Below are 72,089 nucleotides of genomic sequence, written 5' to 3'. Positions count from 1 at the left end.
GTAAATTGCCTTAACAACTTACCTCCTTTCAGAAAAGTTAATTGTTTACTAGGAAAGTTGTTAGCTACATTTAACATGTATAATTGACATTTTATCTTTTTGGTATTATTTTCCATCGTGCCGTTGTATATCCAAACAAAAGATCGCCTTTCTGAATCGCAACTGCATTCCTCTTTGCACAATGTGTCATTAGATAGATGTGTAAGATAACAGTTGCCATCGTCCCATACTGCTACTAGATAATTGCTGGTAACATTTTCATCTACTATAAATGAAGCTGAAGGACTTGTCGGTGCCCGGTTAGCTGTACAATTCAAGGTCAATGGTTGATGTGCCACAATATATTTTGAAGACGAAGTAAACTCTATTTCAAATGGCGGTATTAGATCTATAAAATAAATTCCATGTATGTATCAAAACATCACTTGAACGGGTCAATCTTTCATTTATTTGGCTAGACATCTGTGCAAAAATTTGAAGAGTAAGTGGAAAATTTTAAATCTACAAAGACACATAAACATTTATTGCGATTGTGTTTCGATATTACACAATAAGGTACTCCATCCGAAATTCGATTGCAAAATAGAATCGACAATAAAAAACTTTTTAGCCTTAGTATACTATCAAATATTTCGGTAGATACATGAAAGGCAAAAGTTACAAGGGGGCATGAGTTAAAAAAAAACAGACAATTTTATGGCTAAAAATGAAAGAAAAACGAACCTTACTACAAACTGGGGTTGATATCATGTGCTGCGGAAGGGAAACAGGGACGATATTGTACATTGTAGTTACTACAGTTGGTACATTTTGTTATGAAACGGATATATCAACTCGTGATGGCGTCCGTAAAATTGACAAAGGGAGGATTTCAACTTCACCACATGGAACACTTGGTTTAATAGCGTCCTTGTGAGCAGCTGCTGTCCATCAAGGAAGTCATGATGATAGGGAAACCGACTCATAATCTCAATTACTAGATTTAAGTCAAAATATGAGGCATGTATTACCCTATCTGTTGGAATAGGTGCGCTCAACATACAATGTTGTTACCTAATTATGAATTATAAGTGAAAAAAAAATCACACAAACAGAGTAAAGTGAAGTTAAAGAAAACTGCATATCATCGTTCTTCCGAAGAATTTTCTGTACGAAGTCAGGCCCATGTGAATAAAAATCGACAAGTAAAGGAGCACAGTTGGTTCCAAAGTGATAACTGATTATTTGTTGAAAAAAAAATGTATTTAGGTTTGGAAGGAAGAAAACTTGTGTTTACTTGTTAAGTGTAGAAAAGTCAAATGTGTTAAGTGTTAATACTATTGCAAGCTGAATAAGTTCAAGATTGTATGTACTCTAACTGATCTTTTAATTTTTGTAGGATTCATATGTGATCTCTACTATCTCCAACCGTAATTCAACTGGTATATATAACTTTATTAAAGCACAAATTACACCCATAAGAGGGACAAAGTCATGACAATTGTATGTAATAACAACAATATAATGACGACATAATTTACATAAAAAATTAAAATAAACCAAAACATTAAACATTAAACACAAAAAATGACCTCAAGTGCCCCCTGTCCTCAGTTCCATAGACTGTTTAATAAAGGAGCCTTAATATTTCACTTGCTGACTAGTGGTTGGATTTAGTATATATTTCATTTTATTATACTAGTCAACAAAAGAAACGATACAAGACTTTTGTTCAAATTAAAGATAATGTTTTCCGTTTATAGGACCAACATTGAAGGTAGGAATGCTTAATCATTATAAAAATATAAATCCGTTTAAAAATTATTTTTTTTACTTTCTTGACGTTTTTTGTCGTTTTTTTTTTTTACAAAGTTTACATAAAACGACAATTTAAAAAACAGTAGTTCCAACTCATGATGCCAAACTCTCATTTAAAGGTAAAGACAATGTTTGCCATCAATTTGTTATTAAAAATCATACAGTTTCTTCGTTTATTTGTTAAGCAAAGTTCGGCCCCATGAGTAATCGTTAAAATGTTTACATTATAACTGATTTACCATAGACAGTATGTGTAAAGTGATATTCAAACAGCGGTAACAATCTTTTAACTAATCCGAAAGGTTAAAGATTTACTGTGTGTTGTTTTCATATCTAAAGCATTGATTTGAGACGAAAATACAAAAAATAATTTGTGCAATTTTTAAGATTTTGAAAATCATTTTGTTTCCCCCAAAATTTGAAAAAAACAATATTACAACATGAACATAACTTGATAAGCATATTGAATATTTTTAAACAAATTTTAAATTTTATTTAGTACTTAGAAAATTATGTGTCGATTTTTTATTCAACTTTCCGCAAAACTAATTTGCACCCTATAACCGTTTACACGGAATTTAGATACTTTCCGACAAGTTTTGATTTTCATTGTCACACGTGCATACCTTACAAATGAAAGCTTTTTATAATAGTTATATCATTTTGTTTTATATCTAATACTTTTTGATAAATTTTATTTCAAAGTCGTGTATCGTTTCTTTTATTGACTAGTATATAAGAAACATTTTTGTATTAAGTTTTTAGATCATTAAAAAAGACATGTCTTATATCATCATTTATTTTACATATTAGAAAGAAATGGGATTCATCATCCAGAACTTGGCACTTAATACAAAGTCTTTGAGGGCGTGGAATATTTTTTATATCTTCCAGTTTCTTGTTTCAAGATTAGGGTTGTCAAATAAAATTCTTGTTTAAATTCAGTTTTTATATTCTTAAACAATAGAAGTTTGCTATTTTGGTCGAGAGATGATATTTTATTGTCATACATTTCTTTATATCTTTGCTGAAATTCATTTTTATAGTATTATGTACTGAAATTCTTACAGTCTCCGTTTTTGTTTTTAATTACATCGTTGGGTTCGTTAATATTATTATCAGACCTTATATGATTTACATATGAGTACCATGAGTAAATACCTTGATCATGAAGTGATTTTGAAAGGGAGTAACACTCTTTAAGTAAATCAGATGAGTTTTCACTCAACAGTCGGTCTTCACATAAAAGTGACTGTGTGGCAATGAAAAAAGGGGGAATCTTCCCAATTCAGATCTTGAGGTAATATTACTAGCACACTTCTTAACTCCAAGTATATACAAAACTTATTGTGATTTCTTTCCGGAGGACTCTTATCTATAAAACTGATTTTATCCAAAGGAGAATTAATTTTTCTGGCACCAACAATCATTGTATTATAGTTCAGATTGTATTACAAATGAAATGTTACAAATATCTTGTTATATGAATATTGATGTTTATGTAAAATTGTTAAATCTTATTCTTAAGTCTGGTATCTACCCAACTTCATGGAGAATTTTTTTTATTAAGCCCATTTTTAAGGGTGGGTGTTTTAATGATCCATCTAATTATAGAGGTATAGCCCTTTCAAGTTGTTTAGGAATTTTTTTTCTTAAAGTTTTATATAACAGATTAGAAAAGTATCTTGACGGAAATAAACTTATTTGTCGCGAGCAAATTGGATTCAGAAAGGAAAGTCGAACAAGTGATCATGTTTTAACTCTAAAAACCATAAGTGATAAAGCATTTAAACATCAAAAAAAGACATATGCCTGTTTCATTGATTTCAGGAAGACATTTGCTACTATTAACAGAGATGCCCTCTTTTACAAATGGTCTTATTACAACATAGATTGCCCCTTTTTTAGTATAATGAAAGATATGTATAAAGAGTTTTTGTACTGGGTAAAGATCTCGGAAGGAATTACTGATTTTTTAAATTCCTCAGTTGGGATAAAACATTATTTTCTGTATATATTAATGATTTACCATCTATTTTTGACTCCACATGTGAACCATCCAAGTTAAATGATAATGATATATCATGTCTGTTATACGCTGATGATTTAGTCCTTATTTCTGAATCTGCTAATGGCTTGCAAAAATGCCTTGACAAGCTTAGTTTATATTGTACTAGTTGGGATTCAACAGTAAATCTTGACAAAACCAAAATTATTTTTAACAAATCAGGTAAAAAACTTACAAAAGACAAGTTTGTTTTTAGTGATAATATTTTGGAACACTGTACAGAATATAAATATTTGGGTATACTGTTTAAACCATCTGGTAGTTTTACAGAAGCAGTGAGATTTCTTTGTAAAAAAGCCTCAAAAGCTGTATTTTGTATTAGAAAACTGTTATTTTCTGAAGATATCAATGTACTACCTCACATAAAACTTGTTGATGCTTGTGTTAAACCTATACTTCTTTATTGTAGTGAAGTTTGGACTCTTTATATGATAAAAGATATTACAAATCTAGAGTCAACATATTGGTCATTGGCTACCATCAAAGTTCAGATAAAATTTGCAAAAACTTTAATTGGAGTAAATAAATCACCTGTCAATTTAGCAGTACTAGCTGAACTTGGTATGCATCCAGTTTTTATAGAAGCTTTAAAATTGTCAATTGGCTTCTGGTTGCATGTAATAAAATCCAATAACAATTGTGTTTACTTAAAGATGTATATTGTTCAAACCTGCAATTAACCAATGGATTTGCCAAAAAAGATTGAACAGCTACTTGCTACATTAAATTTTTCACATGTTTGGAAAAATCATGATACTATTTCAAAAAGGCGTTTATTATATGCAATTCATACCAGACTTAATGATAGATATCATAATTATTGGAAAGAAAACATATTTTGTGATAATAAATCAGTACACGGAAATAAGCTGAGAACATATAGACAGATTAAAGAAAATTATAAATTGGAAACCTATTTATTGTTAAATATAGACAGAAAAGTAATAGTGAATTTTGCTAAAATTCGCATTAGTAATAGTGTTCTTAGAATTGAACAAGGGCGTCACACTAAAACCCCTGTACAAGAAAGAATTTGTCCTTTATGCCTCTTAGAAGTAGAAGATGAATTTCATTTCACTTTAAAATGTACAAACCTATATATAATTAGAGACCAATTGTTTTCCAAAATTAGTGAAATAATTCCATCTTTTTTAAATATGACTAATGAAGCAAGATTTAAATTTTTGTATACGTGTGGTGAGACTGATATAATTAGAATTATTGTTAAATTTATAAGCGACATGTACATTTCTATAAATGCTTTATTAAGTACTAAATAACTTTGTGGTACCACCTCCTCATATATTTATATATCAGGTATACAATGTTTATGAATTTGGTATGATATATATGTTTGTATGTTTTGTATTGTCTTGGTATCAATCCTGTAATTTTGGATTTAAAACCAAAAAAAATTACTTACTTACTTACTTAATTACTTAGTATGATTTGTTCACATCCATATACCAAATTTCACAATTATATATAAGAATAGGACGAACCAAAGAATCAAATAAATGAAGAGATAAATTTGCAGTAATTCGTTCAGATCACTTGTATAGCTTTTGATAGACTACATAACTTTTAGGGCCGTTTTTGAAAGTGCTTCAGCAGATGACAATAAGTTTCTATTATGTGGGAGCAAGTTGCCTAAGAACCTAAATTCATTTACTGATTCTAAAACAGAGTGCTTGTATTTAAATTTTATATTTTGCAACTTTTTATGATGATGACCAATAACCATAGTCTTAGTCTTTTCACAATTAACAGTGAGTTGCCATTTATCACAGTTATATTTATCTAAGCTTTCCTGAAGACCTTCTTTTGAATTGGACATAATTAATAAGTCATCTGCAAACATTAAACTTCTTATAACAGAATTTATCAGTAATATTATTTTCTTTGTAATTATTTAAATCTGATAGAAAGTTTTCAATCTCTTCTATATGAGTTTTATTTTCAGATTCTACCCAGTCACCCTGGGATTGGAAGTATTTTATTAATTTTTTGGGTTGAAAATTATCGTTGCTAGGTGTATTGATGTTTTTATGGGTATAACTATTAGCTTCTTTCAACAATTTCAAAATTCTTGAAGATTTTTAGTTTTAGGCATCTAATACTTTTTTTTTATAAAATTTTGTCTAAACTTTTTTTCTTTCTTTTAGCACACTTCTTCAAATCTTTAGTTGTAATAAAATATTGTTTTTGTAATGTTTTATCAAATGGTCTAGAGATAAGTTGTTGCACAAGAACATTTATTTTTGATTTTAAGTTTCTCATTTCACTGTCAGACCTAGGTTTTCTATTTTTTTTTCTTAAAATGAATTGGACTTTTCTGAAGCAGACATCTTTCGATATGGTGTCAAATTTAATTCTAAGGTTTTCAGATGCTGAATTAATACCACTGAGTCACTGATTTCAATTTTTTGCTCGAAGTCTACAATCATATTTACTACTTCCTTAGAGAACAATGTTTGATAAATTTTTTCTTTAGACTCTGGTGTTTATTTGTAGCTTGTACAATTTTTTGAAGAGTTGGTCTTATCAATTTTATGCGAAATATTCAACTTACATTTCAAAACAAAATAGATCTGAACATGGTCGGAGAGGTAATTAGGACTTTTAGTACAAAAATAGTTCACCGAGGACAGGAGGTCCTTGCTAACTAGACCATAATCAACAGTACTACAACCCTTAAAAGTATAACACGTAACATAACCTAAGGAGTCACCTATAAATCTATTATTTAGTATCCGCAGTCTTGAGGATATATACATATTCAAAAGTGATTTTCCATGACAATTTAAAGTTTGGTATTGACTATTTCATATTTTCTTAGTTCTGAAAATCATCATCTAAATGAGTAGAATCGTACAAGTTGAGATATATAAACACCGTAAGATGGTGACAAGGGAACGTCACCATCTAAAAATGAATAATTAACGATAGGAAATGAAAAATCATCTCTTTTATCATAAACTGTAGTATTAAGCTTTCCGTTAGTGATATAGATACCAAGATCGAGGAAAGGGCAATGGTCATTGTTAGTATTAACTTTATTTAAAGAAAGTTCAAAAGGATAAATTTCTTTAGTAAACATACTGAAGTCGTCATTATTGAGAGCCAACATATCATCCAAATATCTAAAAGTATTATTAAATTTGTTTATCAAATGTTGTTTCGATGGGTCTTTGGAATTTTAGTCATAAACTGTAACTCATAGCAATACAAAAACAGGTCCGCAATAAGTGGTGCACAGTTAGTCCCCATTGGAATTCCGATAACCTGACGATATACGGAATCTTCAAAGCGAACAAAAATGTTATCTAGTAAAAATTCAAGGGCAGATAAAGTTTCAAAGCATGTCCAATTGACATAGTTTTTTTGTTTATTGCTACTAAAAAATGACCAAAAAGAGTTTGAACATATATATTCACATTCTGACTTTTTAAATGCCCATTTAATTAGGTGTGTGATTTTTTCTTAATGTGAATGTGAGGCAATGTCGTATACAGGGAGAAAAATCAAAACTTTGAACAGATTCAAAATCACCAATATAAGCATGCAATTTATCAAGTACTTCAAACGAGTTCTCGACCCTCCAAAAGTAATTAATTCCACTTTTTTCGAAGGCCTTATTTGAACAATTTATTATCAGGTTTTTGATTATACCAAGTGTACTGGTAAGAAGAATAGACAATTTAGTAGTGGAACAATGGCTTGAAGACGAAATATATCTATATTTGTAAGGTGTTTTGTGTAGCTTCGGAAGCCAATACATAGTTGGGACTTTGATTATATTTGGTTCTGCTTGTAAAGCGGTAGCTAAAAGTTTATGTTTGTTACAGATGTCGTTTTCTAAAAATGGAGTCAGTTGGAATGTTGGTGAATTGGTGATTTCTTTTTTCAGAACCTCAATGTAAAATGTACGTCAAACAATAATAATATTATTAGCAGCTTTATCGGCCGGGACAAAAACAAATTCCTTGGCTAGTTCTTTTAGTTTATGTTTAATACGATAAATAGGTTTATGGTGGTTATTGTTAATAGTTAAATGCTCTTTAAAATGTTGAATACGTATATCAACTATGTTCATTACTGAATTAAAAAAAAGAGTCCAAAGATTTTTTGACAGCTTTTTCCCGTTTTATCCATTTCAAACAGTAAGTACGGAGTGAGTTGTGGATGATATGACGACACTTATTCTAATTAATAATTGACGGGGGACGATATTTATTTCCTTTACTGAGGACTGATTTTAACTCTCGGTCTTAAGATCTCCTGTTATAACATGGGAAATGGGTCCATAAATGTATTCGGAACTACTACAATTACATGGAGTAGGTGTATTTTCACTGATATTAACATCTTTACACAATTGGCTATAATAAAACACAAATTTCCGGGTAGATTTCTTGTAAATATAACAAATAAGAGGGAGCTCAGTATTGTCAAAATATCTAGAAATTTGTTCTTCAACAGAATGGTCGTTAAATATACCGGCAATATTTACAAAATCAAAACCTTTATTGACATACTTTATTTTAATAAAATGTTTTTTATGATCTTCAGGGCGATCAATTTTGGGAAATAGTTTGAATAACAATATGTCATAATAATTTGAACAATTTCATACTTAGGACTGCTATATGAAATTTTTTGCAATCCTCCAAAACTTTATTTAACTTCATACACGTTATTACCTGTACAAAAATAATTGTACCAGTAATAGCTTGTACAATTGTTTTGAGAAAAAGATAATAACTTGTACAACACAATATCTTTGAGTTGTATGTGCTTCTTCTTTTGCTTTAAACAAAATTTTTCATTGAAAAACTTCTTTCTTTGAGTAAGTAAGTCTGGGATTGTTTTGTCAATTGTCGGGTAATATTATAAATTTTCTTTTACTCTTTTCTCGTATTTATTTATTTGTTTGTTTATTTTTTCTGATCATAAAGCGTATGTATTTTTGAAATCAACTGTGTTTGGTTTTCTTGTTTTTCTTCAAATGTGTATCCTATACTTAGTGGGTTTTTGTTTTGGTTGTTGTATCTGACATACAAGTACCCGGCCACGTCCCCCTGTGTAGTATTTTTGATTGTATCCATCTCAAGCCTTTTTCAACTGATTTTAATAGTTTGTTCTTATGTTGTATTGTTACACAACTGTCCCAGGAAAGTAGAGGGTTGGGGTCCTGCTAACATGTTTAACCCCGCAAAATTATGTATGTGCCTGTCCGAATTCAGGAGCCTGTCATTCAATGGTTGTCGCTTGTCGATGTGTTACATATTTTTTCCGTTCATTTTTGTTCACAAAAAAGGCCTTTGGTTTTCTCGTTTGAATGATTTATATTTGGCATTTCGGGGCCTTTTAAAGCTGACTATGCGTAATGGGCTTTGCTCATTGTTGAAGGCCGTGGAAGTGATCTATAGTTTTTAATTTCTGTGTCATTTGGGCTCTTGTGGAGAGTTTTCCCATTGTCAATTATATCACATCTTCTTTTTTTATATTAGTATTATTTTTGAAATGTTAGAAGAATTCAGACACACGACGAACGCAGAGTTACAACATACCCTACCATGAAACATTGAGCAAATTAAGCTTAACAGCTTCTTGCCATTTAAATACTAACTACTGGTGCAAAGTAACAAAGTCGTTAAAAACAAGAATAAAATAAAGCCCTTCTACGATCTATTTTCAAAAATAAATCATGATAAAACGTTGCATATGTAATACTAGTATCATATATTGGAATTAAACGTAAAACCTAATAGATCAAGTAATGTATTTGTTTGCACAAGGAAGCATGCCATCTGGAATTACACAATAAGTTGATCTTTTCATTTACATTTGCCAATCTTACACCACTTAAAGAAAGCACGTGTACTGCTTCCATGACGTATACCTCAGTGCTCTCTGTTATGTCAAACATTGTCAAATCCCAACTCTGAATCTTTTTGATTCGATTTTGACTCATTAACCCAATCATAATTTCAACTTTTGTTCCTATTTTTCAACTTTCTGCAATATTTAGTACAACTCCTTTGATATCTCTACAGTCAATCAGACCTCTGTCTACTATTTCACTGTAACATTGGAACTGAATTTGGCTTCCTTTACATAACTATTATTCTCTCTGTACTTTCTTACGCGTGTGAAAGCGAATTATTAGATTGAATTATTTCTTTGTATTTTTTTTTCTTCATTGTTTTCCATCTTTACACTTAAGTTTTGACTTGTTTTTTAAGTTTTGCTTATATGTTTGTTATTCAGAATGAACACACATGTTGAAATTTTATACCTTTATATGTCTAAGTAGTAAATAATTTGTTTAAAGGGAAACGATTGCTTGAGAACATCAAATATAATGATTTGTACAAGTTATTATCTTTTTCTCAGTAAAATTTGAACAAGTAATAACTTGTATGATGGCATGATACAAGTAATTACTTGTATAATTTTTTTGTACAAGTAATAACCTGTACAAAATAATAACATGTACACGACATATATGATAATACCACCGCTGTGTCTTTAAGATTTTTTTATGTTTTTCTGCACTTTGAAATAGAAACAAAAGTTTCCATTTGAGTTTCAGCATTCTCTCTTTTCCATGTTTCTAATATAACATTTATATCAGATTTGATATTATCAATAAATAACTCGTCTGTGTATTTATCCACAAGACCACGGACATTCCATGATGAGACAGTTAGCTCTCTTTGTAATGTAATGATGACATGTGTGCAATGATTGGTATGAGTTGGTGAAAACAAATCCCTCAACTTTTAATCTTTATACATGTAGGCCTTTGAATTTCTTGGCAAATATCTTTTATATGACTTTCAAATATATTGTGTTGTATAAAGGTGTCATACCACCAATTACTCCCTCAAATTTAGAACGTATGTGAAAGTAGGCCTACTCGGACAAAAAATAGTGCATTTGATGTCATTGTTCACCTAAACTAACCAACAAATTTGCAGAAATGAAACTTTTGTTGAAAGAGAAATATATTAAGACCATTTTGAGCCAAATTTTACCTGTCTAGGAGTTTGCATTTAAAATTGAGGATTAATGCGCTCCATGGTATACTAATTTAAGATTTCCAGAAAACCAGGGGTTATTTTTAGTGGTATTTCCTTTCGGGAGCTCTCTTCTTTCTTATATGATTTTGAATGTATGTTGAAAATTGGCATGCAGAAAGGTGACACCTGTACAATTCAGGATATACCTAGTTTCTATGAAGTTAAACTTAAGGTAAATTTTTTAGAAAGCTGTGAAAATTGTAAAATTTGGTTGAACAGATAGGGACTTTTAATTGGTGGTATGACACCTTTCAGCGAAATGCGGTGAAACATCAAATTCAGAAAACAATTGATTTTTTTTGTCTTAACTGATCATTTGAAATAATAGTAGCCACATTTCAATCTTTTTGGTGGCAAAATGTCACATATTGCAAATTTAAAGCCTAAAACTTGAGTTTGTGCTATTTTTAGCTTTTCTCACCCTAACAATAGGATTTTATATAAAAAAAAATGTCCTAAATTGTTATAAGTGCACAGAAAGTTGTTTCTGTGGTGTTAAACATTAAAACATAGGTTGTTTACTACCCCCAAACAAATTTTGTCATGCAGATTTAATGAAATTATTTGATTTTTACCCCTTATATCATTGCGTCATACTATGTGCTAGGCAGATAGCATAGCCTAATGTAAACACTGCAGAAAATCACAAAAATACCATTTATTATTCCAAATGAAATTTTTATATCTTAAATTTTATTAACTGATGTAAATAAAAACAGTTATATGACCATGACTGCACTTTTGATCAATTTGTAGTACTTTACTGACACCAGATGAAAAAAAGGGGGGTCAATATTCCTTGACACTTCAATACCTTGGATTTTGTACTAAATTCATTGCAAAAATTGTTTAAAGTCTTTAAAGCAGTAGAACAAACAAGGAAAAATCAGCAAAAACTGATCTTGATATTGAAAGTTTATGTTCCTGTAGCCCAAAATGAAATTTTGAAGTATTTTCTATCAAAGTCGTACATTACAGTCAGTTTAAATTGAGCTGTGGAATTTTTAATATAAGTCGCATATGGCTCAGAAAGGCTGTTTTTAACTACAAATTGACTAAGGATTAAGAATAAAGCAAAACAAAAGATTTTTTATCAACTTTTTTGTCTCTTTAGCTTTTATAAGTAAATCATAAACATAAAAAAGAAAATACTAACATGATTGCTGAGAAGACAAGAAGCCAAGGGCAGGTAATCAATTTGAATTATCTCCCTTTTGAAAAAACAACTAATACACTGTAACAATGGTCAAAAATATTTGTGATTGGCAGAAATAGTATTGGTATTCAGAGGGTACCACTAATATATATTTGCGAAAGCAAATTTACAGATCTAACATTGTTGGGTTGATGTTTAGACGAGTTGTATATATATATATATATATATATACGAGTCTAAATTGAAAACTACGTTCAAACCTATGATTGCGTTGGATAAAAACCGCAATTTTTATACGTGTGCATGGAAAACAAATTTCGTTGTAGAAGGGTCTAAAAAACAGCACAAACAACATTTTCCAAAAGACCAAAAAAGTGAAAAAGTATATTTAAACAAAACGCATTTGACTAACAGGTCGAACAACTGATGTTCTTAAACCCTGCTGACTGCCATTGGCGATTGCCAAATAAAATTGATCACAAGATGTAACAGAATGGATCTTAATATCAATTTAATACTAAACAGAAAAAATCTTTCAACTTGTGGCTACGATGTTTGAACTTTTTGAAACACTAAGGATTTTCTTATCCCAGGCATAGATAACCTTAGCCGTATTTGGCACAACTTTTTGGAATTTTGGATCCTCAATGCTCTTCAACTTTGTACTTGTTTGGGTTTATAAATATTTTTGATTTGAGCGTCACTGATGAGTCTTATGTAGACGAAACGCGTCTGGCGTACTAAAATATAATCCTGGTACCTTTGATAACTATTTACACCACTAGGTCGATGCCACTGCTGGTGGAAGTTTCGTCCCCGAGGGTATCACCAGCCCAGTAGTCAACACTTCGGTGTTGACATGAATATCATCAATGTGGTCATTTTTCTAAATTTCCTGTATACAAAACTTTGAACTTTTTGAAAAACTAAGGATTTTCTTATCCCAGGCATAGATAACCTTAGCCGTATTTGGCACAACTTTTTGGAATTTTGGATCCTCAATGCTCTTCAACTTTGTACTTGTTTGGGTTTATAGATATTTTTGATTTGAGCGTCACTGATGAGTCTTATGTAGACGAAACGCGCGTCTGGCGTACTAAATTATAATCCTGGTTATTTTGATAACTATTTACACCACTGGGTCGATGCCACTGCTGGTGGACGTTTCGTCCCCGAGGGTATCACCAGCCCAGTAGTCAACACATCGGTGTTGACATGAATATCAACAATGTGGTCATTTTTCAAAATTTCCTGTATACAAAACTTTGAACTTTTTGAAAAACTAAGGATTTTCTTATCCCAGGCATAGATAACCTTAGCCGTATTTGACACACAACTTTTTGGAATTTTGGGTCCTCAATGCTCTTCAACTTTGTACTTGTTTGGGTTTATAAATATTTTTGATTTGAGCGTCACTGATGAGTCTTATGTAGACGAAACGCGCGTCTGGCGTACTAAATTATAATCCTGGTACCTTTGATAACTATTATGCAACAAACATTCGGTGTCGATATTTTTTTAGTACACGAGATCCGGATTTCGACAACAAATGTCTCTTCAGTGATGTTTATGGATCGAAACGGTATTTGCAAGGCCATATAAAAAGTACCCTCATTTTTAGAAAAAGTACCCTCATTTTATACATCTTAATACAACTCGTCTAAACATCAACCCAACAATGTTAGATCTGTAAATTTGCTTTCGCAAATTTTTTGTTCTTCCCTCGCCGGGATTCGAACCGATGCTACAGAGATATCGTGACACCAAATCGCCTGCACTGCAGCCGTCCCGCTAGACCACACGACCACCTGGGCTTCACAAAAGTAAAGCTTTCGGTGTTTGGTTGATGTTTAGACGAGTTGTATATACATAATGTACACAGCCATGTATCACCATCATTGATGGTGATCCGATGGATAAATCTGTTGTAGAGTTGTCACTGACTCAGACATACTTATATACATCTTAATATATAACTGTTATACATTTATAACATATTATGAAATACCTATTTTCTTGTACTTTGTTATCATGTTTGTAATATAGTCATGAGCTTCTATATGAAATTGTATTTTCATCTTTGTCCAAAAATTTAAAGTTATCAATTATTACTGAAATATTTTTTTAAGAAAACGAATATATTAAATATAAATAGAAATGCTGGTTTCAACTCAATTTGATTAATCTAGCACTTACTTTGTAGTTGCAAACAAAACTCTATTTTGTGAAATTAAACATTTTATTCTAATTATCAGTTCTTTCTCTTTTTCTTTCTTTTATTTGTTTTTTTTTTAAATACTAAAGAATTTTGTAATTTGCAATTGCTGCTTATCAGTTAGGATATTCAATAAAAAAAATATATCTTTTCCATTTTGTTAAAACATTAATGTAAAATTCAACAATCTGTAGGTAAGAGTTCTGAGACTATATTTCATATCACTGTATTTACATTTATATAACTAACCATACTCAGATCATATACAAATGAATAATTGAAAATTTAACATCGAACAAATAGAATATTCTTGAAACAAAAACGAAAAATTGAATTATAACACTTAACTCTGTAAAGTGTTCATTTGAACTCTGCCTGAGTCACATATGTACCTTTCAGTTAATGGGTTTCAATTAAGTCTCGATTATCGAGAATAACAGTTAAGCATGTGAAAGAATCACTGTGATATTTAGTTTGTTAACATAAATAAAAAAAATCTTCTATTCTTTTTCAAATAAAAATCAAAAATCTTTTGATTTTGGATTTAAACGGTCAAACATATGATTATTCTTTAAAAAAACAAATTAAAAAATATACAAAAAAAAAAAAACAATGCAAACTTTAAGCTTGTTTTTCTCCTTGAAAAATAAATATCTAAATTCTGAAAATATAGTAAACTTAATTTTGTAGCTTAGTAAGAAACTGAATGATCAAGGATTTTGTATATGATTCCGAATTGTTGTCCATATCTCGTCTTTCAAACGGTGGGTTGCCTTTGTTGTCATTGTTTTGTTGTGGTCTATTTTGCATATACATGTAACTGTCAGGTTGCTGTCTAGGAATTTGAAAGAAAGGGTTTTCCTTGAATGGCTGTAGACGATTTTTTATATGATTTCCTCTTTGATTATATGTAGGACTGTTTTCGATATCATACCTCGTTCTACTATTATACTGAATGTCTTCATGTGGGACATTTTGATTGTACCGTTTGTAGTTTTCTCTGTACCCTCTTCTAATGTTGTCTCTGTTTTTGCCATGCAATTCCTGGTATTCTGTATGTCTTTGATTTTGGTTCCATTGTATTTGATTATTGTTACCCTGCACTTGTCCATATTGTCTGGGTTGAGTTTCATGTAAATAGTTTATGTCCAGAATAGTATTTAGCTTTTCATTGATATTCCTGACATAAATAGGTACGCCAATTTCCCTAGAAAGCTGAATACCATCTTCAAAGTCTACTTGTGTCAAATTACTATGTTCAATAATAACCACTATCGAGATTTCCTTTCCATTTCTTTAAGATAAGTGTTGAATTGTGATATTTTTGTTTCATAGTTACATCTCTCTACCTGATTTATGTAAAAGCGGGGTAGTGCCTCTCCTACCAAAATTTTACTTCCTGGAACAGACAATTTACAAAATGAAATTAAGTCTCTCATTTCTTTTGCCACATTCTCGATATAATAACCAAAATCAACGTTATTGGATCCAACTTGAAGTAGGATATTTGCAGCAGAGACTTTGCCTGTCTTAATGAAGGCTTTAGCTCCTCTTATAGATTTTTCTTTTAGTGTTGTAATACGCACCCCCTTACTTCGGTAAATCCTTCTAGCTATCAAATATTTCACAACAGAAGTTCCAATAATCCAACAATCTACATCAAAGTTTCTATCTGTTTGTTTGAATGAAGAAACAGTGTCATCTAAGATTGGTTGATAATCTTGTTTGTCAGATAGTTTATCTCGAGTAGTTTTGTCAACATTATCCTTTTGTTAAGATAGTTGGTTTTCAATTGAATCATGTGTATGAATATGTTTTTCCTTATTCTTTGTAATTGTTACCCCAGTTGATGATGGGTTGCTGTCAGAATCCTCATCATCTGAAGATTCAGAGTCTGTGTTGTCGTTTGCAGCCGTTATTGTTTTCTTAGTATTTTCTTCACTGAACTTTAATATTTCTAAAGCATCGTTTGTTAGCTGTGAGCTAATTTTATTTGTTTCTAGTTTTAGTTAGTGGCCATCTGATTTAGACTTTCATTTAGTTTATCCATGTAATCTTCTGATATTTCTACAGTTAGTGACTTCTTATCTTGAAATACTTCAGTAACTTAGCTAATTTCAAATTTTAGGTCTATATGTATATTTTCATTCATACATGCCTTTTCTTCTTTTTTTGTCCAGCTTAATGTTTATATTTTCTAATTGTATTAGAATATTTTCTGATTTTTGTAATACTAATAGTTCAGTATTGGACTTCTCAACAAGTATCTGCTCTATTTTGTGGAGTGAGTGTTGAAGTTGCTGGATATCTTTCTGACAATTACAATTAACCTTGTTTTCTGTTAATTTCTCTTCTTCATTTTGTTCTGAGACACCTTGTTTATTTTCACTAATAGCACTTTCTGTAACAGTGGTTTTGTTTGCATTTTGTGCAACATCAACTAATGTTTCATTTCGTTCGTTTTAATCTACATACTTTAATGAAGTTTATGAGTTCAGGAACTAGAAATTTAGGGAATGTTATCTCTGAAATAATATTGTCAGTCTCTGGATTATTTCACTTGGAATTTGTAATAAGACTTTGCACCAGTTTATTCACTACTTCATATTCCTGTTCCACTCATAATTTAGATTTAGTGCCTTGTACATGGCATTTATTTGTGGTGTAATACAGATTGACTACAAATAGTTTCTTACTATTTATGTTTTTTTCATCAGTTACCAACTTAAACAAGTCTTTATTTGGAAGTTTGCTTTCAAAAGGCTGCTCTTCATCATGCAAATTTAGAACATTCATTTTTTTTTGTTGAAATTAAAAAAGGACAGTGTGCTTGTCTGGAGGAGAGCATTATTAACTAGATACTAGACACACCCGTGATATCGCTGGTCCATGATTGAATTAAAGTATATGACTATGTGTAAGCCTTATTTTAGCCTGGAATTTTAGTATTTGTATTGTCATCTGATAAAGTCATGCTTATTATAAGATGCACAGTTTTCTCTGCTTTTAAAATCTTTCTGTTTTAACCCGTCGACCTGGAAACAAACTGAGCGCCTGGAATGGAGTAATTTTTTATCAACAGCACTGCCCTATATTAGTTATAAATAAAGTTGAATTCTTTGGTTCGTCGTTTTTACGTCATGCCGGCTAACAATTTTGAAAATGTACCTATACGCCTTATTTTAACTTTCAGATTTTAAGTAATCTTGTTGTCATTTTATAAAGTCATGCTGATTAAAATACTACCAAAGTAACAATGTGACAATGATTGAATTTAGTAGTGTCAACCCTGTGAGTATGACCCATGTATATAGCAAATCTTAAATACACCTTTTGGAGGTGCGCCTGTCAGATGTGGAACGTACAGATAAGGTAAGGTAAAAGGTAACAGGTGAATATACTATTGGTATCGGTATCGGATTCGACCCGGAATTTGTTAATTATTGGCAATATTATTTATGTGGAAACCAAAAGGGTCTGGAATGATGTATTTTTTATCAACAATATTGTCCTATATTAGCTATATATAAAGTTGAGTTTTTTTAATTGTCGCTTACACCCCATGACGGCTGACAAATTGGACCTCGTTATTTTAGTATTATAGTTTTTATAGATCTAGGCAAAGAAACAAAAGCAGATGTCAAGTGGTCAGACCACGATGAAAAATCGAGGGTAGTAACAATCAACGACGAAAAATGTACGTTTGAATCACAGGCACTTGTCTCAAAAAAATTTCCTATATACCTTAATATTAAGGTATAAAGGAAATTTTTTTTTGAGACAAGTGCCTGTGGTTTGAATGGAAAATTTCGAAAAAAGAGCTGTTCAAATCGGTAGCAATAAATAAAAAGAAAATTTGTTATTACTTTATTTTATACAACAAATACCGCCTTAGTACAGGGTCAACCAACAGCTGATTGGGTACAATTTGAATTTCCAAGAATCAAGAAAGTTGTAGATGATTTGGTGTGTACAACGGGAGATAAGTCAGTCAATGTTGTCAAAGAAATAATAAAACATTGAAATGGATGATAATTTTTTCAAAAGAGAATTTGTAGAAAAAGAAAACAATAAAGTAGCGGAAGAAAGTATAGTAAAGGAGGTTAACATCACAAACTCAAATAATATTCAACAATCACAAAATAACAGTTTGAACAAAACATATGAAAAGGTGCGTTCAGATGATCTCATACAAGAGCCTAAAGAGGGTAAAAATAGCACATGTATAAACATGAATAACCAAGGAAATACAAAAGATGCTTGCAAAGATGAAAATAAACTTCAAGGTGTACTGAATAAAATGGAATTACAGGAAAATGAAATAAAAACACTAAAATCAGCATTCCACAAATTAGAGAATGAACACATTGTCAGGGATGAAAAAATCAATAATTTAACAATTATGTATGAAAAAATCATAACAAAATTTGAAGATATATTCGAAATAAAATCAAAATCACACAAGATTAACAAATCAGTTGAGAAGCTAGATTTTGTTTCGACAAATGAAAATTGTAAATAGAATAAAGCTCAAAATCTTATGAATAATTCAAAATTAGCTGAAAATTACAAAGAAATACAAAGAGTTAACGATCAAGGTAGTGAAATATACAAGACAGTAGATAGTTTGAATATAAAGACAACACAAATATAAAAGAAATTAAAGGAAATGCATGAGAATTTACATGTAGAAAAAAGTGGGCTATAACAATTGGGAAATTCAACAAAAGAAATGAAGGAAAAAATCATAGAATAAATAAATAGACATTTTATGGATTTAAGGACAGGTGTTAAAACTGGTACACAGTCTGTTAACGATACACAAAGTATGATAGAAAAAGAGTCTGGAAATAGTATTGAAAAAAGTAAAATCACAAAAATACTGAACTCAGAGGAAAATCAATTCGGAAAGTCCATAATCACATGGCAAAATCAAATAACAAAACGCATCAAAAACGAATGGACAAGAACTGTCATATTCCTGACTTGGTACAGGCATTTTCAAATGTAGAAAATGGTGGATTGAACCTGGTTTTATAGCTAGCTAAACCTCTCACTTGTATGACAGTCGCATCAAATTCCATTATATAGTCACCGATGCGTGAACAAAACAAACAGACATAATAGGTAAAAATGTCAAAATTAGGGGTACAGCAGTCAACATTGTGTTATCATCTTAATCACTATAAAAACAACAAATGTAACGAAGAAGCACAAAAAGGCATACATCAAATTAACATCCTCATTTTGATTATATTATACGATTATATTTGATAAATCCAAAAACACAAATATACAAAAAGTGGATTTATGGGTCATAGGATCATCAATTGTGAAAGACCTTGATGGTAAAAAGATGTACAAGAATAAACAAGTAAACTACTTTGAGAAATAAAACTGTAGAGGAAGCAACATATTTGTGAAACTGGGAACAGTACATACTAAAAATGTTTTGGTACAAATAGGATCAAATGATTTGGAAAAAAAATCACCAGACGATGTACTACAGGAGGTTGAATTACTTGTTCGTGATCTTTTTCCAAGATATTATCTTGGAGACCGAAACAAAGCTGACGCATATAATGAGAAAATTGGTCAATACAATGTTTTACTGAGAGATTTTTGTGTTGATACTGGGTTACATTTGTACAATTTGAAAATATGATTCATTCAGATTTCTATGATGGTAATCATCCAAATTTTAAAGGTGTAAAGCTTGATGTCAGATGTGTAAAGGAAATTTTGAATTAACTTTTATCAGCAACAACAAGAACAACACCAAATAATTTATTAGAGTCTCACTTCTTTAAAACATTTGATATAAAACACAATATAATATTAACAGATCAATTTATAAAAGAAACCACTCTAAAAAGAGTTACGAGAGACTTAAAAACACAGATTAGAATACATTTATATATTACATTTATAACATATATCAATATATCTTAAAATAAAACACCATACTATTAAAATGATTATACAAAAGAAAACAAACAACATTATATACACTTATTACGAGTATAAAATACGCTTTCTCTGAAAAAGTACTTCATGGCAGATTTTGGCTGTAAAATAACAAACTCTATCATCATGAAACATAAATAAAAACTTTTCCTCATTACTTAAATTATTAAAAATACTTTCTATATTACATACACTGTTACACAATATCGTTCTCAAATCTGCATATTCCGGTCATTCTAATAAAACATGTTTTTCATCTTCAATTATATTAAAATCATTCTACAATTAAAACAAAACCTTTCCTTTACATCTATACACTCATATCTCCCAGTTTCAATTTTAATCGGAGCAACACCTGCTCTAAATTTAGCATTTTATCAGTTAGACAAGATAAAAAATATTCAGGGTCTTACAACAATGGCAATTCAGTGAGGTCAAATTATGACCAGAAAAGAAGTGGATATAATAAAAGAGATACATATGGATATCAGGGTTACAGACAGGACAAGCATAACTCTTCTTACAGATATACAGAGAATACAAACAATAGATACACAGATAGTACAAACAACAGGTATACAGATCATACAAACAACAGATATACAAATACAAATACTAGTCACATGCACCTGAACAATGATAGGGATAACATGTACAAAATGTTTGAATACATGTTAAGTGGAATGAGAGATGGACATTGATAAGTAATAAGAAATAATAAAAATATTTTTGTTGACATTTTTAAATCTTTGAATTTTGGTTAAACTAGGGAAAATAAATAAGACATGTATATATATATATATAAAATATACCTGGGAACAGTGAAAAATAAAAAGGTGCTTAACTGGATAACTGAGATCAAACTGACAAAAGAGAAACTTAAAAATAGTCATTTATGTTAATTGTTTACCATAAATCATAAGGCAATGACAGATTTACCATATTTTAAATATATATTAAAAAAATGTAATATAAGTAATAAGAAATAATAAAGATATTTTTGTTGACATTTTTAAATCTTTGAATTTTGGTTAAACTAGGGAAAATAAATAAGACATGTATATATATATATATATAAAATATACCTGGGAACAGTGAAAAATAAAAAGGTGCTTAACTGGATAACTGAGATCAAACTGACAAAAGAGAAACTTAAAAATAGTCATTTATGTTAATTGTTTACCATAAATCATAAGGCAATGACAGATTTACCATATTTTAAATATATATTAAAAAAATGTAATACATAATCAATCATTTTATAGTTTGAATTCAACATGTTTAATCAATATATTTAGGGTTTAAAGACATAATTTTAAAACAGAAAATAGAAAAGAAAAAAAAATAATACATTTTGTCCTTGCTTATTCAAAAATTTAGAGTTAACTCTCTTTGTCCTCAGATATTGGTTAAACGATGACATATTGTTTATTGCTTGAAATTTCTTATATGTACAAATGTATGGTAAATGTTTTGAAATATGAAAAAGAAACTGCTGAAGGCATCCAAACAACTTAAAGACAGACCTGATCTACAAGGTATTTCAATAAATCAAGATCTCACCGTAGCCAGAAGTGGTCTAGCTTACGAGGCACGACAGTTACTTAGAAGAAAGAAAATCAAGTCAACTTTTGTGGTAGATGGTAAAATATATGTATATGACTTATCAGAAACTAGACATGTTATCCGGAACGAAATTGAATTCTCCAAGATGCTGAGTGTATGCCATATCGACACAGACATCTCAGATGATGAATCTACACCTGAAAAACAACCTGTATCTGATGAAGTAGTGATGGGAAATGGAAACTGAATCTATCTAGAACGTTTTTGTTTTTTGCAAACCGCTGTCTACACATATAAGATAATACTTGTAACAAATTCCAGTCTGAAATAGGAATTTGAAACTGTTTTGATAAAAAAAAATATATATCATTTTTTCATTTTTGAAATATCTGTAACTGTAATATAGGGTCTGTTCGAATGTCTTTACTTGACTTATTGCCAAGAACTAGATCTCTTTCTACATTTATTTTAATTTAAATATGTTATCAAAAGGTGTATTCTTAGACAAATGATACTATAAGGCAGTATTCTGAAAGTATTATGCACTGCTAAAACGGTTGAAAAGATATTCTCATAAAGTCCATAGCATGCTACTTTCAGATGAATACAAAAATAAACAGATTAAGCCAACAGATTTCTCTGTATTCCTTAACATTATTATTTTGAGTTCAAATCGAAGCATACCAATTACATGAACTATATTTTTTTTTCTTTTAAATTCCTTGGGTTTTGTTTTTTGTTTGTTTTGTTTGTTTTTTCTATTTATTATAGATACATTTGAATTGTATTTAATACTTTGTCCATATTGATTCAAAAAGAAAACTTTTTCCAGCACATAAACTGAAAACATAAGGAAAGATCCTTTGCTAATTTTGATCTATATAATTAAAGTCACATTGGTAGGCCTTAACCAACAACTAAACATTTGTGTATATATGCTTATCTTGTTTCTTTTTATTTTATTTTGTTTTATATGCCTGTTCTGTGGTTTGCCATGCTTTATGTCTGTTTGAAATTGTTCATTATATTGTTGAAGCCCCACCCTTGTACTTTGTATACCTTTTTTTTTATAACTTTATATGTCTATTGATATGGTGGGGTTAAATTATTCAAGGTCAAATCGACAGCATCATAAAAAATGTATTGACATGAATACTGTTGTTCTTGTATCACTTATGCTTCGATATGGTTATTTAGGGATCAAAATTGCTCTATTATATACTGTTATTTTTGAATTAGATCAACTTTCCATAACACCATTTTCAAGTACACGATTAACTAACAAAGTGTTTAAAGAAGTATTCAGATGTCTTTTTGTGAAAACTGAGCTTATTTGTTACTTAATATTTCTTGTAGTTGTTACTATCTTGCTTTCTGGTGATATTGAAACAAATCCTGGGCCATCATTTGCAAATGATCTTAGCCTAAATGATTCAGTTACGAATTTAGATCTTCGCGATTTGATTACATTTACTTGCATTAATATCCAAAGTGTGAAAACAAAACTTGATATTTTGGAGGCAGAGCTTGGGGATAGAGATATAATTATGGTAACAGAATCTTGGTTAAAGCCGAACATATCCGACAATTCAGTTGTATTATCAAACTTTAAGGCTCCTTATCATAACGACAGAGAAGGTGATAAGCTTGGAGGGGGAGTCATGATGTATGTAAAACAAAATATCCCAAGTAAGCGACGAAATGATCTAGAAATCAATACTCTCGAATGCTTATGGGTTGAAGTAATGGTTAAGGATTGTAAGGTACTGTTTGGCCTATTTTACAGACCTCCGGATTCACCATTTCATATTTGGGATCATATAAATCAGTCAATGGAAAACGCAGTAAACAGCGGTATAAAAAGTATTGTGGTCATGGGCGACTTCAACGAAAATTTATTACTGGCAAACCGTAATATTTAAAAAACATATTATTAGATAATGGTATGCACCAAGCAATTGCTGAGCCAACATTTTATTGTGAAAGTTCCTCATCACTCCTCGACCCCCTTATAGTTAATGATATCCATATTCTTGCATATCACGAAGTGAGTGACAATATTTTAGAAGCAAATACTAGGTTCCATTGTCCAGTAAGTGGAATACTTAATTTGCACAAACCGAAATATACCCAATTTAAACGTAAGGTTTGGGATTTTGAAAAAGGGGACTACAATCTCTACTGTGAGGAGTTAAGACAAGTTGACTGGGATAGATTACTTGATACAAATTTAAATAATGTAGTCTCCATTGTTACACCAAAAATTATAGATGCTGCTAACAAGCATATACCAAGTAAACTGATTGTTGTTCGCACGAAAGATCCACCCTGGATGACGTCACTTATAAGGAGAAAAATTCGTAGACGGAAACGTTCGCACAAAAAAAAAACAAAAAATACAATACTCCTGAGTCTTGGGCAAACTTTAAGAAAATTAGGAATGAATGTGTAAACATGATTAAACTAGCAAAAACCCATTATTTTGAAAAACAATGTGAATCATTACATTCACAAGTAGATTCCATCAAGAATTGGTGGAAAAAACTGCGTAATCTGGCTGGATTTCCTTCTAAATCCTCAGACTACCCCCTATTTTATTAAATGATACCTACTTAGACGATAATAAGGATAAAGCAAATGCCTTTAATCGTTATTTTTGTGATCAATCGAGTGTTGATGACTCGTCTACAAATATCCCAGATCTAAATTTAGATGAAATCATACATGCTTTAGATAATATAATTATAACGCAAGAGCAAGTTTATGACCAACTTCTCTTGTTAGATGTGTCTAAGGCAACAGGCCCCGATAGCATTATTCCAAGATTTTTTAAATATGCGGCTTTAGAATTAAGCTATCCCCTAGCTCTGTTGTTCAATAAATCACTTCATTTATGCATTTATCCTTATGAATGGAAATTAGCAAATGTAATACCAGTTTTCAAGAGTGGTTCTCAAGAGTTTTTATCTAACTATAAACCAGTCTCTCTGTTATCTATTATTGGTAAAACGATGGAAAAATGTGTTTTTAAATATTTATTTAATTTTCTTTCTCGTTATAAAATAATTACAAACTTGCGATCGGGTTTTATGCCTGGAGATAGTACTGGTAATCAACTTATTTAAATTACCAACGATATTGCTAAAGCCCTTGATTTTGGAAAGAAAATAAGAGTTGTGTTTTGTGATATCAGTAAAGCATTTGACCGGGTCTGGCATGAAGGCCGCCTTCACAAACTAGAAAAATATGGAATAAGAGGGGACTTATTAAAATGGTTTAAAAGTTGTTTATCCGAGAGAAGACAAAGAGTTGTCATAAGAGGACAGACCTCTGATGTGTATAGCATTAAAGCAGGTGTTCCCCAGGGCTCAATTTAAGGCCCTGCATTATTTTTATTATTCATAAACGATATTGTGACATATCATGCAACATCCGACTTTTTGCTGACGATACATCATTATATATAGTTGTTGAGGACGAGTACGCTACAGCTGAATTAATGAACTCTGATATAGAAAAAATTCACTTATGGTCTCAACAATGGCTCGTTAATTTTAATCCAAGAAAAACTGAAACCATGACTATATCTAGAAAAAGAGCAAAACCCCATAATCCATCAATATATATGAATGATACACTAATACAAGAGGTTGAAGAACATAAACATTTAGGGTTAATTTTTAAAGAAAACGGTTGTTGGGAAAGTCATGTAAACTATATTATTGATAAAGCTACGCCTGGTTTTAAAAATCTTATGAGGAGTTTAAAGTTTAAGCTATCGCGTAATAATCTACAAGTTATATATATCAGCTTCATCAGGCCCATTCTCGAATATGCGGACACTGTGTGGGATAACATACCAATTTATTTAAAGGACAAACTAGAGAGCATTCAAATAGAAGCGGCTCGTATAGTCACAGGTGCCACTAAGCTTTGCTCTAAATCTAATCTTTATAATGAAACTGACGGGTATCTCTGAGTGAAAGAAGATCCAGACATAAAATTATTAAATTTCACGAAATGTTTCACGATCAAGCTCCTAATTATCTTTGTAGTCTCGTACCTCAACAACTATATCAAGTCTATAACTATAATACTATAAGTGCATTTAACGTTCAAAATATGAACTGTAGAACTACTTTTTATCAAAATTCTTTCCTACCATCTGTTATTCGTGATCGGAACAGCCTTCCACAAGATGTTAGATGTAATCCTTCAAAATTTACACTTGAAAATTATATAAATCGAGATACTAAGAAAGTCCCCACATATTATAATGCTGGTTGTAGAAAAGGCCAAATACTTCACACCAGACTACGGTTGAACTGCAGTGGCTTAAATGAACACCTTTTCCAGAAAAATATTGTTCTTTCCAGTCTGTATATGTGGGCAAGTTGAAAGCAGCAAACACTATTTGCTAGAATGTCATAATTATCGACTCATCAGATCACAAACCATTTCTACATTACCGATATATAATATACAAACATTATTATCAGGTAGTGAACTAATCAGTGATGAGGAAAACGAAAATATTTTTAAAGTTGTACAAAGATTTATTTTAGAAACAGGGAGATTTGGTCCGTAACAATTATTTTTATGTCGATGTCGATTAAGATGTTGAAACTTTATTTGATGTAACCTTATTTTCGAAACATTAACATATTTATCAGCTACATGCACTATGATTATGAAAATACGAGTTGATCACATTTTTCGATCAAACTGACTTCTGAGTAACGGGCAAACCAAAAATAAACATGTAAGTTAAGCATTTAAAATTACATTATACGAGTTCCTTATACTATGTTCCTAATTTTGTCATTTTTTTTATGATGATATGTGGATGTTTAGAGTCCGACTATCCTGTCTGGATATCGCGGACTGTAGCAACCTAATCTATAGACTGGAGTCTGTCTGTCTTTTGGCCTACATTTTACTCCGACTGCGTTGGTGTTGCTGGTACGGAGTATCAGGTCGTGCTGCTTGTATGGCTGATTGTATTGCCTCTTTGGATTCTTCAGTGATGACGGGCGATGTGTGTGGTTGTGTGCGCAGTAGATCTGGGTGGTCGATGTCGAACCCATCTTCAAAGTCGATCCCACTGCGCTTGCCTCTGTCATTGATGGAGGTGTAAAATATCAGGCGGTGGCAGGCCTTGTTGGGGTTGTAGGGACTGGTGACAATATCCCTATTGACTACAACCCCAACTGGTTCCCCTTTGTACTTAGTTGGTGTTAGTACATGTCCAACTACGCTGTCTCTTGCCTCTGTTTGTGTGATGGTGGTTTGTTGGACTTGGTCATTTATTTTTAAAGGGAGACGGATTTATATAAGTTTTTCTTGTTTCCGAATCCCTGTATTTCATATTGTATAATTATATTTTGTGCACTTTTTTTGAAATAAAATATTGTTTAAACTCAATATGAATATATCATATATATGACAATGAAGAGTTTTATATTTCAAAGATCAACCTAAGTCATCTTCTTAAGTCAATAATTGGCAGTAGAAAAACTCTTTTTACTTATTTTACAAAAACATGTATTTTACAAAAACAGAAAGGAATTTTATCATGGGAAGACATGAGAATAAACGCTATTCAACTATTTCTGCTTTAAATGTGCGTGGCCTTGGGGACAAAATCCAAAATGATTTTTTTATAGATAAAATTCAAAGTGACATAAATATATTACTTGAAACCTGGAAAGGGGAGTGTAAAGATTGTAAAACATCAAATTACAATACTTTCTAAAAAATACGCAAAAAGAAGAAAAAAGCACGTCGACATAGTGGAGGAATTATTGTTTATTACTGAAAAGAAATAGCAAAGGTTATAACCAATATAAAACGTACAAAATCACAAAATAGGTTATGGCTAAAACTTGAAAAGGAGTTCTTTGGTTTTAAAAAAGATTTATATGTATGTGCATTATACATTCACCCTATAAATTCAAATTATTTTGAAAATGTTTATAGCTTATTAGAAAATGAGATCAGTACTTTTGCAAGACAAGGAAAAATACTTTTAAAGGGCGACATGAATCCAAGGACTGGTAAATGTCCTGATTTTATTACAGGAGGCTCTTGTCAAATAAATAATTTTGATGCAGAAAATCTAATAAAACTGAAATTTCTAGAAACAATCAAGATAATGTTACAAATGTACAAAGTAAATCCTTATAAGAATTGTGTATTACCTAAAGGTTACGCATATTAAATGGCAGATTTATAGGGGACAGCCTAGGCTACTATACTTTTATGTCAATAAATGGATACAGTGTTGTAGATTATGCATTTATAAACGAAAGTCTCCTGTCCTCAGTGAAATACTTTAAACTGATGATTTAACCTGCCTGTCAGATCATGTACAGATTCAGCTAACTTTAAATTCTAATATAAAACACATGTTTGACCTTAAAAGTCATATAGAAAAAAAAAATGGAAGTATTTGAAAAAATAAAAATGGTCTGAAAAATCACAAAACTAGCTACTTAAAGCTCTTACGTCAGAAAATAAAATAATGATATAATGAATTTTGAATTAAATGAGTATGAGGAAAATCAAAAAGGGGTTGCTGGTGCAACTAAAAATTTAACTAATATTTTTGAAAATATGTAAAATTACAAAAAGATTTAAAAGTAGAATAAAAAATATAGACAGGTATGGTCAGACAATTGTGTATATGAGACAAAAAAAGAGAAATAAACAGGGTTGGAAATAAACTGAAAAAATATCCAAATAATCAACTTAAACAGAAATATTTTGCATTATTAAAAAGTTTTTAAAAAGTGATAAAGTTTTAAAAGCACAATACAGAGAGAAGATATTTAACTCGTTGACAGATAGTTTTGATAAGAAACCTAAAGATTATTGGGAAATACTTAAATGAATGAAAAACAATTTTTTTTTATTGGTAATGAAGTTCCCGAAATTTTGAAAGATGGAGAAATAATTACGAAGCATATTCAGGACCAAGGAAAATCCACATTAATTTTGTAAATATAAAATGGAAAGGGGAAAAAGAAAAACAATTAGTTAATATTGAAAAGAACATACTATTTAATAGAGAAACAGATGATCCAATAAAATACTCTAAAACAATTTTTTTTTATTGGTAAACTAAAAAAAGAAAAAGCCCCTGGGCCAGATACCATCATTAATGAAATAGTAAAATTTAGTAAAGATGTATCTATCAAAAGTATTGTTAAACTGTTTAACCTTATTTTGAATACAGGTATTTACCCATCAAAATGGAAATACTCATACTTAATTTTATTCCATAAATCATGAGAAAAAACTAATCCTAATAATTACAGTGGAATATCTCTGATAAGTTGCTTACCAAATTTGTTTAATGCTGTATTAAATGAAAGACTGATTAAGCTGATGGAAAAAAATATCAGTAATACTCACTTTGGCTTTAGAAAAAATCACAGAACCTCTAATAGTATATTTGTGCTTAAGTCTTTAATAAGCAAATACTTTCACAAATTAAAAATCCTTTTTTAAACAGGCATTATAACTGAGGACAGGGGACTCTTGATTTATTTATAAAATGTATTTATATATCATATAGATAGATTGTTTTGATTTTTAATTTTTTATGTTTTCGTATGGTTTTGCATGTTAAATGTACTTTGTGTATGTTTATATTATTTGTCACAAACCTATTGTTCAATGTTTATATGACAATACATATTTGAATTAAATTGAATTGAATAAATAATGTTAGAACATACTCACCTCTTCTCGTTCGATGGCTAATCAGTAGTTTGTCTTTATTTTCCTTGGGACATGGCTTTTCATGCTTTTTAAATGCTATACTTGAATGACTTTTCATTGTACATTAATTATAAAAGTGATCTTTTTATCTCACCACCAACGAAGTTTATTACAAACCCCTGAGACAATATCCATAGGAAAAACGGCAAAAGAAAAAAATTCATGAGTAATGTTGTTTGTCGCGTTATTTAAAATGAAAACAAGATAATAGAATTATGAAACATCGTAAATTTAATTTTGGTGATACAAATGTTAGACTATCGTACATATAGAGAAAACCAACATAAAACTTAAAGTGATTAAAGTTAAATATAAATGATATTTTATCAAATTTTAAAACAAGACCGTTAAGTAAGAAAACAATGACTGTTGATCTCTAAGGCACAAAACAATACTTTTGTCCAAAACAAAAAGTAAGCATTTGGTGTCGGAAGAATAGTAATTAATCTATTTGCTATTTTTCATCATTTATTAACAAATATACAATTTTGAAAAAGGTTATTTTTATAACTTAACAACTACCATAAAAAAGGAATTTGATAAAATAAAGTTTTGAAATTTACCTGAGCAGACAAAAACACTTTTTTTGAACAATTCCTCTGAGAAACTAAAAACTAGCTCAGTGCTATTACATTGCACCTGTTGAAATGACCATTTAATATACGATTTTAATTACCATGTTTAGAATTAAAGTAAGCTCATGTCAAGGTCTGATTATTGCAACTAGACAGGAAGATTTTTCAATGTCAATGAATATGTTCTAAATTGGTCAGTTACTACTTGATCATGTTTTATGAAAATTTAAAGCCCTCAGCTACGTTTTTGGCTTTAATAATTCACACCGTTATATTTTAGTTTCAAAATCTCCCTTACAATTCAACCTAAAGTATAATTTCATCTTTTGTTCACTTTATCCCTTAATGTTTTCATATATATGTATTATATATATATGTAACTCGAATCCCCGCAAGGGATTTACAAAAAAATTGCTTCCGAAAATTAACAGATTTAAAAATGTTAGACGAATTATGTATAAAAATAAACATTATGTATGATTTTTTGGTAACGAAAGACTCTTACCTGTCAATACAAATTGCAACGGCAAAATTGAAAAGAATAATAACAGTATTGTAAAATCTTCCATATTGATGAATTAGGAATTAGAAACTGGTCTCATACACCATTTCTAATCTTTTAAAATATTGGACTAGTCCAAGTGTGTTTAATGTTTCTCAATTTTCATATTACGAAGGACAATACACACATGCATCCCAAAGGAAAAACAACAATTATACTGCATAGATTTAAGGTAAGTTTATATTAAAGTTTTATAATGTAGTATAGTGTGGAATAAGTTGCACTGTCCAATACATTTGTAAAAAAGTTAAGTGGACCACACTCTGACGGCTTATTATTTGCAATTACTTTCATAATCGTTTTCCATATTTGTTTATTACCAAACTTTCTAAGGCAGCAACGATTTGATTTTATTGGGGAGGGGGGGGGATGGCTATGGCTTTTTGGGGGAAAAAAAGTTTGTTTCCAGTTTTTGGAGAAAAAAATAATTTGTTTTTGGCCCTGAGAAAAAATGTTTGTTTCACCTTCAGCTGCCACTGCCACTATATTTAATGCTGTAATTGAAAGAATTTTTTTTCGGCTTGGCGCCAAAAAAATAGATTGTTTTTCGCATAAGGCGGAAAAAAAGTTTGTCCAAACCCCCCCCCCCCCCCCCCCTAGAAAATCAAATGTTGGCTGCCTAATATGCCAGTTGATTAATTTTGGAGTATTCTGTCTGTTGTTAGATTGTGTACTGTAGCAATTTTCCTAAAACGCCATTCTTGTCGGTTTTGTCAACTGTACATGCTTCTTTATTATTTTTTCCTTGTAATCAGACATTATTTACAAATTGTCAATCTAGGTTATACCGTGAAGTTCATTAAACGCGAATATGTCTGCAACGCCAAAAAGAGGTTTCTCATCATCTACGAACGTACTTAACTCTACGAACTTATCGTTAAGAAGTTTATATTATATGCAGTAACACATTTCTACCGATGATGCAGTGTGTTTTAAGACAACAGTAAGTAATTCAATATTCTTTTGGTAAACTTGAATTTAATAGTTTTGGTTAAAAATAAGTGTACGAATTTATTTTGTGTTGTTTAATGTTAAATAACTTTTCAACATTTTTGACAGTTTTACCAGTTTTAAATTGCGTATCAACTTGTTGTGCATACCATGCAGCGAAACCCGACTTCACTTCCTCCTTAATCTGAGAATTACCAGATAAATCAAGGAGTTGTAGCTCTCCAGTAAACCCTCCTGGAACATATTTAATAAGTATACCTGCTTTCTGTAAATTGTTAAAGAAAGATTCAACAGTGGCAGTTTTAGCTGTTTCAGAGTCTTTTTCTACAATTTAGGATCGGGCAGTAATGAATCCAAAGTATTGTCTAATTCTCCACTGGTAGATTTTTGTTTGATTACATATTGCCGTAAAGACATCTATAAACAGAACATTAAATGATAAGAACAAACAATTTTAAAGTTGTACTGGTGCGTGAAATACGTTCACGTTCGGTCACGTTTTAATTGAATAAGTTGGGATTTTTACGGCCACTTTAAAATACACGTTAGAGAGAGTGTAAATCGCGAAATTTAATAGCCGCGATATTGAATTGACCTCTGCAAACGCGAAAAAAGGTAGCCGCGAAAATAAGTTTGTTTACGGTAGTATAAGCTTGAGTGAAATACATTTTTTTCATGGTTTATAGTATAAGAATATCGATTTTATCAATTCATACCAACATAAACAAAAACTGATAAACAATGTGTTAGCCTATCATGTTTATTGTAGTGAATGCACATCTTATATGTGGGTTTCTTATTATTTACTTACTATTTTGAAATTAAACTGTAGATGCTTCTAACATTATATCGATATAATTTTTACACTAATTGTAAATCCAAGGTTAAAAGTGGACTACATTTTTATTGCCTTCTATTTTCCCTGGATAGATGGTTCATTTTGTAAACAGGGACCCTGAGCCTGTTTCTAGACGACTTAGGTAATTGTATATAGGAAATATTAAGGAATAAAACGTTTATATGTCTTAAAATGTTGCGTAGTCTTACGTTGAGTTACGTTTGTTTACAAGTCGTATAAGCGTTCGAATTATCTCCCTTATCCATGAAAACATTGCTTTTTAAATGACGATATCATAAGAGATACTCGCATCTGATGTGCATTTTATTTATTGATTGTTGGATGTTTAACGTACAATAGCAAGTACGCCATGCATATCACGACGCGGTCAAAATGTGATAAAGAATTGGAAATTGATTGAGATGACATAACATTAGGTTGCACTTTGAAAATACAGCTGTTTCTCAAACCACGCCTCTTTTGGGGAGATATAAAATATTCATAAGTATGTAACGTACTGGAGCCATTTATGATCTCTGTGTTTCATCTTAAAGATACAACACTTCGGAATGTAACCAGTATAGAAAAAACATGGCAGTGCCTTAATTTTAATTCTTAGGAGGTCCACAAATGGAGTTAAGGGTAGTATAGAATTTTTGTATGGGTTAATCATGTTAATACTCTGAAAAATTCAGGGCATATAAATGCTGAAAATATGCAGCACACCTTTATATTTTGACCTTTGAATAAAATAGTATTACATATAAACTTTCAGTTCTTGGATATTATTTGTTTTACGAAACTTCATAGTACAAGTGTCACAGTTTTAGCCTCAAGGTGATTTCTTATGGGAAATTGATTTCTCTATATTTACAGAATTTCAACCTTTAGTCTGTTTCATTTATCATATCCGTACGTCTTTTTGATAACCAAGCACAAAGTTTTACAACACAAGAAGATTATCAGCTTGGGTGACGGTACAAAGAACGAATGACTCTTAATGTTTTCATCATTTAACTCATGTTCTATGTGCACACGTCTGTTCGTGTGCAGTCTGTCAGTACATTTTATGATGTGCATTCCTCCCTTGCATCTGCTAGAACAATCTTGGTGACCTTATATGGAACGATTCTAGGATGAGTGTTTTCATAGTAAACGCTGTCTCCTAAAGCACTTTCAAACCTACAGCGCTGGACATTAAATTTTCAGCCATATTTGTATGAGAAAAACAGGGCTCTTTATTTAAGAAATATTAAGTATAGACTAAGTATACTGTCAACTGAACACACGTTGAAATACTTAGTATAGACTAAGTATACTGTCAACTGAACACACGTGTCGAAGTGAGCTATATCATGAGAAGTAAACTTGTGGTGGTATCAAGTCACAGCTATGTATCTAAGGATAGTCAGTTTAAAGTTGTTAACTACATTCCATGGAAGAATTACTGTAAAAAAATTTGGTTGATTCATATAGGGCAATCAAGACTATTTTTTCAGCAGCGCACTTCATAAGCTAGCCCTGAAAGTTCAAACAAAGTAGAGTAATCTTTTACACTCCCATTTTGTGAAAAAAAAGAAAAAAAAATGAATTTCGAAAGTCACAGAGATATAAAATCTTATCACTGCATACACAAAATTAAGGTACTTTACATAAAGAATGTTTCTAGAGGAGCTCATTCTTATCCTTGTTTTCATCATTTTTACCTAGAACTTTTAACTTTTGATCTGAGCCTAAATAGTTTCAAAACGTTTAATTACTCCTCCAAATCCACAGCTCCACATTTCGCCTTTTTCACATGTATGTGCTAAAGAAATTGGCATGATATTGTTATGTAGATCAATATCTATTGCACGATTACTGTCCTTGGACTAAATATTACTTATACTTGCAAACATTTATTGTTACATTAAATTTACTACTGTGTTGTTTGGACCGTATATACTATTATATATACTTAAGTTAATAAAATATTTCTTCAACTCAAAATGGTTTTAAAAAACCTGCATGTATACTTTCAGGTAAAAAAAAAATGCACAGCCGTTCCTCAAATATAAAATAATTAAATGTTCCATCTTTTCTCGTTTCGGCAAGTTACGTCAAGAAAGTGCGACTTTTGTTTGTTCTTATTTGGTGTATCGAATGCATGTATATCTTCAGGTTTGGGTTTTCTGACTTTGGCCTCATTTTCTTGAATCATGTATACACACACACATATTATATGACTGAAATAAACACTGCAAGTATGGAAAAGTAGTATTGAAGAAAAAACTTCATTGAGTCATGTATTTGAAAGAAAAGTCCATAGTCAATAAAAATATCAAATTAGGAGGAGATCTGAGAGTAAATTTTAATAGCAATACATCTGGGAAACAGGACAGGGTAATAAAGTTTTACAAGTAGTATACCATTAGATCAGAAACATCAGTACCATGAAGTTATATTTGAGGAATTGCTGATAAATAAGTAAAAAAACTTGATATTAAATAGTAACTTCAACTTTTTTGTAAAAGGAAAGGGGGGTTTATACCTTTTTGACAACATATACCTCAATAATGTGATAATGCCCCAAAAGTTTTTATTCATAGATGTATTGACTAAAGTTAGCTCTTAGTTACCTTAAAGTCATTTATGGTCTGCATTTCTGCAAAAAAGTTTTGAGGGTCCAAACTTGACTAATTTTGACTAAATTTAACATAATCTTTAAGACCAAACTTTGCGCCATGCATACTCAAATAAGATATCACATATTGCAAAGTATCTTAATGTTTTTTTATTAAGGATATAATGTTTGTCTTCAATTAAATTTTGTGTTTAATCTTGATTGCTTTAAAACCAGATTTTAACCATATTTGAAATGTCAGTTTCAATTTTATTTTTTGTCAGGGTTGCTAGGGAAAGTCTTGTCAAATGCAACAAAAAAGAATTTACGATAGAATCGACATTTCTTGTTTATTTCTAGTTAAAACACAACTAGCTTGTACCAAAAAAACCACCTTTTTCCAGTAACATTATTTTTTTAAGTGGCCAGCTGTTGGTTGATCCTTATGGAGAATTGTTGTTAAGAAGGTGAAAAACATGAAATAAGAAGTTCATACTATTCAGGACATTTCTTTTGGCCTAGAACAATCGATATCATATCTTATGGTGAATGTCATTCCATTTTTAAATTTTAAAATGCTGTTCCTTCTTGAATATAAATAAAGGTATAGTTTGGTCTCCGAATACCTTTTATTTTCGGAATACTGTTTGGAATGCTAGATTGGTCAAGTAAATCCTTTGCTATCAGTTAGTCAAGGTTTTTACATTGTCGTTCACTCTTTGTAATTGCATTATTCATTTAGTTAATTGTCTATCTTTTGATCGGTCTGCAATTGAAATTGTTAAAAAAAAAGTCTTTATATCTCTTGTTTTTTTTTTAGGGGAAAAGAAATATAGTATAACACTGGTTTTTGTCATTTTCTTTCTTTGGTTTACTCAGATCCCGTTTTTCAATTGGTCTTGTCAATGCTTAATTTTCTCGGAATAATGACGGCTTAATAGAAAACAATAAGTGTGGTAAAGGCACTTTATAAATTGTTCAACCTTTTCTGGCTTAATTTATAGATAATGTTGGTTAGTGTATCGTGATTTGCATATTTTTTACACTCGATACTATTTTTTAAATGTGTACGAAAAGTTTTGAAACTTTACAGTTGACAACTCCTGCTGCCCAATGTTTAGAAAAATAATGTCATGGCGACAATTCAAATTTCGTGCATAGCTTTCTAATTTTGTTCAATTAATTCTTAGTAAACAGAAATAATCTTTTAATAAATTTTATGCGTCCAAAATGTTTTCTGAATTTACCTTTATCAGGAACTCTAAACACATCCAAATATTTCTAAGCCAACGATTCAAAAAAACCGAAACAACCGAAGAGCTAAAAAGAACATAAATAAGGCAACAGTAGTATACCGCTGTTCAAAACTCATAAATCCATGGACAAAAAACAAAATCGGGATAACAAACTAAAACCGAGGGAAACGCATTAAATATAAGAGGAGAACAACGACATAACACTAAAATGTAACACACATAGACAAAAAATACTCAAATCGACAAATACTCAAATCGACAAAAAATACTCAAATCGACAAACAGACAATTTTAGATAGAATTGTTTTTGATAATATGTCAGTACCAAAGTACTAGCAACTGAGCTGATGATACGCTTATAGTTAAAAAGGAGAGGTATCGAGCCAGTGCTTTAGAAAATGAGAACAGCACGATAGATAAATTTCATGCGTCCGACGCGTTTCGGGATTTACCTTTATCAGGAACGCTCAAAGCCAAGGACTGAAATACTTGAAAAGCTATTTGACATAATAAATTATAAAAGAAATAGCCAATTACATCTAAGGCCAGCTCTACCAGAGGCAGTTGAAACCTCACTTTCTATGTAATTCGAATAAAAAGCAGACAACTTAGTTTCGTTTTCTGTTACATAGTCTTTCGTTTGTTTTCTTTGAAGTGGTTTGTTGATATCATTTCCTGTATTTTCCGATATACCGCTTTTTAGTGCTGTATTGTATTTGTTATTTCAAATACCTTTGACTTGGTAACTGGATTTTGCTATCTTCATATAAAATAGACACAAAACGACAATTTGGAATGATTATTTGATGAATCATAAATGAATATGATACGAAAGCAATGATATTGATCCAGTTATTCTTGAAAATATATTTCACGACTCGCGCTAAAAGTAAGCACATGTCTTTGTAAGACTCGTGTGTTGGTTATTCATGATACGTCACAAAAGTTTGTTTTTTGCCTTTAGTTGGAAGAAATTAGGCAGATAAAAACATATGTCCTTATTTTTCCTGTATTATGTGCAGTGGTACCAGTCAAAACATCATTTTGCCTGCATAGGAGGAAAAAGTAGCTTCTAAAAATTGCAAAATTAGGGAATTTAAAGTCCAATGGAAATAAAGTTGAACAATGAAAACAATAAGGGTTCAAACAAAACATGCACACTACACTATTAAAAAATGAAAAAAAAACCTGGAGGTACTAGATTAGATACATGAAATAGTACTGTAAAAAGTAAAATCACAAAAAACTGAACTCCGAGGAAAATTCAATCCGAAATCTAAAGTCCCGAATCACATTGCAAAATCAAATGAAAAAACACACCACACGAATGGACATGAACTGTCATATTCCTGACTTGGTACAGGCATTTTCAAATGTAGAAAATGGTGGATTGAACCTGGTTGTATAAAACTCTCACTTGTACGACAGGCTCATCAAATTCCGTTATATTCACAACGATGAGTGAACAATACAGACATAATGCAACTGTGCAACTGCAACATCAATATTGATAGTAAAAACTAAAGTATTGGTTAATTACATCTACCCATCAAAATATATATGTACACATGTGTACCAAGCACTGTAGTAGGAGCTAATGGGCTGGGAGGTGGCATCTAACACATACAGTGTTCTATGTCTTCATAGCAATTTGATTGCATTCGATAAACTTTATAACACCCAGACTGTTTAAAACGCTTACATCAGTTGTATTGTCTTTGTCTGAAAGAATTTTACACTTTCAACAGTATACAAATTGACCTAAAAGGATTTAAGAGCATAATAAACAGCTTATAATTCTAAATAAAGTCTCATTTTAGTAATATATGTATAAGAGTCGCCTCTTAACATTTAAATGTCTCCTCCATTTATTTGTTACCTAAATAACAAACAAGAGAGATACAAATTACACAATCCCTGCAAGTTTTTGTTCATCTTATTTTGTTATCCTTATCAGAGGGCACCTTCCAACATTCCCTGGAATTCGACTGTTGTAAGAAATTCATCCGTCGTTTCATTGCAGAAACAAAACCTTGCATCTATATTGGGTGTTTCAAAGCAACATTGTTTGGTATTTGGTATTTGGTGTTTATATAAAACATTTTGGAAACTTGAGGTACCATGGTTATTTCAGCTTGTACAGAAGAAAAAAGGGCTGAAAATTTTAATGGTTAACTTCCAGTGATAATTATTATAAATCTCATTTCATAATCCTTGAAACGGTATGTGAAATTTTGTCTGTTTTGTGACTTTATCGATGCTTGTCAACACAAAAGTGTTTACTACTTGACCGGTTACAACTGTCTCCCGTCGGCAGAAAAACTTACAATTCTAGTCAAGTCTGTAATAGACCTCAATCTTACATAAACGGAGTTCAGACTTTTAACTTAAGTGTTTAAAGACTGGTTAATATTCTTGTTACACTTCATGGTTCAGTAGACTATATAATGCCCTTATTTGCTTATAAATAAAATAGATACTAGCTATATTAACCGATACTTCATGAAATATTGTAAGCCTGAATTGTATGATTGAAAACATTCATAAACTAGGAGATGCGAGGCTCTGTTGTGCTTTTCCCCCCTTTTGGACCGAATCATTATATCTTTGAAGTGTGAAGTTAATACACTATTACTGGTTATGTCTTTAAACTGAAATTAAAAAAAAAACATTTTTAATTGTTGTTTATTTTGGTAATTCTTTTTATTTGATTTAAATGTTAAATTAAAAAAGGCCTCGCATCACACGCTGACATGACGTTCCCTGTTGAAACCATTCGATGGTGAAAGAAATCGTAAGAGTATGGACTAAAATATTAACAATAAGCATAAAACATAATGATTTATAGGTTTTTAACAATAATTTTTTTTTGTAATTTGTTTATTTTTTTACATAAAGGCAGAAAATCAATTAGCAGAATTATACACACATTTACAGTTTTAAATATGGTCTTCAATATATTAACATATTACTTCAACTGTAATAAGCAAGACATAAAACAAAATATAACAATTTTTCTACTAGTTAGGAAATATTCAAATCACCTATGACAGATTGTAATGGCAACTTTTTTTTTTTATCTACATGTATATATTCTTTTTGTGGAGACGATAGGAAATTTACTGTATGTTGTTCTATTCTTAAACAGTATTTTAAATATGCAGTACTACTTTTCAAAGAAGGGGTTTCTCCTGAAATGTTACAGCTATAAATATAAAATTTCAAAATCAACATAATATGTTGTACTACATGATATGGGTAAAAAATTACCCCAATACCAAAAATAACATCTTTTGCCTCTATATGTTTAAGGCTAAATCCTCATTTAAATAATAAATTTTGAAGTGCTATCCAAATATGTTTGCTGTGTATACATTCCCAAAAGATATGCAACAATTATTTTTTTTATTTTTTTAGTGCAAAAAGGGTACAATTCTGTTTCTGTTAAACCACAGTTATAAAGAAAAAAGTTTGTGTATACAATTCTATGAAATAACTTGTACTGACGATTTTGAAGTTAGAAGTTTTTTATTGCTTAAAATGCCATCAAGTAATCCCCTCAGTCAGTAATTTTAACACATAAATCCTCAGACCATTTGTTTTGTGATTCTGATGAATATTCTTTAATATTTTCTAGAAATAGTTGATAGAAATATTTATGTGTTTTTTTTTTTTATCATTTTTAAGTTTTTCTACAATATCATTTTCAATAATATCTAATTTACCGTGATCTGAAATTGCTTTCTTCTAAATACCTGGGATTGCACTAACCAGACCATAATATTCAACAAAATTGGGTTTAGCTGCATACTGAGTTTTAAGCAGTTCAAATGTCAGTATGGTTTTTCATCTGAAATTAGATCATTTATAAAAAATATACCATGCTTTCCACATATTTTAATGTTATTATTCAGGCATTTTTAGGGACATACAAACACTTTATTAATAACCTTGGGCTGTGTTCTGCTCTTTGGTTTGATTTGTATCTCTCAAGACACATGCCCTATATTGTTTCAAATTTAGTATTCAAAATATCAATGAAGTGTAGCAAACTATTAATTCAATACAAATATTGGTCAAAGGAAAGACAATACGGAAAAGGGATAGAAATAATAATGGTTGTTTATACTAAAAGAACATTTCTGATACTAAAACAAAGGGACATTGTTACGTAAAAGACAAAACCTTGCGCCACTGACACACATATTTCTATTCGTTTTTGTATGGACTAATTCAGGTTGCATTTTTCTTCATTGTTGTTCAAAATTAAAACTATTGTTTATTTGGATTTTTATAGAAACAAAAATGTTTAATCAAGATACATTTATTCAAAGTTGAATTTATAAAATTGGTCATATATTGAATTTAAACTAGATACCTGATAAATAAACCCTGGTATATATCTCATTATGTTTTCGATGTCATAGTATTCATGCAGGAGTTTGATAAGAAACATTTCTGATGAACTCTTTATGATGAGTATTTGACTTCGGTACAAGTTTAAATGTTCACAATGTCAATCAAAGTACAGATGTAATCATTATTTTGAGGTATTAAGGACAATGGTGAAACATACCCTTAAAACTAGCATTGACACTGGTATTGAACAATTGACACAATATATGGACAACTATGTTATAGTTATACGATATGTTTTGCAAGATAAATCCTTCAAATCACTTTTTACAAGTAAATCAAGGAAACTTGGTATGACTGTCAATAATCAAATTATATCACAAGGAAGAGGATATAATAAAACCTAGGTTATTTTACAAAATGAAAGAAATATATGACAAGGAGCCTTATATAACAACCATTCTAATATGACGTGTTTCGCTCGCTTTGTAAAAAACACTGTGAAATTATCGATATATATATACGTAGCGCAGACTCTGAGATGTACATATCAATGGCTGTTACAATATACTTCCAACGTAAATCCACATGTAATGAAACCTATTTGCAAACCTTTGCCGATTGTTTTAAAAATTGTTTTAAAAAAAATACAAAATATCTTTTATTCTTATTCGGATGTATAATAAAAAGAAGTAATGCACAAGAGCTCGGAGAAACCAACAAAGTCAAAATAAAATTAAATGCCGCGAAAGTCTATAAATGTTTTTGGCGCATTTAAGAGATTTCAAAACATGAAATCATACAAATAACAACGCTACAGGTGAACATTTTCTGTTACGTGAAACATCGACATGTCGTATACTATTGTATCAAAGTTAATTTTCAAGGTAGGTCTTCTTTAATTGTATATTCTTTTGCATTATTCGCATATTTACTGATTTCAGCAAGTCACCATTGCGGCTTCTAAGTTACGAAATGTCAACGTTAGATTTGACGGTAGCTTACGAGAAAAACATGTGAATTGAAATGGCAGTTGTTGGTTTTCAGAATGAAAATAATGAAACTGTTTTTTTCTCTAGCGGTTTTTCACGAAGTAATCCATGCAAGCTACAGATTTATTAGAATGTTTGAGCTTTATATAACAGGAAGTAAAAAAGAACTGCCACACACAGCATACCCACCATCGCTTTAGTTCTTTTAATGATCGTATTTGCTAACGCTCAGAATGAAATTCGAATATTTCGGCTCAGGCCATGTGTAAATTGCCAACAATCTATGGCTTTCTTCAATTGTTTCTTAAGCAACTAGAACAACACATTAGTACAGTATTTGCATTAATTATTTACGTATCGCGCAGATTTGTATAAAATAATGATTTGGTACTATTTACAAAACTTTGTTTGGATGGAATACTAAAGCTTTTCTACCTCAGTTAATATTACCTCAAATGTATATCTATGATGAGTTTATCTTTTATGTTTACAAAGAATATTCTAATGTTTTTGATCTCATAGACAATGATACTAAATTTGATTTTAGAACTGAAAATGTATACGATCAACCTTCACCTTATGATCTTCATTTGCTATATGAAGAAAAAACTGGTATGATTATATAAATGCATAAATCGTTCAGGTAAAAAATGTATGTTTTGAAGTTAGAGAGGTTTTTTTGACAGAAATGGCTATAGTTGAGATGATACAAAATGTTCTATAAATTGTGATATTAACAATATTGTAGAAAGACATGATATCTTAGAAATAACATTGTCTAACGAATCGACTGACATTTTTTCGCTCTATTGATATTACTATAATTTTAAAGACGAATTGTCAGAGTTTTCTATGTGTTCGACAACATAATTGTATTCATTACAAATAAACTATGTTAGCATCCTATTTTCCATTATAAAAAAAATGGACATAAGTTTTTGAGATTATATAGAACGTTCTTTGTAAAGTATGAGAAAATGTCAATCTTAAATGGAAACCATCTATATTTATGGATATAGATTACAAAATATGACATCATTATATTTTCATTAATTCTAAACTTATGACAATGAAATCTATTATGTGATGATAGTTAAAAGGAAGTAGGAAATATCACTAATTTATTTTATCATGTTCTGAATTAGTTGCATTTAATTCGTTTCTACAACAAAAGTTGTCAGTTTTATTTGATTATGTTGATTGTAACAAAATTAAGGATTTAGTGTGCTGAGAGGTATTTGTATTTAGTTAAATTGGTCTTCTAAGGCCGAAAATGTAATCTTTGTCAATATAATATTATTTATAGCGAGATATATTAAGAATGAATTTACTTAAAAATTTTAACAGTAAAGTTGTTCTTTCCAGACTATTTAAATTTACTGTTTAACATAACATAACATACCTGTATATGTTTTGGTTTTAATTGAGAATGGAAATGAGGAATGTGTCAAAGAGACAACAACCCGACCACAGAACAGACAACAGCAGACGGTCACTAATACATCATTTGTATGGTGTAAGATGTATGAGAAATGGTTTTGAGAAACACTTTTTGAGGAACATTATTCTAGTTCATCAGGTCAGGTCAGGTGAAGGTCTCGTATCAACAAACTGTTATTATTGTGGTGATGATATATGTCATTAACACATTTAGAAAAACAGTTTTATGAATAATTCTGTAATATGTCTGTTGTAATTGAATACAGAGTATAAAAGATAAATGCCATTGCTTATAATATGTATTTACTAATGTTACTGTTAATGATTCGGTACCATCAAAAATATCAATCAATATAATTTTTTTTTTCATTAGTTATCTCCTTCAAAGAATCAATTCAATGAATATTTCACAACCAACTATGCACCTTTACCAAGTCAGGAGCCGCTGGCATTCGTTGGACTTGTTTTGTTTTGGAGTTTAGTATGACATTCATTTTCACTGAATTGGTTCACATTTTTATTTTGGACCATTAAGGGGCGTGTTGAGACTAACTTCCGGGTGACGAATTTTCAGGCCGCGTTGAAGTCCCATTGTTAGCCCGCGGAATTAGTCTGCTCTTTGGTCGGATTGTTATCTCTTTGACATATTCCTCATTTCCATTCTCAATTTTATAGGGAGAAACAAATATATTTCATATGAATCAAGTGCAAACAAACTTGTCCAATAGATTTTTACAGATATATGTATCTTATATTCTTATATCTATACGTTACATAGCAACACAACTTAAAAGGTCTTAACACATTTCCTATCCTATTAGGGAACCTTTGTCTTTTTTTATAAATTTTATATATATAACTATCTGATAATTATGGTAATTAAAGAGGAGCGAAAGATACCAGAGGGACAGTCAAACATCTGATCGAAAACAAACTGACAACGTCAGTTTGCCAAAAATGAATAAGGAAAACAAACATACACCAGCCACAACATAGAAACCAAAAACTAAGCAACACGAATCTCACCAAAAACCGGGGTTGATATCAGGTGCCTTGGGAATCCAAGCAGATCCTGCTCCACATTTAGCACCAAATTATGAAATATATAGTGAAAGAACATCACCTATATAGCGGAAAGTGATGTTTAAGTATATTTATTACTAGTTGTCTTTCTTTCTAATAAGTTCCTGTATGAATTCAGCCTCATAATAATGAAGAAACTTTTGGACAAGGAGAGGGGCACACTTGGTTGTAAATGCCAACTGTCGGAAATACACGTCCTTCAAATGTAACAAATATGTTATCAATCAGTTTCATATATTGTTATGTTTGAATCAGAGTGATCCTTTACGAAGTAGGATTTATACCTCTCTAGGACAAGATAGTTGTGTCTTCAATGGTCATTATTTTATATGAAAGAAAGCAATACCAACTCTTTTAATTTGTCTTTTAGTTTGTAATTAGGAATACTGGTGTAAAGTGTAGAACAGTTAAATATGATATTACTAATAAAGGTTGAAAGAGTCTAATTGTATGTACTCTAAAAGATATTTGGCGGTTTCACAATTAATTTGAAGCCTGGCTTTGATTGCTAATAAAATAATTAGAAAGAGATTTTGTGGAGCACTTGGTTAACCAAGCAATATATCGTTGTTCTTAGGACACTTATGAAGTTAAGGCATCCAATACAGTGATTTATAAAGATCTAGTTCTTCATCTTTGGTTGAATTCCAAAGAAACATAGAACTAACCTATGATTATTCAGGACTTCCTCTTTATAAGCGACTTGTGGGTATATGCTGACTTTCTTAGTAAATTGTCGAGACCTAATCCATTTATCAATCAGTTTATGTAATGCATTTTACACACAAAAACGATGTAATTTGGGGCATTATCAGCAGGGACAATCAAAGTGGGCAAACCATAATATAATCTTTGAATTTCTTTCGACGGAAAATGTTCATATCCGTGTTACTTTGCTCTTCATAAACTTGTGGTTTAAAACGAATGAAAACTGGGTCCAATACAAAGACAAAACCGGGTGATGGTGTACTTAACAACCTTGACAAACAGGTTCCTTCCTATTTTGTCCCTAAAGTCATGGCATTGCGAGCGGGTGTTGAAAAATGTATAAAAAAAGATGTGGTTTGATTGCCCAAGAGACAACTGTCCACAAGAAACCAAATGACACAAAAATTAACAATGATAGGTCACCGTACGGCCTTCAACAATGAGCAAAGCCTTTACCGCATAGTCAGCTATAAAAGGCCCCGATATGACAATGTAAAACACTTCAAATGAGAAAATTATTTATATAAAAAAATGAACGAAAAACAAATATGTAACACATAAAGATAAAGATCCCAGCCCTCCCCATAACCCGAGACATTGGTATAACAGTATAACATAAGAACGAACTATACAAATCACTTGGAAAAGGCTTAACTCATCAGACGGACAAAAAATACAAGTGGAGCACTGTCAACATAATGAATAAAGCTAATCAAAATCCCAAAATGTTAATGTTTTCGAAATAGTTTGTATATAGTTTGAACCTTATACAAATATTCAAATGCGGGCGCTCCTGGTGGAGGTAAATCCAGAAAAGAGCATCGGACGCATAAAATGCATAACGTGCTGTTTTTTTTATATCCCATGTTAAAATAAATCAAACGGATAACTAATGTTTGAAATCAGTCTCTCTGGCATGTCTTGACTTATGTCTGATATATATTGATGCATTAACGCAAATATATTATCAACTGAAGGTAACGGTTTTTATGCTGCAATCGTTCTATTTAAGCAGCCAAAATGCGTTGACTGTATATTTTAATCGTCACATACAGTCACTGACCCGACATCACTGTTCCGCATGAATAATTTCAATAATAGAACCGGAACAATATTTAAATATTCATGATGAACACTTCAACCGGTCTTTGTTATCCATGTATTCAATGAAACGTGGAAAAACTCAAACTTCTTGATTTTACAATTGTTGGAAAACATAGTTTACTTTTTAATGTTTAATGAAGGATATTGATTTCATTTAAATAATCAATCATGATATTACAGAGGTTTTTTATGAGTATGAATGCAATCAAAATGAATATCTTGAAAACGTTGATAAGGCATACAAAATTGCTAACTAGTTACTTTTGGAAACTATAATAAAGAAAAAAGAAAAATACAAGATGAATAATATGCTTTATGAAAAATCAGAAAAATTAGATAACTTTTTAAATTATTCAGATGAAATTAGACTTGATATTGAAAAGGCTGAAACAGAACTTAAAATTTTAAGAGAAGAAAAAATAATTGAATTATAATAAGAACAAAGGCCAAAATTGCAAGTTGAAAGGGAGACAAACACATGTTTCTTTTGTAATCTTGAAAAAACTATTATACAGAAAAAAATATATCAGAATTACTTTTGGAAGGTAATCAAGTTATTCAAGATACAAACGGTATACTTAGAGAACAACAATTATTCTTTGAACCTGTGTATGCAAGTTCTAACCAACGGAATGGGGAGAATGCAACATTTATGAATGAAAATAATCCCTTCTTAGATAAACCTGGCAGAGAAGACATTAATTCATGTGAGTCAAATTACCTTAAAGGAATGTATAATTGCCCTTAGAAATATGAAAAATTTAAAGTCACCAGGCATGATTTTACTACAGAATTCTATAACTTTTTCAAGAATGACATAAAATGTCCACTTGTCAACTGCCTAAATGAGAACCTTGAATAGGGAAAATTGTCAGTAAGTCATCGACAAGGGTTAATAGTATGTCTATCGAAGGAGGGAAAAGAAAAACACTTCACCAAAAATTGGCGTCCAATTACTTTACTATGTTTTGACTATAAATTAGCATCTACTTTCATAGCAAATAGATTAAAACCGCTACTGCAAAATATTTTAAGTCAAACACAAAAGGGATTTTTTAAGTGAAAGATACATAGGTGAAGAGTTAGAATTTTTGCAGATTTGAGAGATAAATTAGAAGAGGAAGATATTCCAAGATTATGTTTACTGGTTGACTTTGAAAAACCTTCGACACGGTCAAATAGTCCTTTATTGAAAAAAAAACCGTTAGATTTTTATTGGTTTGGTACACACTTTGTAGATTGATACAATGTTTTTATGCAAGCATTACCAGTTCAGTTTCAAATAGTGGACATTTATCAGAATTTTTACTGAGGATAGGGGTTAATGCAAGGGTATCCTTTATTCCCTTATCTCTTTATCCTTGTGCAGCTGTAAAATATGACCCACAGGTATCTAGTGTCACAATAAACGACTCAGAGGTTTTACTAAGTCAATATGCAGAAGACTTATCTCTGATTCAAGATGAAAATGAGGAATCTCTTAAACACACTTTGCACATTTTTGATAGCTTTGTTGCTTGTGCTGGTTTGAGGGTAAATGTAGATAAAACTGAAACCATATGGGTTGGCTCAAGATTGGGCAGTATTGTAAAACTATTATCAAATTAGAAATTATCTTTGAATACATCAGGGAAATTTAAACTGTTGGGAAGTCGTATCAATCTGTTAAATGAGGATACAACTTTAAAAAAACTATACAGAAAAAAACGTCTTCTCAACTTATGGTCATACAGGATCTTGATATATATTGGCAAAATCATTGTTATACAAACTTTGGCTCTCCCAACTTTTTGTACAGGTTCTGGCAGTACTTCCCAATCCACCAGGTCAGGTTAATTATGATGGTATATAACACAGTGACAAAAAAATCACAATCGTGGGCTTCACACTCTATTGTATGGTATGATGCTTGTTTCTGTTGTCCTGCCATTGGGTGTCTACTTTACAGCCATACAGATATCGCTATGCTGTATTTGTATACTATTCAGATATTGCTTTAAAGCTCCACCCACTGCCGGACTGAGTATTGTATGAACCTGCGTGACCTCAGAATGTGTTTTGCAGTCATATTCCTAGGACGTATTGTTTGACCTTATGAGAATTAATGATGACTTTTTTATGTTCTGTTTGTTTTCAAACATTTCTTTAGAGCAATAAGAATTACACCAATTTTCTGATAACGTGCACACATGAACAGATGACAATTGTCGATTTCAAAACTTGAATGTGTATGATTGTGTAACGAAATCAATCATGTCAATTTCAGCATGCATATTTAGTGAATGTCAAGTCTGAAGCGAATAACAACTTGCACACTTCTGTTTCAAATTGGACAATGTTTTGTTATCTGTTTTTACTGTTGAAATTAGTTGTTATGTTATCTGTTTTTACTGTTGAAATTAGTTGTTATGTTATCTGTTTTTACTGTTGAAATTAGTTGTTATGTTATCTGTTTCAACTGTTGAAATTAGTTGTTATGTTATCTGTTTTTACTGTTGAAATTAGTTGTTATGTTATCTGTTTGAACTGTTGAAATTAGTTGTTATGTTATCTGTTTTTACTGTTGAAATTAGTTGTTATGTTATAATAGATAATTATTCACCTTGAGCGATGTATAATGGTTGACTATTCGAGATTCAATTTTTTGCGAACCCGTCTTCAGCTGAATATGTGACTTTAATATTACTAAGTGGACCTCAAGGGATTTCAAATCGAAAATAGATGCAAGCAATGTGAGTTTTGTGTCTTTCAAAACACAAACCATATACAGAAGTAATTGCAGGATAAAGACAATATGACTGTTTAGTGTCTTTAAATATCAGCTGTATATATACTTGACCCGAAACAGGAGTAATAACTTGTTAATGCTCGCATTTCACCTGTTTCCTAGCCTTGTACAAATACAGCTGATATTTGAAGACACTAAACGGTTTTTGTATATATCTGTGGTCGTCGTATCTAAAAGTTATCAAAGGTACCAGGATAATAATTTAGTACGCCAGACACGCGTTTCGTTTACATAAGACTCATCAGTGACGCTCATATCAAAATATTTATAACGCCAAACAAGTAAAAAGTTGAAGAGCATTGAGGATCCAAAATTCGCAAAAGTTGTGTTAAAGACGGCTAAGGTAATCTATGCCTGGGATAAGAAAATCCTTAGTGTCTCGAAAAATTCAAAGTTTTGTAAACAGGAAATTTAGAAAAATGACCACATTATTGATATTCATGTCAACACCGGAGTGTTGACTACTGGGCTGATGATACCCTCGGGGACGAAACGTCCACCAGCAGTGGCATCAGCCTAGTGAAGATAAGTTATTAAAGGTACCAGATTTATAACTTAGTACGCCAGACGCGAGTTTTGTCTACATAAAACTCATCAGTGACGCTCATATCAAAATATTTATAGAACAAGAAAGTAAAAAGTTGAAGAGCATTGAGGATCCAAAATTTCCGAAAGTTGTGCCAAATACGGCTACGGTAATCTATGCCTGAGATAAGAATTCCTTAGTGTTTCGAAAAATTCAAAGTTTTGTAAACAGGAAATTTAGAAAAACGACCACATTATTGATATTCATGTTAACACCGGAGTGTTGACTACTGGGCTGGTGATACCATCGGGGACGAAACGTCCATCAGCAGTGGCATCGACCCAGAGGTGTAAAAGTTAAACGCGCGTTTCGTCTACATAAGACTCATCAGTGACGCTCATATCAAAATATTTATAAAGCCAAACAAGTAAAAAGTTGAAGAGCATTGAGAATCAATAAATTCATAAAAGTTGTGTCAAATACAGCTAAGGTAATCTATGCCTGGGATAAGAAAATCCTTAGTGTTTCGAAAAATTTAAAGTTTTGTTAACAGAAAATTTAGAAAAATGACCATATTATTGAAATTCATTCCGGTGTTAATACGTGGCTGGTCATACCCTCGGGGACGAAACGTCCAATACAATTAAGGCACTTTGTACAAGTATTATGTTGTTGAGCCGATTAAATGGTTTTGTTTACAGCACAGACAGGATGAAACTCAAGCAGCAGTAATATTACATTGATCAATCAGTTAAAAGTAATGATTTATTGTTTTAAATGTTTTGAATATGCGTTTCTCTGAAACAAGCCATTTTGCACATTCAACTGTTAAGGCATTTGAATTTGAATCTGAATAGTTTCTTATTCATAATGAGATACATTTTAAGGTTTGATTTTTATCGGTATTAGGATATATAAACTTTAATTGTCTGCTGAATTTTTTACACAATTGTACTGAGGAAACTGTAAAATTGGGATGCGTTATCAGAAACAAATAGTTTGTTTTAAAAAACAAACATAACCTATAAAAATTCAGTCATGACGAAATTTTTGAAGATCAAGTCTTGCTGATCAATTTTGTTGTTTTGAAGTACTATTTACATTTGTCATATGTTTGTATTTATTTAACTTAAGATAATAGTTTTGTTTTGTCTGCTATGACTTTGAATGTCTGTTGAAAACAACTGCGTACCCGGGTGCTTTTTTTCAAATCTTTAATGTCTAAGATCACATCCTCGAACGGAAAATGAACGTCTATCTTAAGTCTTTAACCTGCATCGTAATGCAAATTATGGTCTTAACAGTGAATTTATATTTTGATACTAACAATCACGAACAGTGTTATTTTAAATTATTAATATAATTATAAAACTTGTTTTCCTGCTTATGTTTAGGTATAAATGTGTGAGTAATTCTTTAACTGCTTTATATATGAATACTGTTTTCAGACTGTTTAAACAATGCTGGGACGATTTACCATAATCCTTTGTATAGCACATGTTTTCCAAATCGTTTACGGTAAGTTACTGTTTACGTTGATGAGTAATTAAAAACATTTTACATGAATTTATCAACTTATTTCTCCTACCCTCGGTTATCGTGTAGCTTTGTAAAACTTCACATAAAAAAGTCTAAATATTAAGTATTAGTTATGGTCGATTGTGAATTTACCAAAGGTTTCATTGTATTTTTGTAGTGAGTAAATATGGAAATGCAAATATGTATATGTAGTATTATTCCCAATGAAACAAATATCCTCCAAAGTTCAATAAACTTGAATGTAAAGTTTTTAAAAACAAATCTAATGAAAACAAAATATTAGACAGCTCTTAAGCAAACAACCATAACTTGACAAATATAACGGAATACGATACAAACATGGGGGCACCTTGGACAGCATCCCCACAGCACGTGCAGCAATATAAGAATTAGGAATTGTGATGTTTTTATACGAATAAGAGCACGGTCCTTATATTTGATAACAATTTTGATAACACTGATTATGTAATCATCTTGTAAAATCAAGAATCAAGTTATATCAACTGTTAATATCCTTGTCCATGTTTTAAACAATTATATTAATGTTTTGGAATTTCTTTTACCAAAACTTACATGTTCTTGAACATTCCAAAAATCTGTTAGAGCACCAACATTAAAATCCCTCAACTGTTGAACATAGGTTTGAAAATAAATGAGACTTTGATTCATGAAAATGAAAATGAGTTGCATCTTAGATGCAAACGTCATTTTAAAGCGGTTTTGCTCATATTTCTAACCACAACAATTATCTACTACAAATCATATGATCTAATCCAATAAGCATTGTGATTGACAGTTTGATAGATTTAATATTCTTAACGAGTGGTTGTTTTTTTTCCATCATTATCTCTGTATCAGACCGATATCAGTTTCTGAGCAAAAGATTGATGAGCATGGGTTGTGTCAAAAAGTGTCTCGTCTTTTTATAGCTTATTGGAAAGTACTAAGACCTGAACGATAAATAACCATTGTCTCCTTTATAAATAGTGCTGAAGTTGTGTATTCATATAGTTACGTTTCAGTTTTCCCCTGATTTGTCTTTGTGTTATTATGTATAATTTGGTTTTGTGATATTATTCGGTATGTATGCATGCGGCTATCGTTTTTTTTTTGTTTTTGCTTTTGTCGTTTTTTTGTGCGGATGGGTCTAAAGGTTCGATTCGAATTCAGCAGGATTTAACTGTAGTCTTTGGTCCTGTCTTTATAATGCACTTTTGTATCGATACAGTGCATACAACCCATTCTGTACAAACATCCTGATGACGTCCTTGTCAAGATTGCTATCAACTACGGCGTCGTTTTCCAAATTATTCAAACTACTCAAATATATTTGTTGTTGTCTTTGTTAGATTTATTTGTGATGTGTTTGATTTTTTAGTAAGTTCTGATGTATGTTTCAAGATCTAAATTATTGTTCAATTAAACAGTTATTCTGGGTTTGGTTGCTTGTTCAATTTTGTTGATATTATGGAATTATGAATAAATGTCTTAAACGTTGAAGGTTCAGATAGCTATGAAACCAGGTTTAACACACGATCTTCCTCGGAAAATGCCTGTTTCCATTTGTTTGATTGATTTAACGAATGATAATGTCAGTTTTTTATAGACTTCTCCCTTTTTAATATATCTTACAGTTCGGAATTAGTTAAATATATCTTCTTTATATCCGGAGCTTATACATTTGTGTAGTATCAATATTACAAGGCAAAGGGAAAAACATTATTCACATCCTTGAAAATGATAACAAGAAAAAACATCGAAAAAAGGAAAGACAAACAACAGTCAACTACATTTTATATACGTATTTCAAATAATTTAGCAAATACAGCAAGGGACTGACACCGGTGATTCTGAAGGATAATCAAATCTTGTTCCTCATATCAAAGCGTCATTTTCTACTAAATATAACATTCTGGTATAAGTCACATTTGAGCGAGAAAAAAAAATTCCTAAGAGTAGTGGAATTTGGAACATGTCCGAGGTAATATAATTCATGATAATTGAAAATCATATCGTCAATATTTTTTCGCCTATCCTATTTTTTCAGGTCAGCAGCCAATTCTTCATATATTTCCCGAAACAGCAAAATTTGGTTCAAGCGTAAAGCTTGATTGCATGGTAGCTATTAATGCTGGGATAGCTTTTCTTCTTAATGATGAAACTAAAGCATCATGTGGACCTCCTTTAGGAGGTAAGCCTGGTGGGTGCAATCCTATGGGATTCGATGTAGTGCAGAATATATCAGAGTCCATAACATCTTGGAGTAAATCATCAGTTGATGTATCAGATGATGGACTTTGGACATGTGAAGTTGGGGGAAAGTCATCAGAAAATGAAACGTTATTGATTTATGGTGAGTTATACAAAGGGATATTGCCTTAACACTGTTACATGAGTTTCAAATAAGGAATATTATATTCTGCATTCTCATTGGCTTAAATCATAGCGAATCTTCCTTGATTGAACATTATATTTACTGCTGGAGAAATCATGAGAGGTTAATATGATATTTGGAACAGCTAACGTGTATACCTACATATAGTTATTTCAAGGCAACGTCACTTACATAGGTTTATGACATAATACTAACTAATGTAAAATAGAAGGCTTTGCCTAACAAAACTATGCATGAAAACTCTAATTCAATCTTAAGTTGTCATCATTTTCTAGGCAATCATCCGTTGTTTGATATCGGTTCTTGCTTAGCATCTTTTGATAAATGAATTTGGTATTTCGGGGATGCATTTAAATCATTATTATTAACATGATGAAGCCATACTTTAATATTTTATTTGTATTTCTTCATTTCAACTGTAAATATGGGTCTGTAAATTGCTTAAAAGTTGTATTTTTAGAATTGTATATGATGTTATCTAACGCATTGAAGAGTTGAACATTATGTCAACTCGGTTTATTAAGTATTTTAAAATTGTATCATAAGCTGCGATCTTTATGAAGACGGGAATAAAATTGAGAATGGAAATGGGGAACATGTCAAAGAGACAACAACCCGGTCATAGAACAGACAACAGCCGAAAGTCAAAAAATTGGTCTTCAGTACAGCGAGAAATTTCCGCACCAGGAGGAGTCCTTCAGCTGGCCCCTTAACAAATATGTATAATACTAGTTCAGTGATAATAGACGTTATCCTAAACTCCGAATTATACACAACTGAAATTAAGAATCATAAAAGATTAACAAAGGCCAGAGGTTACTGACTTGGGACATGCGCAAAATGCGGCGGGATTAAACATGTTTCTTTTTAGATCTCAACCCTCCCCCTATAATTTGTAATTGTTTCTTTGTTATTTTGACCATTATATAATATATAACCCAAAATCTAAACTCCTTGAAAAGGATATAATACATCATTCTATATAATCCAGCTTTCAAAGCTCACTACGCTTGATTTTGCCTCCAAACTATTTTGATTTGATTAGATTTAAGGTGGCTCGCGGGTCTAAATCAAAATTTTATTTTGATATAGGATTTCGCTATATTTTTCTACAAATGAACTTTATCTTTTACTTAATAGAAAAATAAAATAAAAAGATTGGGTCACAGTTTATTTACGCTAAAAATGTGCGTTCAACAGAAGCATACTTTTTGTAAAGTTATTTTTTTTCTGTTGAACTAATAGAAGAAAAAAAGGTAATATCGAAATAAAAAAAAGAACTAAATTACAGAAATCGATAAATTTTACAAAAGTTGAATTTCATTACAGCTTATTTGAAAATGATAATAAAAAATATGGATCACCGATGAGTTATATAAGATATTTTAATTGTAATGCCAAAAGATAGCATTTTTGTAAAGGGAAGATGATTTATAGCTTTTTCAATGATATATACATTTTAAACGTCAGCTGGGGCCAAAACACACTGATATTTTTTAACGATTTTCGTTCCATATGATAAAGTAACATCTATTTAAGGTAATAAATAAAATTTGTTAAGAAATATAACTGGGTTTTTTTCCGAAATTTTTATATCCTCTAGCCTCCTTAAATGAACAACATGCCAGTCTTATTTACTTAATTTAAGGACTCGCTTCCTGGTTAAAACGTCGTTCTTGTAATGCCTAACTGCAAAAACTGCTACGTGTTAAAGGACTTCAATTTAAAGGAAAAAATCCTTTCTTTAAATACAAATACAATTTAACGAAGATCGTTACGACGATAAGTTGTGAAATATAACCTTCAACTCAAATTTTGATTTTTTTTTCAGAATTCCCAAATGACACTTTAGCGGAGATAGGAATAACATCAAATATAGTTGTAAATGAGACGTCTTTATATCCAGTTGAAATTGATATAGCTTGTTTATTTTCAAAGACTTCACCAAGTATTAATCTACAGTTTGTGGTAAATTATCTTGTTTCTAACTTAAAAAAAAAACACGCCAAGAAGTGTAAGTCTATGTTAACCTTAATTTCTTACAAAATACAAAATGAGCCTTTCAATATTTAAATATTTGAAACAATAATCAAGTCTGCTATAAATATAAATATAAATGCATGTATCTTGTATGCTTAATATAAAAAAAGAAGATGTGGTATGATTGCCAATGAGACAACTATCCACAAATGACCAAAATGACACAGACATTAACAACTATAGGTCACCGTACGGCCTTAAACAATGAAGAAAAGCCCATACCGCATAGTCAGCTATAACAGGCCCCGATAAGACAATGTAAAACAATTCAAACGAGAAAACTAACGGCCTTATTTATGTAAAAAAAAAATGAACAAAAAACAAATATGTTACACATAAACAAACGACATCCAATGAATTTACAGGCTCCTGACTTGGGACAGGCACATACATAAATAATAGCGGGATCCCAACCCTCCCCCTAACCTGGGACAGTGGTATAACAGTACAACATAAGAACGAACTATAAAAATCAGTTGAAAAAGGCTTAACTCATCAGATGGACAAAAATACAAGTGGACGTGGCCGAGTACTTATACATCCCGATACACAAAGATTGCTTTATGAAATTGTTTTACATAATTCCGATATGAAAGCCAACAGTTTACATTTAAAAAGAAAGGTGATTTTGATTCACGTAGCTACCAATTTATTAAATGACAACCTTCTTTTTTTATTAGATAATCTTTCAACTCTTTTTTGTAAAAGAAATAATAAGACAAAACAAATGGCACTATAACCACAAAAAAAACCCCAACTAAAACCAACGAAAACACAACATTTTGTGCATAAACAACAGTTTATTATTTTTAAATATGATGCATCCTCCTAGGCTGTTTTGTATTCATTCGCAAATTTAATATTATATTCCAATTTTAATTGATACAATAAATCTAAATCTGTTAAAATTTGTTTAAAGCATTTCCTCATAATATTTCAAAAATGTTTGTAGTCTTCAAAACCACATAAACTTCGATTGTATAATATGTTTAAGGTTCATAAATTTAGTCTGTATTATATTCATGTATATTTCATTCGTAGATTTTGTTTCAGATACGTACTTTTCAGTAGAATAAAATTCGTTAAATATGCATCATTGTTGAAAGGTCACTAGTTATTGACTAAATTCGAAAAACAACTACAAAAATGATATGTTTATAATTTGTAAGTTTGAAAAAATTAGTATTAGCCGCTCAGAATGATATTAATAGTTAAAAAAGAAGATTTCTAAAAAATGTACATTGAAGTTCTCCCGCTCAAAGAAAAACAGCAGGTAACGAAACTTGACATTTTTATGTCATGTATATTGTCTTCGCCTGTCTTTTAAAACAAAAATGGTAGTTTAAGGGCAAGACATTGTCATTGACTTGTGTTTTGAGCTGTGTAATACAGTGTCTGCTTATGTAACTCTACAAATTGATTAACTTGGCATAGAAGGAATACCAGTCTGTGTATATCTTTTGTTTGATTATGAAGGCTGTTAAACATACTGGTATTAAATCAGAACCCTTCTTATAATTACATAATTATATTAGACTAGACAACACATGGCAAGAAATATTTCAAATTGTTAACGTGTTACTTAGTTTAGATGATTGTTGCTGAGCTAGTTGCTTTTGGGTATATTTACTAAGGATTGTTTGGCTACATATTTTTCAAATTGTCATATTTTGTCTGTTTGATGTTTAAGGTAAGGTTATTAGTAGAAATGCACACTTTATTCGGTTCGTTTAACCTTTACTCAATGTGTTAGTAAAAAGAGATCTTAGCGTATCGTAAGTCTAAATAAAATGTCTAAAAGACAATAACCACCTATCACCAGGATGATCTATGGCATCAGTGACATGTCAACATTGTCAAAAAATGTATTGTCATTAGGAAAATCGAACCTATACGAGTTATACCTTTCCATCCCTTGTGAATTCAAAGATTCAATAGAAGTCTATACTTAAACAATTGTCTTCACTGAAAGAGCGCATTATGATGTCAGTTATAAAATGGAAGATACAAATGAGTTCTTAAACTAGGTTAAATTTAGAAAATTTCAACGACAGTCCATACAAAATTTTCTGCGTTTTAGTAATGATTTCAGAAAGAATTTGCTGCCAATTTCCTTTTAAACTGTGAAGTATAAAGACAAGGTTTTTTTTCCAGGCCGAAGGAATTGTTCATTGGTCTGAACCGATGGCCTGTATGTCTTTGCCTAATGATTGTTTTCCATGCGAAGGGTGTTCGCCTTATGGTTGCAATCATACGATATCATTTAAGCAAGCCTTGTCATCAAATCAGAATAAGTACATACTGCAAATTGAAGTTGGGGTAACTGGAAACTCGAGTAAATTTACACAACGAGTATTCTCACCATATACAGTTAGATTTGAGAGTACAGGTAAGTTTAAATTTTACATGTATAGACTCCGTCGCATTTAACAATCATTGATATCAAAATGATATAATATATTTTCATTATTGATCAATAAATCAACGGATATCTTTTCCTAGTTTTTTAATGGGGTTAGTGTTACTTATTCTTTAATTTTCTATGTTGTGTGTACTATTGTTTGTATATAAGAAACAAATAATCCAATAAGAAAGTTGTTATTTCCTAAAATAATTAAAGAATGACTGTAATAATTTTTCTGTCTATACGAAATAACATATGAAATGTGGTGCACATTCTAAACTAACACGCTATGCGAGTTATACTGTGTACACCATATTTTGATGTTATTTCTTTATAGACAGAAAAAATAATACAGTCATTCCTTAATTTTTAGGAAATAACAACTTTATTATTGGATTAAATTTTTCTTATATACAAATTTAAATGATAATGTACATATGCAGATACTATATATTTATGTAATTATTTATGTTAATATTAAATCCAAAATTGATTTGAACACTATAATTGGCTATTAATAATGCATATTAAGTTATTAATATATATATGAGTATTTGGACCATACGCGTATGGTCATGACCATACGGGTATATACTCATATGGTCGGGATAATTAACAGGTTTACTTTTAATACTTAATTTTTCATATAACCTTTCTAGATGTCACGTCATTAGAAAGACACTACCAACCAAAGGTCATTTTATTAAAGATCGATTAAAAATTAATAATAACAAGATTAAAACTAAAAAAAAAAATAAGCAGATTCACTAAGTCTATTTCATCACTTGTGTAAACAATAGTAAACACATTTTATTTTTTATATTTTCATTACCGATATCATGGGTATGTACAGCTCTACTAATGCAAGAAAAGATAGAGAAAATAGGCAAGGTGGAGGCTGGATAGTTTACTTTGATAATAATATTAAATATGAAAGACTAACTTCATTAGAAAGTGAAAACATCAAAACTATGTGGTTTAAAATTTCCCAAAACATAATGAGTGTTTTTTATTATGCTTTGTGTACAGACCACCAAACAGTCCTGGTACGATAATATCGAAAATCAATTCATTAATGCCCTATAAACGATAATATTTTATTAATGGGTAATTTTAATATTGATTATATGAAGACACTTCCTATTAGATGGTCAAATCTTATTTCAACATATGGTCTTCATCAAATGGTTATTGACCCTACTCAAGTAACTGCAACTAGTGTCACATTAATTGACCATATTTACAGCACTAATCCCTCAAATATTATCGATGTCACAGTGCCATCTAATGCCCTAAGTGATCACCATCCCATTAGCTGTACCGTAAACAGATTTACTAAGCTTATCAAGGATAAATCTGGTTCGCATTTAGAGATTCAATACAGAAACTTCAAAACATTTAATGAAAAATTATTCTTAAATAATTTGTCTGAACAACCATTTAATGATATACATGAAATAAGTGACCCAAAATGAAGCAATTAATATGCGGTATTATCTTATTATTAATGTTTTAGATAAACATATTACCCAGAGTGGTATACAGATGAAATCTGTAAATCAACTCACCAGAGAGATTATTATCATAAAAAGAAAGATACGGATAACTATAAGAAATATCGGAACCTAAAAAATAAACTGATTCGTTCTTCAAACTCTAAGTATTTTATGGAAGCCATCAATAATGATAAAAACAGTAAAACTCTATGGAGACATTTAAAAGATCTTAACTCTACAACGGGTCATGCTATTGATATGATAACATACTAAGATAAGAATCTTACGGATAAAATTGCAATTGACATTGTAAACTGCTTAAATGATCACTTTAGTTCAGTGGGAGAAAAACTTATTCCACATCCCCATTCTAATTTTGAATCAGAGAAAATGAATAATTATGTGAAATCCAAAATTAATGATAGCACATTGTTTTCACTATACACTGTCACAAATGCTGATGTCTTTAAATATCTAAAAAATCTACATATTAATAAATCAACCAGGACCGATGGAGTTGGCACAAGAATATTAAAAGTATCAAAATCAATAATTGTAGATTATCTTACTCATATTATAAACCTTAGTTAATGTACAGGTATATTTCCTGATAGTTTAAAGTATGCAAAAGTATCTCCAATTTTCAAAGCCGGTAATAAGGATGATCCTAACGATTATCGTCCTATTTCGATTTTACCGACAATGACCGAGATTTTTGAGAGGACTGTGTTCAAACAATTGTATTCATTTTTAACTAAATACAAACTATTAGTACAACAACAATCTGGATTTCGAGAAAAAACATTCATGCCACACAGCACTTATCAAAATAATTGACACATGGTTAGAAGAATTTGACAAAGGCAGTTTTACTACTGTTTTATTTCTATTTAAAAAAAAGCATTTGACACTGTTAATCATAATTTCTTATTATCAAACCTAATTTATATAAATGTGATGACCACTCTGTTAAGTGGTTTTCATCCTATCTCTCAAATAGATTGCAAAAGGTTAAAATTGGAACAATTGAATCAGGATACAATAATGTAACATTTGGGGTCCCACACGGTTCCTTATTAGGACCTTTCTTAATCTATATATATGATCTCCCGTTTAAATTAGAACACAAAGAGAATGAATTATATGCAGATAACACAACTTTGCATATATCGTCCAAATCTATTTCAAACTTAAACTTTTGTTTAAATTAAGACTTTGAAAACGTAATTGCAAAGGTGTGCTAAAACAAAATGTTAATAAATAACAAGAAGTCCAAGTGTATGCTTAAATGATCTGAGAGAAAACTTGAGAATTGTAACGATGTCTTGTGTGTATTATCTCAAAATCAAACTGCATTAATTTTGACAATGTGGAAGTAGAAAAACTTCTTGGTATCCATATTGATAAAAATCTATCATGGTCGACTCACACAGCTAAAGTATGTGAAATATTTTCAAGCAGATTATACCTGCTTAAAAGATTAAAACGATACTTACCTCGCAAAGGTCTTATCCTTTTTTATAATAGTTATATATTACCAATAATTGACTATTGTTGCACCATATGGTGTTTTACTGCAAATTGCAGCATTGAGCGTTTTCTTAAACTACAAATTGTGAATAAGCCTTTTGATTATCCATCAATATCGATGTTTAAAGAACTTATGGATGACCATTTTTACTCGGATAAAATAGTTTCAAGCCATTTTAATGTTAAAATGTATGAATGGACTCGCGCCAGATTATCTTACAGGTAAATGTACTGCGTGCAGTGATCTATATAGATATTATCTTGGGTCAACAACATCTGGACATCGTCATATACCAAGGACAAAGTCTGAATACTTCAAAAAGACTTTTCAATATTCTGGTCTAATCATTTGGAATAATTTGCCAAATGATATAAAGGATTTAAAACATATAGAAAGCTTTAAGATGAAATGTGCTAATCTCTTTATCACTAAACAAAATGAGTAGACAAACGTTTTTAGGACATTCTTGCCATGCTAGTTCTACAGTCTGTGTTCATGCTTGTGTATATATAGATTAACAATTGTATGTTAAATGAGTTACTTTCGTTAAGTAAAGAATTTATTATTATTTATCATTATTATTATTATTATTATTATGTTATAACGAGTGAATGGCAAAATGTCGACTTGGGAAGATAACTTCCATAAATATTTTAATGATCTGTTACACAAGAAGTGAACTGTTTTACTATAAACTGACATTAAAGTCGACAGGATAAAGAGTCTAATAATTTGCTTACTTTTGAAACTTTATACAATAAGCATTAGCAGTGCGATATTCAGAATTTTGTCTTAAACGTGTTTTTGTTTAAAAAAAAAATGAGTGATGTCACCAGCAAGTTCACTAGTTTATTTTTCAAGTCATTCAAGTTGTTGATATGATGTTATTTAGTTGTGTTACAATATTGGAGATTTAAAGCTTTTTAAGAACACCGTAGACACATCAGAATGACCCAGGGCCCAAGAAAAGCTATGGTACCGTGTGGAAGTTATTGTCACCATATGCATACTTGAACGAATACAATAAGCGATGGAAACTAACTTTGGCCTTAATATTTAATGTCTAAGTAGCCTTTGCATTGTAAATAATAAATTTGCATGTAGTCATCATTGTTTTCTAATGCATATTATTTTAAAAAAAAATACCCATATGGTCCAAATACTCATATGGTCCGGCCTGTTAATAACCAAAGAGTATATACTAATATGGTCCGACCATACGCGTATGGTAGGACCATATGAGTATACGCATATGGTCATGACCATACGCGTATGTTCCAAATACTCATATGGTCCGGCACATATACAAAATAAAAATTATGACCAATATTTCGGCATATCCACGTGAATTATTAAGAGAAAGTTACCACCCCTTCTATGGATATTCGGCTGTACAAAACAAATTTAAGACAAACGTCTGATATATTTACCATTATACCAAAAATGTTACCTCAAAAATAATCATAAGTAGATTAAGTATACTTGACTTTCCAAGTTTAAAGTTGTTAATATCTCTAAGATTTATCTTGATAGTTCTAAGATTTTAGTTGAACATTCCTGGATTAAAGTTGATTATTCAAGGATAAAAGTAGCCAATGTGAAAAAAAAATAATCAATAAAAAAGGGTGCTAATACTTTTGTTATCAAAAAGAGAAAACAAATCTAAACTGATTATGTGTCTTTTTGTAGGAAATTTAAAATGTGAAAAAAAATTAAAATACATGATCAATACTCTTTGCTTAAAAAAAAAGAAGGAGGTCATGACTTGGATTAAGGTATTTCATACCGACCATTTACAAGATTCATGACCAATACGATCATACAATGTTGTTAATTAAGTTTAAAGTGATACAGTTTTCTCTAATTAAAATCATTGTTTCGGTCGTTCCTTTTATTAAAGATATTCAGATGAGCACTGTACATATTCCAATTGCATATGAGATTACACAGAATTAGTACAGGCACATACAAAACTTGCTATAAGCGTTTGCGTTACGATTCTTTCTATCTATTAAGTATTAAAACCAAACAAACTATAAAATATTCACTAGAATATAAAGATGATCTCATCTTTCCTTAAATATTTTTTAAGGAAGAAGCTCTGAAAGTTCGAAAAGTAAGTAATGATAATATCACTGATACTATATAGATATAGGAAGATGTTGTGTGAGTGCCAATGAGAAAACTCTCCATCTAAGTAACTATTTTAAAAAAATAAACCATTATAGGTCAATGTACGGCCTTCAACATGGAGCCTTGGCTCACATCGAAAAACAAGCTATAAAAGACCCCAAAATTACTGGTGTAAAACCATTCAAACGGGAAAACCAACGGTCTAATCTATATGTGAAAAAAAAAAAACGAGAAACGAGAAACACGTATAAATTACATAACAAACGACAACTACTGTACATCAGATTCCTGACTTAGGACAGATGCAAACATTTGTAGCGGGATTAAACGTGTTGATGGATCCAAACCTTCTCCCTTTTCCCTGAAACAATAGCATAACATAACAACATAGAAAAACACACGATAAAATATCAATTGGCAATATGCCTTTTTATATCATGACAAAGACAAAGACACGTAGCTAATGTTTGCAACCTTTTATATGTAAATAAAGATATGTTTTAGATAGATCCACTTCAATTTTACGGTTTAAATAATCAGTTATTGTCTCAAATGATATTAAATTCTATCTTATTTACAATGCTTGTCTTTTATTTGATACCATGGTCATTAGTAACCATATTTTATAGATAGTATTTTTCCCGATCCGTTGCAGCTTTTATCTGATTCAAAAATAATTAATTATGAAATTTGAATCGTTATGTGTTTTAAAAAGTAATATGCACATCTAAGTACAAAAGTGTCCGGGACCTATTTTTACATGTCTTTAATTGCCTAGCACCTGTATTTAAGACAACATTTTTACTAAAAGAAACACAGTAACAAAAAGTGAAATACATTCTTTATTCATTCACGAAGATAGGATATTTACCCATCATAATGATGATGTTTCAATCAATTAATCAAAGCAAATTTAAATTATAGATATATCAGCTGGTGAGATAGCAGGCATAGCCGTAGGAGTAGTAGCAATTGTTGGAATAATAGGTGTAGTGACATCCTTTGTTATTAAGCATATGCAAGGTATGCGATTTATAGTTATCTATATATAATCTTCATGTTATCTGTTTATGATTTTAGAAATTTAGAAAAATAACAAAATACGGTTAAACCTTCTGGTTATAATAAATCACAAAAACCAAAATCGAAGGAAAATGGAAATATGAAAATATTAAAATGGTACCCGTCGTGCTTCTTATTTATATGATGAAATATCATTATCAGTCACAATTAGTGATGTCACAATCGAGGAGACAGAGACTGAGACAGCCGGCATTATGGCTACATTTTTACAACCAGTGGTACATGTATGAGATAATATGTGATGTTAACATGGTTAACCAAATATTAAAGATAAAAGAGCATATTTTTATCTGGAAATATATTTTCTTATGAGACAATATCTGAATTTTGGTAAAAGAAAACTAAAAAAAAAAAAGTCTTTCGAACTGATATTTTAATAGCTCAAATCGCAGAACACACATTAAGGATCTAGGAACTGTTGTCTGCAATTCAAACAATTGTTACATAAGGTAATAATTCCAATTTTGAAAATGGTACAAACAAATTCCAGTTCTTTCCTGCTACCAAAGTCAATCAATTTTAAAAAGTTTCTAATGGGAATAAGGAATAAGTTAAAGGTACTATTTTTGATTTACTAGTATGTCCTACAATAGTTTATTAAATGTCAATTATTTATTTTAGCGTTTTCAATACAATAGGTGAAGAAATATACTAAAATATAGTCCATTATGTCGGTAACATGAAAGAATCATGAGTAACAGGACAGTGTTGGTAACAGGAAGGAATTTTTTTTTTTCAAAATAAGTGCTTTATTTTATAGTTTAAGTAAAATACATCATTTCAAATTGGTCACAATTGGAAGATTATAGCAAACAAAGCAATTTATCTTTTGAAACTGTATTTGCAAGATGGAAAATCTGCCTAGGTAATGAAAAGTTCATAAATAAATTCCTTTCTGTTACCATCTACCATACTAGAATTGCACAATGTTCTCTGCTCTAAAGTAAAAACATGTCTTTTCATTCAATATACTATATATTATGAGATTTCTTTTAATAAGATGTTCAGAACTTATATTAAATGAATTGGTTGGCATATAGTAAATTAACTTTGTGATTCATAAGTGAAAGTCGTCTTTACATCCTTCATGTTACTGATTATGGCTATGCTGTTACTTTTTATCAGGTAACATGACAGAACGTAACAGAAAGGAATTACGCAGTGCTTTTTGTCCTTTTATTCGAATTGTGTGGAAGTTTACTTTAAGATACTGTAAAAACACATGTACTGTTATAGTGTTGACAACGAAATATTCTCCGAAGGTACACAAAAAGGCTGTAACACGAGAGAACAACAACATTATTCTTCTCTAAATGCTGATCTTTGGGGAGTTCGGATTGTTCAAACTGACTGCCAATCGCCTATACATGTGGAGTCATACATTCAGGAATTGATTCTCTTCTCATTGTATTACAAGAAGTAAAATCTTGGTTTTCTAAACATTTCAACCGTTGAAAATATTTAATCGTACCACGCAATTTATAAAAATGTTATATCTTTTCAATATAAGAATGTTTACATGATTTTGATGTGAAAGTAAAACAATAGTTAACCAAAAAAAAGAAGATCCAATCAATATTTTGGTATGTTTTTTTTTAAAATAAAGTCATAGAAACCAACCACATTGAATAAAAAGTTGTGTTGCATTGGCCTAGAAATAAAAGTTTTACAACCCGTCAATAAATTAACTAATGTATATGATATGATGACAAATAACTTAATGTAAAATCAAGCTAAAAGTTATTCCGTTTTCGTAAATGATTCATATTGTTTTTCACTCGTTAATTCGGGAAAGATTATAATATTTAATTTAAAGAATAAACGAAGTTTTCAATCAAGAAATGCCAACTTACTTGTTGTAGGTACATTGTATATTAGGACAAAACAATTAAATGTATCAGTTCGGAAATATCTCTCACAGTATATATAATATTGATGTCTTCCTTGCAAAGACTAAACTTTTGGCTGCAAAGAATGGTTGAAAAAGTCTCACGATGTGTGTTCCTAACTAAAACGTTACTACAAACATTGTAGCATTTTACTGGAATGTTGAGCAAAATTTCAGTAACCACATTTTATGGTATCTCTTGCCAGTAGTTTTTGTAATTTTGTTGACTGCATAATAAACATATGTTTTTCATCTTCAAATTAGTTTAAGATTTGCTAAAAAAAAAGAAACATCAATTTATTGTTTAAAAATGTACTCTTTAACGAAATATTCTTTTTCTTTTCGATATTTGTTTAAAAGAGGACCAAAAGCAATATTAATTTCTTATTTGTCTATTTCGAAGTTGTACATATACACGTTAGCTGAAACAATTCTTCCTACGTGTATGTATATGTCATTTTTGTATTTGGATATCGTGGAAACTAGAATCATTAGCTAGAAAGTCACATAATAGTAAAAATGTGAACTCATTAGCTCAATACATGACCAAACAGGTGACATTAAATATTGCCTTTAAACATAACAGAAGGCCTTCACCCTTTTAGTCTTTTTCAAAGCGGTTAATACTTGATGAAATACAAGTACGAAAGTTGAAAATCAAAATAAGTTAAATTCGCAATGTTAGAATGGTCTTTATTCCAGGTTTCTCGTTCAATGATACGTAAACCAAAAAGTAAAGGCGAACGTTGCAAACATGGACAATGTCGATACAGACGAATTTGAATTCGTGTAAGGGAATAACTCGGACCGATGTTATAAACACAAATAATACAATTGGATATTCAAGTTTAGAGTTTATTTAATAGCGCAATAATCTTACTCCAAGAAGATTTAATTACGAGGCTACAGAAAAATCGTCTAGTATTGGCATGGGCAAAGTTGAATTTTTTATCGATCTTATGTCAAATTCCTTTCTCGGGTTTATTTGCTTGTTCAGAACAATCCTTTTTGTAAAAGCATTGCAAGCTAAGTTTCCATACAAAAAAAAGATATCAAAATATTTTCATCGAAAAATTGTGTTACCAATTAAGGAATATGGCCGTTGTTTTTCGCTTGTTACGTTTGTTGATAGCATTTCATTTTGTCAGTTTTTCTGAACTTCCCCTCATTGAATTTGCCTTGGTGTTCTGTTTTTTTTTTTGTTAAACTGTTTTTATACCATTCCAGTTTAAATGAAGAAAAAAATGATAACAATTCCATAGAAACATTCAGCTAGAGTTTATGATAGCAAACAAACACAAGTTTTATTTTTGATTGTTGCCAAAAGAATTGTTTATTCTAGGTAATTGATATCGAGCCAGAAAAGTATTTCATGATCCTCTGCCATTCTTATTTTGTAGGTAAAGGAAAAAAAGACGTTAAAAGTTAGACTGATACTGGTTAGTATATATTTTAAACAAATATATGACTACAATGAAATGTATTCGTATACGCGCTTGTGTTCATAGTTAGTTTTTGTTTACAGGAAAATCAGTAATATTTATACAAATCTACATAAGCTGTACAAACAAACCGAAATGTGACACACTGATCATGACTTGTCGCAATCAATGTTGTTGTGACCAAGAAATTGCAGTAAAAATATCAATATTGTAAGAGATTTGTCCAGCGTAAACAAATACGTTACGTCCTAACGTGTGCCTGCATCGTGAAATGCAATTTTACAAAATACTGCAATTAATCAGAAAATATCCTTATTTGGGTCGCAGTTAATATTGTCAATTAATCTGAAGCTTGCTGTGATTGATCAGGCAATCTAACTAGTCAGTAGTAAGTCGTTAGTTGTATTTTTAGCGCGAAATTGAACATATAGATATTAATATATACTATTCATAATCAGATTATGACTATTGAACAGCGGTTCACTACTGTTACCTCTATTTGATAAACTATACTGAACATACTTGAACGCTTTCACCTTATTACCACATTGGATACTCGAAACTAGTTGTAAAACGGTCGCTAAATGGGTAAGAGAAACATATGGTTCTATAGTTTACACTTCAGCAATTGCTTGAGGAGCCATAATTGAATGGTCAGTTTCCTTCATAAAATAATTAAAATCTATGCTTTCAGTGCCTTCAATGCCAGTAGAATGTTTCCGCAATTTATAAGCATAGGAAAAAACAGTTACGATTGATGGTGACATTGTCAAGAGATGATGTGGCCTTATTTAATAAAATAAGCAACATATGTTGTTGCATAAACATATGCAAATTAAAGAATAGTACATATCATCCCATATTTTATCATGTTATGTTATTGTATGAAAGGAACTAATCATGTGTGTTAAACTGATTATAATTTGTTACATTTTCTTTTTCTCAGAAAATATATCATAGGAAATGAAGAGACGAAACAAGTGCATACTTTGACGATCGTTATATTTAAAGATTTTGCGAATGATCACAAAATATGCTATGTAGTCATATGATAATCAGTACTGGAATACGATTAAAACATAACGAATCACAAACATATTATTTAATAGATTTTGTTTAATTCACTCTAATTAAGATAGCATTAAAAGTCTAAATTGTGTGTCAGATTTATATTTTAGATATTGAAATAATAGGAAAAACGTGATTAAAATAAACAAAGTAAATTATATAAGTCTATATATACATTGTATGATGCTCTTAAAGATTTGAGTTGATGTTAGATATTTTGTTAAAAAAAATTAAAAAAGGAAGAATATTAATATATTTTATTTCTTTGTATGTTAGTGGAAATGCTAAAGCAGTCTTTGTATACACCAATTATTTTTGCAAATATAATTTATGTTAGAATAATGCAGACTACAATAGTATACTATATTGTCGTTTGCAATGTATTGTGCATAATTGAAATATCATATTATTATTGTCATGTACATTTGTGTTTTCAGGGAAACGGATGCGTGTTTTTATATCTAAAGTATTGCTTTTAACAATAAGCAAGACATAACACGATACACACAGTTCTCGTGTGACTTTTCATTTACAGATTTCCGTTATTTGATTATGTTTAAAAAACTTAATCAGGACATATATTTATTGATTAGTTTTGCATATCATGTTATCCCTAGTCTTATTATTACACTCGTATACGTGATGGGGTTTGGGGATTGTTAATGGTCATACAGTTATCTTTTTAGTTTCATCCATTTGTCCATATAAAACAATAAAATATGTTTAAAATACATCTTTTCATTTTGTCTTTAGAAGCAGTTTTCTACTAAGCAATCTTTCCAAAACTCCTATTTTTTATCTGAAATGCTGGCCTTCAAACTCAAACTTATTTCTTACCATATATAGATTTCTTGTTTTCGAAACCTTTGCATAATACATCACCGTTTGAAGGGAAAATGTGTGAAAGGGAATACTCTACAGTCTTGCCATTATTGGTAACAAACACAATCTCTGTAAAACAGGTATAGTACTGATCAGTTATTTTGTTGCCGTATATTATGTAAAAACATTCAATCTCATAAGTCAAAACAGACACAAAAAACATGACAAAACTATGACTAAACAACAAATAACAGCATACAGATAAGAACAAGGATGAGAAAAGTCTTATCAACACGAACACTGCAAAACACGGGAGTGATCGTAGGTACCCCTGAATAGAAGTACGATTTTACTCCCCTAGCTCACCCATCGTGTTACTCTTATAAGCTTATAATGTACTAAAAGATTGATGGTGTCTTTTTGACTTAATTTGACTCAATGCAAAATGTTTTTTGCCTTTTGGTAATATAGACATAGTCCATTTGTTGTTGTATTTGACAAAACAACTTAAGATTATAATGTACATGTGTAAGACAACGAGTGTCATGAGCGAAATGGGTCCTGCGATTTCCTCAGTAATGTATGGATAACTGCCAGGATTTGATTGATGTTTTGTGAAAATGATTGATATATTCTTTGTGAAGTTTGAGAACGGATGATTAATATCAAACGAATATGTGTTTGTTACAAGTTTCGATGCCACATTCATGGGCATCAGTTTTATGGTCTGTGCGTCCGTTTGTCCGTTCGCCCGTTCGTTCGTCAGTCTGTCCCGCTTCATGTTAAAGATTTTGGTCGAGATAGTATTTGATGAAGTTGAAGTCCAATCAACTTGAAACTTAGTACACGTTTTCCCTATGATATGATCCTTCTAAATTTAATGAGAGTTTTCAACTATTTTTACGGAACACTGAACATGGATAATGATAGTGTGAATTGGGCATCCATGTACTAAAGACAAATTCGTGATATCTGTCAAATTTACATTTGTGTCTTTTTCCTTAACCATATTTCGAGGTGACTATGTATTTAGGAATATGCTGAGATGACCCTAATATGAGTTATTGAGATGCTATAAGGAAACTTCCAAATGCTATTATTCTGTAAACAGCACCGGTTATGCAACAGATATGAGTTGCTTCTACGTTTTCAAATTAGTTTATTTTTAACTATTTACTATCAACGACATAAAATAGGAGACAAGTTCGAGAAATAATCAAACACGTACAACAATCATTATATTTCATATGAAGTTGCACAATGTAAGATCAGTATAAAACTGTCAAACACAATTCAATTCTAGTTGAACATGAAAAAATTCGATGTACCTTAAGGATATTTAAACGGACTTTAATTATTTGCTTAAGCTTAAAATAAATACGACACATCAATTTATAGACAATAACGATTATTGAAAGTTTATTACACAGTTTCAAATACCGAAAATAGACGTCCTTCATAAAGAACGTGGACTCAGTACAATGTTTACAAATGCATATCAATACAGAATACTCACTAATAGTTAATTAGTTAACTAGAAATAGTAAAACAAAATAATCTTTTGAATTGAAAGTAACATATTCCTTAAAAAGGGAAATGTTTCCTCTAGTGTTTGGGGTATTATAACATATAAAGTTCACTTCATTGTTTCAAAATGATTGCAATGAAATACAATTAGGTATTGAACAAATCTACAATAGAAATTGGGTCGACCTGACTTATATTGCTGTTGACACTATCAATCTCAATAATAGTAGTAGTTTGAGAGCATTTACAAGTTTTGGTCAATTATTCATTTCTCAGACGTCAATGTCCATTATATTTGATCAGATTCGTACTTAAACAAAGTGTTGTTTTTTTTTTCAATGACACATACTGCGTACTGAAAAATATTTTTCTGGAAGGACTTGGACAAAACAAAGACGATTATAAGGTAGCAATCAATTAAATAATACCAAATTATTGTTACAAAAAAAAAGATAAAATAACATGAAAAGAATGAACGTCTATTGAAAAAATCATTTTTGAAACTTAATGCCAAGACAAATTGGCACCAAGTTAAAATTTATTGTGGTCAATGGTCGAAATTATTCCAAACATGTTCACAGTTTCTGCTGACGTGATGATTTATTGAATTTAGCATGCATGTCATGACCAATCAAAAAAAAATAATGTTTCAGTGGTTACTGTGACAATTCAGTGGCATCGAAATATTTTGAAAATACTGATAGATACAAGTAAATATATGTGTAAACTCGGTATACACCATGTTGTAAATAATATTACTAAAAGTGCAGTGACTAAGCAAGAAAAAGTTATCAAGTTTAATAGACCAATATATCTCATTTTTAAACATCTTCATGACGATAGAGTAAACAGTATTATATCATTTTGACCTGAATCACAAGTAGAATTACCACACGGTGCAGTTATTTTTGTACAATCACGATAAAGAGTGACTTAAAATATTTTGGGGATTATGATCAATTCCGGAATAAAGATTAAAAATAAATTGCGCTGAAAGGAAAGAGAAATATATTAGCTGTTATTAGCCGTTATTTGATATAATACTTTAATATCTGAAGACAATACATACTAAGAGAATTGGGAAATTTTCAATTGCACGTAGCATTTTTTGTTAATCTTACTGTCCGTCAGAATAAACTTAATTTCTGATCGCTTATCTTGACAAAAATAATATCAAAACAACTAAAGCCGAAGACTTCTCATCACACACTTATATTTCTCAGACATGTTCAGCTCAATTAGTCATGTCGTGCTCCTGTTTCTTATTTCCCCTGGAAATATAACATACTGTGTTCTTC

The 72,089-nt window shown here is 30.7% G+C and overlaps 1 protein-coding gene across 1 annotated transcript; it reads left to right on the top strand.

Annotated features, from left to right (window-relative positions):
- The first annotated feature begins 53,043 nt into the window (after window positions 1-53,043).
- LOC143078133 (uncharacterized) lies at window positions 53,044-69,173 on the top strand. Its single transcript, XM_076253095.1, has 7 exons — window positions 53,044-53,315; window positions 55,189-55,325; window positions 57,552-57,786; window positions 62,921-62,944; window positions 63,886-63,984; window positions 67,333-67,371; window positions 68,321-69,173. Exons 1-6 carry the CDS (start codon window positions 53,078-53,080, stop codon window positions 67,359-67,361), a joined length of 762 nt encoding a protein of 253 aa, XP_076109210.1. The 5' UTR covers window positions 53,044-53,077; the 3' UTR covers window positions 67,362-67,371; window positions 68,321-69,173.
- The last annotated feature ends 2,916 nt before the right edge of the window (window positions 69,174-72,089 follow it).

This window comes from Mytilus galloprovincialis, chromosome 6 (assembly GCF_965363235.1).
Source record: "Mytilus galloprovincialis chromosome 6, xbMytGall1.hap1.1, whole genome shotgun sequence".
Classification (NCBI taxonomy): Eukaryota; Metazoa; Mollusca; class Bivalvia; order Mytilida; family Mytilidae; genus Mytilus; species Mytilus galloprovincialis.
The sequence above is the reverse complement of the archived record's forward strand: the minus strand, read 5'-3'. Positions and strand labels throughout refer to the sequence as shown.

Bases quoted from the DNA above. Each gene is read 5' to 3' on its own strand.
- LOC143078133 (XM_076253095.1), top strand. From the start codon at position 53,078: ATGGTAGCTATTAATGCTGGGATAGCTTTTCTTCTTAATGATGAAACT. The intron at 55,326-57,551 runs GTAAATTATCTT...TTTTTTTTCCAG, and splicing joins GTATTAATCTACAGTTTGTG to GCCGAAGGAATTGTTCATTG. The intron at 63,985-67,332 runs GTATGCGATTTA...CTTATTTTGTAG, and splicing joins TGTTATTAAGCATATGCAAG to GTAAAGGAAAAAAAGACGTT.